This window comes from Amblyomma americanum, chromosome 11, assembly GCF_052857255.1.
Source record: "Amblyomma americanum isolate KBUSLIRL-KWMA chromosome 11, ASM5285725v1, whole genome shotgun sequence".
NCBI classification, from domain to species: domain Eukaryota; kingdom Metazoa; phylum Arthropoda; class Arachnida; order Ixodida; family Ixodidae; genus Amblyomma; species Amblyomma americanum.
In genome coordinates, this window is record NC_135507.1 from 70,948,673 (window position 1) to 71,020,526 (window position 71,854).

General features: G+C 46.8%; 2 protein-coding genes across 2 annotated transcripts; one reads left to right on the plus strand and one right to left on the minus strand.

Annotated features, from left to right (window-relative positions):
* Positions 1 to 9,724: 9,724 nt before the first annotated feature.
* LOC144109954 (R3H domain-containing protein 4-like) lies at positions 9,725 to 23,127 on the minus strand. Its single transcript, XM_077642737.1, has 6 exons — positions 22,895 to 23,127; positions 20,577 to 20,764; positions 16,517 to 16,641; positions 14,904 to 15,077; positions 13,397 to 13,538; positions 9,725 to 12,689 (listed from the first exon to the last, which is right to left on the minus strand). The coding sequence occupies exons 1-6, from the start codon at positions 22,966 to 22,968 to the stop codon at positions 12,562 to 12,564; spliced, it is 831 nt and encodes a 276-aa protein (XP_077498863.1). The 5' UTR covers positions 22,969 to 23,127; the 3' UTR covers positions 9,725 to 12,561.
* Positions 23,128 to 23,202: 75 nt separating this feature from the next.
* On the plus strand, positions 23,203 to 46,173 carry wap (DDB1 and CUL4 associated factor wap). The gene is made up of 7 exons (XM_077642736.1): positions 23,203 to 23,689; positions 24,808 to 25,010; positions 25,723 to 25,827; positions 29,101 to 29,307; positions 33,099 to 33,395; positions 34,709 to 34,826; positions 40,608 to 46,173. Exons 2-7 carry the CDS (start codon positions 24,846 to 24,848, stop codon positions 40,778 to 40,780), a joined length of 1,065 nt encoding a protein of 354 aa, XP_077498862.1. The 5' UTR covers positions 23,203 to 23,689; positions 24,808 to 24,845; the 3' UTR covers positions 40,781 to 46,173.
* Positions 46,174 to 71,854: the final 25,681 nt, after the last annotated feature.

Here is a 71,854-nt window from a genome sequence, read left to right on the forward strand (position 1 = left end):
GGTGCGCTAAAGAGGAATCTGAACTAGTTTTTTTACCGCCGGAACTCTATCTACACGTTCCGGGCATTCTTATAAACTTCGAATTGTTGTCCTGCGCGGCCGATTGCCCTAACTAAATCGGATTAAACGTCCCGGCTCCCGCCTTTTTTTTTAACTCAGCGCAGTAGGTAGGAGGAGTCAACCAACGCGTCAGCCAGCCCCGTGGCGGCTTCCGCTCTGCCATCGGCGGAATGATATGTAAATAAAAGAGTCCACGTGTATTTTTATTTCCGTGGGCCTGATTTGCGGCCATATTGTCTGTGACTGAAACTATGTCTGTGGCTGAAACTGTTTAGTCAGAAAAACCTAAAATAACTGCGAAAGCGAAGCCGCCACTGGACTGGCTGAAAGGCAATCCACGCGTTGGTTGACTATGCCTACCCACCTTGTAGTGTTCAAAAAAACGCGGGAGCCGGGATGTTTAATACGATTTAATTAGGGCAATCGGCCGTACAGGACAATAATTCGAAGTCTCTAAGGATGCCCAAACTTGTAGGAGTTCCCGCGGTAAAAAATGTAGGCCGCTTAAGCTTCGTACCCGCCGCGGTGGCTCAGTGGTTGGGGCGCTCGGCTACTGATCCGGAGTTCCCGGGTTCGAACCCGACCGCGGCGGCTGCGTTTTTATGGAGGAAATACGCTAAGGCGCCCGTGTGCTGTGCGACGTCAGTGCACTTTAAAGATCCCCAGGTGGTCGAAATTATTCCGGAGCCCTCCACTACGGCACCTCTCTCTTCCTTTCTTCTTTCACTCCCTCCTTTATTCCTTCCCTTACGGCGCGGTTCAGGTGTCCAACGATATATGAGACAGATACTGCGTCATTTCCTTTCCCCAAAAACCAATATTATAAGCTTCGTCTTTAAGTGTGAGACGCGACAGCGTGTGGCAGCGCTGCCGAGGAGTACACGGAACGCCATCGCCCGTTCGGCGCGACGCCTGGATCGTTGGACAATTTAAGGAAAGGACGCCTGTCTCACCTATCTCGGCGGACACCCGAACGGGGCCGTAAGGGAAGGAAAATGAAATGAACAATTGCTTTTAAGGAAAAGAAATGACGCCTGTCTCACATTTCTCGCTGGACACCCGGATCGCGCCGTAAGGGAAGGGAAAATCGATCGATCGATCAATCAATTCATTAATCAAGCAATACATCCATCAATCAATCCTTAACGCTGTCGCGTTAAAATCCCTTCCCTTGCGGCGCGGTTCAGGTGTCGACCGAGATGCGCCATTTTTCGCTCACGGCCAAAGACGCCGACGCCACCGGCTTTTCTGCGACACGGGCTCCTTAACGTTGTGGCGATAAAAAGAGTTCAGATTCCTCTCTAGTGCACCTTTAACTTTTCAAAGAGCAGGAGCACCGCAGCTAAAACCGCTCTCAGGGTATATATACATCCAGTAAGGGACTTGGCATGCTGGTCTGAAAGCCGGCGATAGTCGCGCGAGTGCTGAAATTTGTTTCATATGTTATGAGCTCTTCATTTTTGCTCGGCTGGCCGGCGGTAACGGCGGTGCAAGGAATGCTGCTGTCGCCACAGTCAATGCGAGTTTCTTAGAGAATACCAGGAAGAGGTTTCGTGTTCGGCTTAGCTTGTGTTGCGGCGCCGAAAACGTGGGTTGTACGTCAAAATTGCTAGTTGCGCCGCGATGATCTCCTCTGTGCGCAGATTAAGTTATTTCAATGCTGCGTTTTTCACTTCTTCAATAAACGCAAGTGAAAGTTCGGTGCTAGGCTGCAGCATAGAAACGTTCCCAGCATTTCTTCAAGGCAGTGTTCTAGGCGTTACCGAACAAAAGTAACTAAATACGTTACTCGTTACGTTAAAGAAACGGAACGCGTTAGCGCCCTAAGTTACCTACAAAAAAGGTAACGCGTTATCGTTACCGTTACCGAAAAAAAGTACCGCACGTTACTTTGCCGTTGCTTAATTCATGGCCATAGATTTTAAGTTTTCGTCACCTTAAGAACTTAAGATAACAATTTTATAAACCTCACATTTCCCATATAACATCGAGCCCAAACAACGATTTTACGCGATATCCTGACTTAACGAGAATACTTTGCACAAATGTGCAGGAGCTTAGAATTGTTATACTGGCCTAAAATTGCCTCTAGAGTTACATGTGTTGGATTCTAACTGTGTGGCACATGATGAAGCCATCTTCTGAATGTGGCATTAAACACAAAATGACACTCCATCATCAATTCTAACTTCACAAAGAAAACATCGCTGAACTCTCAACAAATTTAGAATAATTCTGAAAAGTGTGTGTTCCAAAATGCTCGGCATATGCTTCCACTCTGTAAAGAGTTGTGTGAGTGGTTTGGGAAGGGGAGGTAGGTGAAGGCGTGTGTGAACGTGTGTTCGTGCAGGTGTTCCGTGCTTTATGGCTATATTCTGTCTTTTTTTTAGTTGGGTGCGTTGCCAAGGGCAGCAGTTTTCTGGCACGCATGCGATCCCCAACAAGGGTTGTCGGGAGCACCTGTACATTTTGTTTATTTACATCACTTTAGGTCCTCTGCGCTTTTTGTTTCTAAAAAAGGGGACGGAGTGGGTCACAACTGGAACAAAAAGTAAGTAGTAACGTGACACCTCACGTTACCGAAAAATGTTAACGTAAGTACTTTACCCGTTACAGTTCCGAATTGGTAACGAGTACGTTACTAAGTTGCCGAAAAATGTAACGCGTTACCGGTAACGCCGTTACTTGTAACGCGTTACCGACAACACTGCTTCAAGGTTTGCCTCGAACAGACTCGTATTTATTACGGCTGAATCCACATTTTAGGTCCAACAATAGCCAAGTAAGAAATTTCGTTTTCCCGGCATTCCTGCGCCTCTCCATGGTGAATGAAGTGTAGCATCACCAGCTTTCCCTCTAGCTATATTGCTGGAAGCTCCATGGTCGCCACCTTCGCATAGTTGGCGCAATCCGCTCGCGCGCATTCATCCGTGCTTTCTGCAGGCTGCAGCTTGCCGCTTGACATCGCCCCGCTCGGTGACGATACAGTGCATATGTACAGTTCATGTCAACATGGTTTTAACTACTTCAAGCAAAAATAAATATTTCTAGAAGTTGTAAATGCTTATAGCTTTTAATAAAAGTGCGAGGTGCAGTTTATTGCTTTTATGCTGCTGCTATGGTAATTTTTAATTTCAGGAATTTAGCTCCTATAAAGTACCTATATGGTACCTATACAGTGCTGTAGTGTTAGTGTTATAGTGCAGTAATGTTACATGTTATATAATAATTGGTTTTCTGGGGAAAGGAAATGGTGCAGTATCTCTCATATATCGTTGGACACCTGAACCGCGCCGTAAGGGAAGGGATAAAGGAGGGAGTGAAAGAAGGAAGAGGTGCCGTAGTGGAAGGCTCCGGAATAATTTCGACCACCTAGGGATCTTTAACGTGCACTGACATCGCACAGCACACGGGCGCCTTAGCGATTTTCCTCCATAAAAACGCGGGAACTCCGGATCAATAGCCGAGCGCCCTAACGACCGAGCCACCGCGGCGGGTTTCGGCCGCCGGCAACTCACCATTCTTGGACATCCCGTCGACGCCTCCGGCGTACGTCCTGATCCCGCTAAAATTGAAGCGGTGCAACACTTTCCTCGTCCACTGTCCCTCCTAAAGCGGGTAAGAAACTCAGCACTGAGAATCTACGGCCAATTTCATTAACTTCATGCCTAGGCAAACTCATGGAGCATGTCATCCTCAATAGGCTCCAAAACTATGCGGAGGACATGAACCTCCTACCTGAAACAATGTTAGGATTCAGGGCCCAACTATCTACCCAGGACATTCTCTTGCAGCTTAACAAGGACATAATTGAAGCTGACGAGGGAACAGGAACGAAAGCAATATTGGGTTTAGACCTTGTTAAAGCTTTCGACAACGTCACCCACAAAGCCATCTTGACAAACTTGTCAGAAATCAACCCCGGAGAAAGGACGTACAACTACATCCGATCCTTCCTCACTAACAGAACAGCAGTGATAACGGTCGGAACAATAGAGTCTGCCCCAATCAAACTAGGAAGTAAAGGAACGCCACAGGGCTCCGTCCTGTCCCCTTTCCTTTTTAACCTCTCCCTCATCAAAATTCCCCCCAAACTGGCACAAATACCAGACCTACATCACACGTTCTATGCAGATGACATCACACTTTGGGTAACCAAAGGATGCGAAGGCTACATAGAAGACACACTCCAAGCAGCAGTGGACATCATCGAGGCATGCGCATGGGATTCCGGCCTCACTTGTTCTGAGCAAAAATCTGAACTCTTCGTGATCCATCGTAAACAAAGAGGTAGGCGTACCACGACATCCCCCCCGCAAATAAACGTCTATGTTAATGGACGATCTGTCAAAGAGGTACAGACCATGAGAATACTGGGGTTGTATTTACAAACAAATGGAAAAAATACTGACACACTCACTAAGCTAAAACGCACGGTAGAAGCGACGGCGCGATTACTCCGCCGCATAGCTAACCGCAGACAAGGGGTGAGGGAAAGAGATTTATGCCGCCTAGTGCAGGCCTTTGCGCTGAGCAGGATACTCTATGCCACCCCTTATCTGAAATTTTCGAAAGCAGAAAAGGACAAATTGGATAGCATGATACGGCAGGCCTATAAGGCTGCGTTAGGACTCCCACTAAATGCCTCAACCGAAAGGCTTATGAGGTTAGGAATACATAACACCTACAATGAACTGAAAGAAGCCCATTTAATGGCTCAAACAGCGCGATTAGCCAATTCCAGAACTGGCAGGAGTATTCTTACCAGGCTCGGAATTAACTTTCTACCTACGAATAACGATGCTAAAGTAGACTTACCCCGCGCCTATAGGACGGCCCTACTAATCAAACCACTCCCCAAAAACATGCACCCCTTACACCATGAGGGTAGAAGACAAGCACGAGCCAAAGCCTTATATAAGAAATACAGACAGTGCGCTGCAACACTTTATGTAGATGCGGCAGAATACAAAAATACCAATGCCTTTGCAGTTGTGGTTGTGAACGAGAATGGTGACCACATCGTCTCGGCGACAATCAAAACGAAATCCTCTGAAACGGCAGAAGAGGCGGCTATAGCCCTCGCCCTAGCACATACCCAAGGGAGCATCATCCTCAGCGATTCCAAAATGGGTATCAATAATTTCGCTAAAGGGCGAATTACAAACACCTCCCTTAGAATCCTTAACGCAACCAAATTCTCACCAAATTATTCCGAATTGATATGGGTCCCAGCCCATTCGGGGAATCCGGGGAACGAGGCAGCCCACAATAAAGCCCGAGGTTTCGTCGACCGGGCAGTGGATGAGTCTGGCTCCCTGAATTTCACGAAGGACTCAATGATCACATATCATGATCTCACCAATCATTTTAAACTAGAGAGGAGAATTTTCCCCCCTCCAGACAAAAGACTTACTAAAGAACAAGAGGTTACGTGGCGTCGTCTACAGACGAGATCGATACGCACCCCATCACTCCTCGCGCACATTTATCCAGATCTTTACAACCCAAACTGCAAACACTGTGGCCAACGTGCCACCTACGATCACATCCTGTGGGACTGCAAAATAGAGCCACCTCCGGGTGATCTAGTTACAGCTCCTTCTCTCGAGCGGTGGGAGACCGTGCTGGCTAGCTCTGACCCCAGAACGCAAGTTTTGGCGGTGGAGTGGGCTGACAAAGTCGTCGAGGGCTATGTACTCTCGACCACTTAACGCGACTTCTTGCCAAGCTCTTCCCGGCGAATAAAATGTTTTACAATCAATCCACTGTCCCAGAAGGACGTGCGCAGTTTTCTTGGGCCATGTTCCTACTTTCGCCGTTTTATTCGATACCCCAAACGTTGTTATATAGAGAATGCTATTTTAACGCTCTAAACAAATATTGTCTCAATATAGACTCTAAACATTATATAACGTTAAGAGTCATAACTATAAAACATTACAAATATATTTCGAGCACTTATTTCCAGAACTTTACCAAGTTTTTACAGTAAAGATATTTTTCAACTAGCAGTACTTCGCAACCACATCTCTTAGATAGTACTCACCATAGATTGTATCCACAGCCCCATTACTTTGTCAGAAAACTGTCTATCTACCCAATCGCCACATCACTCATGGGACATCCCTCAGTAATGGGTATATTGTTCAGAGATGAGTTTAGTATACGAGTTTCATGTTGTGCTGTATAGTGGAGCTCTAGTGCTGCCCTTCTTGCTGGTTCTTGCAAAGCGTTGTTGTGTGCCATCACAACTGGCGTGCCTGCATGTTTTTGTAGGGCTATTTCACCATTTTCAAGAATGTTACATTTATGTTGTTGAAATGTTTGAATAATGCTACGGGAACGTTATTCTAATGCTTATATGTAGCATTACAAACACATTAGAAATAAAGAACACTTAGCACATTGCAATAACATTTCGGATATAACAAAAATGTAACATTATCCTAATGTTTCGGTGCTATCTGGGAACTGAACACACTGCAACTCTCTGCACGCAGTTTCACACTCGTCACTGCTTCAAGTTGCTGTTTCCACCTTTCTCACAATATCATTTACTGACAGCACTGCGCTGAAATGTGAACCTCGTTTTCACCTTCCATTTCTCTTGGTGAAAGCATCAACCTTACTTGTGGCTGATTCACTAATGCGCCCGATTATACGCCTGCAGTAAAGCTCCCCCCCCCACAATCAGGACTGCCGCACAGAATTCCTCCACGACAAACAAAAAAATTGTCCATAGTTAAAACAAAAACTAATCACAAGAAAAAAATTATAAAATCAAGACTCTTGATATCTGGCTTATTTAATTAAGCCAAACATTAAAAAGCCAATTTAGTTTACTGTTGGGATGGGCTAATGGAGTAATACAGGATGCTGTGGACCGGGACCCAGTGTTAACTGTTCTTTTTTAAGTTGTATGCTACTATAGTATGTTACTCCTTTAGTTTGCAAATCAAAAAGCAGTATCGGCAAGTGTTTTACAAACTATAGTCTAACACTGCATGTTCAAAAAACAGTATGTTTGCATGTGTTTGAACTTTCGTTACATGCATACACGTTACATTATAGTTGGAGGCCTCCGGATTGAACTTTGAGTACCATGGGTTGTTTAACGTGCACTGAATTTGCACAGCACATGGCCGTTTTTGTATTTCGACTCTATCGACATATGGCTGCCGCGGCTGTCATCAAATAATCTGCAACCTTCGGATCAGCAGAAGAACGCCAAAACCACAAAGCCACCGTGATAGGCATCATGACCACTTCATGATACTGAATACGCACATTTCATTCTGCAATTATCCAAACCTTTCTTAACACGAGTGTCATTCATGGCAATCACTGCAAGGTGAACTGGAACGCTGACTTAGTCAGAAGAGAGTGTTTGACATGAATAAAATCCTGGCAGAGTGCAATTGAGCAAAGACAACACATAAAAAAAATTCCAACCTTTCTTAGCTGGTCGCTTTGAAGCTACATCAGGGGTTCAAATTTCTTGACAGCCTTCGCAAATAAAGTAGGCCACATAGGACACTAAATATACGAGAGCAATTGCTCACGACATATGCCCTACATATAGGAACTCACCACAGACATCGCTGCATCAAGGGAGACGACAACACTGCCGCCGATGCTATGTCGCACAGAGCAGGAAACACCACACCTTACAATACTTGTAAAGTGCCGCTATGTTGCAGATATGAAATGCCGAGTCCTGCGTCATGACTACACATACTTTGTACAAAAATCTATACACCTTACCTTGTGAATTGTAAAGAGCTGACTCATTCTATGTTACCGAAGTAAAATGCCGAGTCATATTATGTTGCGGAATGAACTATGAGCCACGGCTCTCATAGGTCATAATACGTTGTCTTTCATTGGCACTGTACACTGGCATTCTGACATCCTCTGAATTTCGTGCCATAGACAGCGGACGCCAGCTTTAGTGCTAATGGGATATATAATGCTTTCGCATTAAAAACCAACTCAGAGGACCAGCGCCTTTTTGGGTCGAACACCTGCATCTCACCAAACACCGGAGTTCCAGCATGGGCTTTTGTTAGCTGCAAAACTGGTCATAAGTAAGCAAAAAGGAGCAATAACTGTCCAACTCTCGATAAGCATCTCAACAATGTTCTTAGGGAAAGATAAATGAAGAGGCGAGTGAAAGGAGGAGAAAAAGGCACCTGGGGATCAACATTTCACACAGCACACGGGCGTCAGTCGCGTTTCACGTTCACCGAAAAGCGGCCAAGATTTGCAGTGGCAACCATGGAGAAAGAAAGACAGGAGTGGTTTTGCCAATACTACACCTGGTAGAAAAGCGTGGCAGAAGTAGTACTTAGAGATCATGCGGTTCTTGTCTGGGTGCTCTTAAAAACAGCCAAAACACAGTTAAGACAAAGTATCAGGTGACTTCACAAAAAATGATGCTGAAGCCGCTGTTTTCCGAAATCTTGATGCCGGCTGTGTCATCAGCAGAGGAGAGGTGCTTAAGTGATCGAGGGAAAGTGAGAGCGCACTGTGGGAACAAGGATCTTGATGCGAGAGTAAAGCACTTGCTTCCCATTGGTCGGTGCTAAGCATCTATGGGGGAAAACTTCCCGAGGAATAAGGAAGAAAGTGGTGAGGGATGAAGCCATCGATCGAGAGTAAGGCCAGTTTCACATGCTGCGATTTTCCCTCCCCAAAGCTGCTTACAGTTGATCTGTGACAGGAGAGAGCGTTGGTCTAGCCGTATAGCCGCAGACGGCTTGCTATAGGTTTCCGTTCAGTTGGAATTCAATCATAGCGGCGGTACGCTCAATTTGCGACTGACAAGTGCAGACCGCCATCGACGCTGTGATGTCGTGCGATGTGCTGTCACGTGAAGGACTGGCTGCAGCAGAAGTAGATCTGTTTACTCTAATGATATGAATATTGCCTTGCATCTCAAAGTATGCACGATTATAACATCAACACATTCTGTGTTGCGAATTACTGTTGCGTTTAACCATCGGTTGCCTATGCGACACCAAGCAATCCTGTGTGCCACTCCAAATGAATTCACTGGGTATGCACTGCATATGTGAAAGCACTTACTGAAAATCGCACCGCAACATCAGCAACGATACTGAACGTTTTAGGTTCCAGTCGCAGCATGTGAAATGGGCCGGGCGGTAACCGTCGTGGCAATTTCTTCCCGTCCTCCACAGCTGCAACCCTGCCCACAACATGGCACCTGCTGGGAAAGCTCTGACATGCAGGAGCCATCCCGCTGCACGCCAAATTTGATAGCGAATAGCCTCTACGCTATATGGCAGCTTTTAAACTGCGGCATCAGCGGCTCACTGTTCATTTTGAAATGAAACGCCCATTCTCATATTTTGAAGGTCGAATCGACGACACGACTTCAGCGCATAGCTCTGTCCCAAAGTATAGTGTACTGCCCAAAGCTGTAGATTTTAAAAGTAAATCTGACTCCGTTCGCTGATGGCCCCATTCGGTTCAGCGCCACTCCAAGCGCGCCCACATGCTGAAACCGCTTTAATAGAAAGCCAGGCCTGGGAGTAAGCCTCGATTTAACAGGACAGCATTTGACCAAATGCTCTCTTCCTTTGCCCTAAATCGAATGCCCAATCGCTTGTCTTGCGTTATTTCAATACAAAACAGCATCCACGTTTGAGCAGAGTTCATTTTATTATTTAGGTCTGCTGTTTGTGAGCAATGAAATATGCAAAAACATATCTAAAGGCAATAACAAAACAAAATAAAAACAAGTCAAGCAAATATACTTCTTACTTAGCACCATCAAATGAAAACCGGGCATGCTACTGCCCAGTTTTGCATGAAAGACAGAACCGTGTTGTATGTTATGACCTGACCCAAATTACAGGCCCTATATATCCTTTTTTCTTTTATAACAATAGTAACAACAGTACAATATTACTGCTCTGCAATGTACAACCATCAAGGAATCTGCTCGAGGTGCTGCCTTGCAAACACTTCATTAGACGGATGAGCTAAGTTTAATCTGTACTGACATGACAAAATGAACAAATGAGAATGCTCTGCATGAAGATTTCTAGATATATAAAATGTAAAAGGTGAATCTGAAACAAACATCCTCCACTAACAAAGTGTTTCCAAATTTAAAGCAAAAGCAGAGTGACCATAACCATTAAAATGCCAATCAGCATGAACTCCTACACACAAGCTACAAGTGTGCAATCTTAGTGAATATCAAAGTGAAAATGACTGAATGTCATCCCAAAAACATGCACAGGGCTACTTAGAAGGTGAGCTCATGCCAAAAAAAATTTGGCAATCACTTCACACTACACACAATCTTCCCTTTCATTTGTACAGTGCATGGGCAAGACTGAAATGATAAATCAGGCAGTTGCTGCGTGGAAAAGTCCATCATGCAACAAAAAATCAAAATCAGTGACATCCACGGGGTAACCATGTCACACTTCCCTTTCCTCCATGTGCTGCTTTATACAAAAGAATCAGATCATCTTTGGATAAGACATGGCATTGCGCTGGCACTAGACTGACCTGGCAGTTGAGCAGCATGGCCCCAATGAATCAACCTCCGCTCACTGGAACACATATGGATACTCAGGAAAGTTACCTATCAAACATGACACACCTAAACACACAAGCAAGCAAGAGTGAAATGGTATCCACCACAAAGTTATTTTTCATTATGAACAATGCCAATCAACGTTTCATAACAACGTACTGTTATAACCACCTCACTTTTGGACGCTGCAATCTCATGCTGGGATTAAGGCAACTGCATGAGAAACTAATGCAACGACACACAGTTGGTGTTACTCATTTTCATGCCGCCGATTTGTCTCACGTTTCTTAAACTGCCGTTTGATTTCCCTCCATCAAATATGCCCTCGCTAAATTTTAACCTTATAACTGCAAGTAAAATAGCCTTGCCCAAAGTTATTGAATTTCTCATGGAACCAGATAAGTCTAAAGGTTTAGTGAGATTAAAGGTGATTAAGCAGTACGACATTCAAAAAAAGAGAAAGCCGCTAGCAAGCTGATGAAACTTCTCTCCAAATGTCAATGTGAAAATTCGCTTACCAAACAGTTCTGCCAGAAATGAGAAAGCACACATGAATGGCAATGCAGAATGGCTGCTTTAAGTTTAGGCATTGGATAACAAACAACAAAAAAACAGAGAGGAAGGTAGCCAGATTCAGTACGTTATTTTTATCAATAAAACGTCTAAACATTAATTACTAATTAGTCACAAGGGATCGATAAAGTAAAAATGAAAGCTGAAGCAGAAACAGGCTAAACGATTCAAATAAATGAGAGTTGGCTCTAAGTTTCAGACACCAGTGCTTCATGTTGAGCCCACTGCTACTCCTTAACTAAGATAACTACCTGCGCACCATACATGCACACTCTCTGAACTCGTTCCAACTCCACAGGGAGGAGAATAAGACAGCAGTAACATATGAATGCATTTTCAGTTCCTAAAACTATTCACTAATAATCACCAACTGCACCATATCAGGCTTGTTTTTTGCTAGCAGTGCCCACAGTTACTTATTAAAGCACCCTTAGGCACTGTGAATGTAGACAATATGTTGCTTTAAATGCTTCTGCGCATCAGAAAACTGTTGTGATTTACACTGCATACTTGCGATGTACTTGAACTAAATCTAGCACTGCCTACTGCAAAACATAAGCCATATTACGAGTTCTACCACTTCACCCAAAGAATTTTCATGTGCTTAAAAGTACACAGTAGTGAAGGCCTACTTTGATCAAGAGGCCTGGCTGAACGATGAGGCAATGGCACAGTCTTCGTGACGTGCCACAGTTACTGACCACACGTTGTTGGACTTTCAAGACAACAAAGCCAATAAGACTGTTAGGAACATCAAATCTTGCTTGTGAGAGCAATGACTGGCCGCAGGGAAGGGACACATCTTTTACTGCATGGCTAGTAGTCCATCGAGTATATCTCTCAACTTCCATGGAGAAAAATAGAATAAGCTGAGTAGACTTACTCTGAGTCCAGTGCAAAGTACTGCATGACATAAGAGATGACATAAAGCATCTTGACCTATCGCCCAAGCAATTTTCATGTACTCAAAATATATATAGTAGTAAAGGTCTTCTTGGCTTGGCCTGGCTGAACAATGAGGCAACGGCACAGTCTTTGTAATGAGCCCCTCGTCTAAACCATGTTGTTGGACTTCCATGAACGCAAAGCCAACTGGACTATCGAGAAGGCAAGCCTTGAACGACTGTAGAGGAGTGCCACATCTTTCCATACACGGTTAATTTTTCAACACAAGGTTAGTCCTTCCAGGAGAGCTCTCGGCCACCGTGATGAGAAATACGACAATTTGAGTTCTGTCGCACCAACGGACATGACCCACGGTTGCAATAGTGTCAGGAGCAGGTGGGCTTGGCTAATGCCATGGGTGTACTGTGCGAAAAAATATGGTTGCCAGAGTGCCTGGCGCAAAGCAGTCAGCAGGCGGCCGCACTGCTGCGCGCCCAGTGGCGCTCCAGGTAAGCGGACAGGGACTCTGGCGGGCGGCAGAACTCGGTCTGGCCGTTGCGCACCCGGGTCCAGCGCTTGCCCTCCGCATCGTAGCCTGTGACCGCCACAAACAAAACAAATCAGGCTTGCACCAGTTATGAGGTATTTTAATGCAGAAGTTTATTCACAATGCTCATACCTAGTCTCCATTTGTTTCTTGCTCTCATCAAGCAGTAATCTCTAACAGCAGCTAATTTCTAAACGTTCTTGGTAATATCATTATATGGTAACGTAATAATAATTCGTAATGTAATAAAGTAAGACTAATGATGTAGTAATAATACTAATTGGACACAGAAAACTCCATCTAATCTTTGTCCTTAGTAAAATCTGAACACTTGGCCTTTTCTGGCTAGGTTGAAATTCAATAAGAAGAAAAGACATTCATTTTCAAGAAATTTGGAGTTTTAAGTGGAATTTTTTTTTTCTGTAAAATGATTCATACGTGTGATTTTCACGATGTAAAGAGAATTTGCAGCCCAGCAGTGGCCGCTAGAAGCAGACAGTGGTGAGGTCTAGCCATAGGGGTCCACGAAAAAAAAAGCATTTGATGTAAAATGCACGGGCCGCATTGAAGGGATGAGTAAAGATGCCGGTCAAAGGACATGTGCCCATTAATGCTTTCAGAACATGGAACCCCTGAAAACCTCAGCTTTCTCACTGCTTTCAGGTGTGGCCTAACACCAACAGCTGCACTGTGCAGGCCAAGCAGGGTAGAAGAGAGCACGCCCTTTGGTCACAGCCACCACAGACACCACTCACTGTGCGCGAGCAGGCTCATGTACTGGCAGAGGGCGTGCAGCAGCAGGCGCTCGAAGCTCGTCGCCAGCTGGTAGCGTTGCTCCCCCAGGGGCTCTTGCTCAAAGCTTACGCACAGCTGCGACTCGAGCAGGCACAGGGTGCCCTGCATACCCCCAACAACAAAAGAAACCGCCCACTCAGCGAATCAGCAACAGTAAGGAAGGCGGCATAGATGTCTCAGAGAAGGAAATACTTGTTACGACTTCATTCAGGAGCCTAAATTCATAATTACTACCAAATTTTAAGGATGCTTCAATGTGAGACAAAGGCCTAAACTTTGTCCTGCCTTTTAGTTTCATGTCCACATCCTAAATGAGCTGGCAACCATGGATTTAGGAAGCCAGTTCTAATTAGCCCAAACAACACATTTAAGCGTTCATTAAGGAAGACTATAAAGCCCCACACCTACAAATCTACTTCCATGCAAGCTTGAATTCCTTTAAATCGGCCCGTCTCCTTTATATTTATTTTTTCTGATACCAATGGACTTCAGAAGCTTTTTCTAAATTCAAATGTTTATATCTTTGGGATTTCTATGTTTTTCATTTCAATTGTAACTGTGCTTTGTTTGCAGTGTTCAAATTCTGATTTCAAACTGCTTGTGATTCAGGTGAAACCCATTAGATGAGACAAATTTCATTGAATGCTTACATATTTAACATCCCGTGCTTAACATTCAAATTCCTCAAAATATATCCCTGAAATGCAATGTTATGCACATAACTGAACTGTTCAAGTGTGTATGGTTAAAAACAGTGGTATTTTCTTCTAGTTTGACTAAATAGAAACTGCCTGCAAGACTACTGCAGCAGCCAGGTGAAAAAGAATAAGCCAAGAAGACTACTTTAATTCAAAGGCCCTCAAGATGACCAGATTGAAAAGTGCACCAGAAACAACGGCCCTTCAGCAAACCACTCCATCTAGGTATGAGTGCATAACCAAAGATCTTTGATGATACCAGTTGCAAACTCTGCCTCGAAACCAGCTGTTCCCTATGGCTACTTCACAGAAATTAGCAAATGGAGGTGCCAGCTCGGACCGGCAAATAAAAATTATCATTGTTTGTTGTCATCAACTCCACAAATACTGGTAGTTAATGGTATTGTAAAGCATGTACGATTTAACATCCAAAAGCTTCATGTGGGCTATGAGAGGCAGTGTTCTCGAGGGGTCCAGAATAATTTTTACCACATAGAGCTCTTTAACGTGCACCAGCGTAGTTATCAACCATCTCACGTAACTTGTATTAACTTGTACACAGTTTACTTTGCTGTCCACAGGAGCTGTGACAGTTCCCTAGCCTCCAAGTTTTAGCCCCATCAGAACGTCTGATTTCAGTACATGGGCAGGCTCTATGGGGACTTTCAAAACTGGTATACTCAGAGCTGTGTGCACAGCATGGTTGCTTGCTGACCAGTCAACTCCCTGCAATATCCCAACTCCCACTGTTTATGCCGCAGCCACTCACCAGGGGGACACGCTGCTTGCGCAGCACGCTTCGCAGGGCTGCGTCGAGCCTCTGGAAGCAACAACCGTCAACGGGAAGGCTACCGCCAGTACCTTCCGCAGTGGCCGCATCCGGCTCCCGGTCTTCAAGCTCCTGTTGGAGCTGTCCTCTGCAGTTGAGCACTTCGTCCCAGACCTGCGTGGCGAGTCGATGTGCTCCAACGACGACCAGCAAAATGGTGATGTTGTGGCGACGCGTAGTGCTCTAAGTGCACCGGTGCACTGGTGAATGAAAGGCAGGCTAGGTGGTCTAACATCCAAGGTCTTGAAACAGGCCCCCAGGAACAAAAAAAAACACAAGTGCGAACTAGCCACTTCTAGTGAAAACCAGAAAGCTGCTAGTTGTTGGTGCATGTCACGCCTTCTTTCTTGTCCTGTTGTCGATAGTATTTGTCAAGGTGTGAGACACACCTGCACATCTTACCCCCAAGGTTCTACCTGCAATGATAGCAAAGACAGGCCAATGCCAAGGCCAAGTGTTTTCAATTCCTGGCCTCAAATCCCGACACATCGCTAGCATTAGGGTTCTAACAGTAGTAAGCTTTTCAATAAAAGCACCAAACTCAAAAGGCACTTTTATTTGAAGGTGCTATAACAAAACAGCATCTGTGCATAGAATTACGATGCTGTTGCATGTGTTACTTTGTTTTTTTCTTTTTTTTCACACTGCACAGGGCAGAACCGCGACTGTGACCAAATCATTAAAAGCTCACACTTGCGAAAATGTGGAAACAAGCACCAAAAATATCTACTGAAACCTAATGAAGTTCCATGAATACAACAGGTCTCCCTTGTAGTATTTGCTCTAACGTAGCATCTGCACAACTGCTCTGTCCATTCCGGAATGCATGCTTCGAAAGCAAGGGGCCAATAAGTGGCAAAGGACACGGAGATGTGCATACAGAGAGGAAATAAGCTTCATATGAACTTTCACACAACTGAAATTGAGAAATACACCAATATCAATACTCATTTCACGCTGAAATTATTACAAAATTCGTACCACAGTGGCATCAGAGAACAAATACCATACAATAACCAGGTATCAAACTCTAAGAATGCATCAGAAGTACATGATTATTGAATTGCTCCCTCTACCTGTGTACCATGAGTGTCTGTGGCTGCACGCAGATGTGTGCAAGCGTTACATCTGCAAAGTGTAGCTAATGGCTTAACCACCACTTTCAGCACAAACAACGCACACTTCCATACATACACACAAACCCCCCCCCCCCCCCCAACATATACCACCCTACTTCAATATCATGTATCTGTAAACATGAACAGATCTCTTTCTGCCAATCTCAAGAACCCTTTCCATTGTTACTACTGGGGACAAAACTCTGCTGGTCGCGTGAGCAGCTAATTAGCTGACCTACAAAGACCATATCTGAAGAAGCGATAGTCATACTCATGGGCTTGGACGTGTGGCAGTGTAGTGAAATAAGGTGACAGAAATGATGGCTGCGCACTTAGACTACTTTCCATGCATTCCAGAGACCTATATCCCCAACAGTACATTATTTAAACTCAATTAAAGCAAACTAAACCTAAAAGCAAAGCATTGACTCCCACCTCGTGGTTGTCCGGGTCGGCTAGCAACCGAGAGAAGGCGGAAACCGACCGGTGCACAAAGTCGTCAATGCTCAGCTGTCCACCAGCATCCTCCTCTTCCTCCGCCAGGGTGTGCAGGAAGCGCTCTGCATTTGCGCATGAGCACGCATCCTGTCAAAAAGCCCCTGCAAGCCAGCTTCGGCACAAATTCAGTCCATTAGCATCAGGCACAGAGTGTGCCCTACAACCGCTGGGAGAGCCAAAGACATGATTCATTTCACTTGGAAAAGGATCGTACATGCCACAGGCTCACAAAGATGTTTCACTCGGATAGCCCATCATCATCACCAGGCTGACTATGCCCACTGCAGGACAAAGGCCTCTCCATACCTCACCTATTAACCCTGTCCTCGGTTTGTTCATATAGGAGCTTGTGGCCAAGCACTATACCAGGGTGGTCAAATCCTGTTCTGGTGAGGGAATACATTGTCAGTTCTGGTCACCAAGATCAGGCCACAGCCCAGGTCTGGTCATGGAATTCCATCGACACAGGGTTTTGTAGCGATAGCTGCATTACAGTAGAATTTTGAGCCTTCAGCGTGACGGCGTGCAACCCTGTGGCGGCACGCAACCCTGTGGCGGCACGAAACCCTGTGGCGGTGTTGCCAAGCTGTCCAATGTTGGTCGCGTGGTGCGGAGCAGCTGCAGGCGGCACGGTGCCATGGCTGATCACGTAATTGGTCACGTGACCAAGTTCCACTCGGCCAGCTGTAGCTATCGCGTCACTCCGGGTTTAACGAGAGCTAACTAAACCACCGGCATTTTTTTTTTTTACCCAGTGGAGAATTACGGGATTTGAGCCGCGGTCCTCTTGAGCCGCGGATGCTCAACCTGTACACCATCGCTGCCCCTGCGCCATCTCAGACCAGACTAGGACAAGTGCTATCATCAAAAATTTCGGCAGCGTTTTCCGCCTGCCCTTAGCAAGTTTGAGCTGCCGAGAATTTAATCTTTCCTGGTCTCTATCTACCATCAGTCTGCCTCTAAAGTTTACAAGAAGTACCATGAACATCGTGGTGACAGAACATACACGGAGAAGAACACATGACTGCAGTAATGGTGAGGAAGCTGCTACTTGGACACAGGCGAGTTATGTGCAGCTCCAGCTTTTGAGTAAGCCAAGCAATTAAATGCACAGCTGTGCTAAAGATTCCTCTTATTTCATCCCAACTGTCATGCATGATTACTATTAACTGCATAAAACAATGGAGAGCCTTATAAAGGATGTAGTTATCTGATTTCTCAAAGTTTTAAGGAAGTAATACAGCAGAACCCTACTAAATTAAAGTGGCTCGGACCAGCCAATGCGTTTTCTATATCAGTTGTTGGCGAATACATGGCTCTGAGGATGTTCTCTGGTAATTAATTGGCTACTTATCAAACACAGTGATAAAAGAAGCACTCACAAATACCTGCCATCCTGCTCTTATTGTCCCTTTATGTGATAATTATTTATTTTCAGTTATCACATCCCATGTTATCACGTTTTCGATTTTGTGTAAATCTTTAAGTACACTGTTTGCACAAATACAATGCGGCTATGAATATAACACAAGTCTGATTTCAAGTGAAAGCAAAAGTGTTGCATGAAGACAGAGTCGAGTCATTTTCAGCGTCTTTTACGAGGCAACAGCGTCATTTACGAGGCAACAGTTAAACGTGCAACACAATCGAGGCACGGCGGTACCGCTCACGCTTCCCTGTGCTTCGCACTGCAGTGCTGCAAACGTTTGCCCCTTTTCTTCCCTTCCCTACTCTTCACTGCATTTTTACTGTCTTCTCTTCCTCAGGGACCCGCGTCTCCTTCTTTCTGCGTTCATAGCCAGATTTACTTTTTTTTTTCCCGTACGCGCCGCGCGCTTTGCCTCACGGCCCCAAGGACTTTAATAAGGTTACTTCGAACCTTCTGAGCTTGGTGGTGAAGCTATCGCAAAGAGCCGGCCTTGCGCATGCCACTTTTTCATCATTCCGCGGGAGGTACGTCGCCACGACCAGACTTTCTTTACTATAGCAGTTTTTTTGCAAAAAATCTTTACTATAATAAAAAAAAAAATGTACGGTCGTCTATGGGAGGCAAAATGGGACCGCAGTCTCGCTTTACTATATCCGAGTTTACTAAACCGAGGTTCTACTGTATTCAAAAGAGCATTTTCAAGTAGTGCAACAAACTCCAAAAGTAAATCTATATGAATTTGGAAAACCTGAACTCCTGTAGCTGACTAAGAAGATGCAGCAAAGCCTTATAAGTGAAAAAAAAAGGGCACAAGACCCTTCCATCTAATACTTCCACAAAGACACTCACTAAAACAAAGTACATATGAGTGAAATTTGCGCCTAATCTAACCACAGTGAACATGTCTAAAATAACATCTTCAAAGTGTACAGGCAAGTACAAAGGGCAGACAGCAATTCTGAGCTGTCTCTATTTGTACACAGGGAAGACAAGAAGTGCTTCAAACATCACACTTCCATGCTATCTCAGCTTCCTCAGCCTTTTTTTATCACACACTTCAAAGCATGCACACAGAACGAAAGGGGGTCAGGTGATCCTCACATTCCGATGCCTGCACTCAAAAGTGTTGGACTTGGTTGACTCACTGACAAAGCAAGCAAAAGGGAGCAAGATAAAGGACACAGATGGGTTAGAAGAAAGGAAGAAAAGTATTCAGGGTGGCAGGTGATTTGTAACACACACAAAGAGGCAAGGAAGGCGAAAGCAACTCCTCTGCACACTGCAGTTCATGTCCACATACATCTCTTCCGCATCTGTTCCCTGTGCCTGAATACAAAGAACAGCATGTGCAACACTTTCAATGCTCACAGCAAGCGGGCACCGAGTCCTTGCTCCTTGGTTTCACAACACCATAGGCTTCATTAGTAATATAATTCATTTAAGCATACCAGAGCCTGCACATACTTATACTAGTATACCCAAGAGGTACGGCCCATCAAGGGTTCTGCAATAAAGTGAAAATCAGTGCAGCGATTTCGGCAGGAGCCTTTATATCAGCTTTTCCACCAGCATAGGCTCACCAACTCTTTGCATAAGTAGATGCTTGTTTTGCACTGCAAAGAGCCAAGTACCGGCTACCATGTGGGGTCCACACTGCTGAACACTGTAATCATCTTTAGTTTTCTCTCAGTCACTTGTGGCACACAGCATACTGCCATTGAGCACCAACGTACTGCTAAAACACACACACTGAATCTTCATATGTAAATCTAATGGTACTTCATGACAGCCTTATAGGACAACTGCACCACTTTTTGAGAATTCTGCGATATTCCAAGGATTCCAAGAATTCCAAGGATTAAAATCTACATAAGCTGTCAATAAAGCACGAAAGTATTTTTGCGCTAGCTTTGAAAATGGTGACGTAATTGCCGATTAAGGCTCATGCTTCTCCTCACAGCATCGGAAAAGTGCAGAGAAGCTCGGTAATGGCAACACGAACAGAGAGATTTCTAATTTCCTGTGCCTTAGCCCATGCCCTGCGGTGCGTAATCAGATGCCACAAAACAATAGTAAGTGGGCTTTGCCTTTTGGTGTTTTTTTTTCCTTTAAAGCGAGTGCTTCTGTGTTCAAAATGTACTGGCACCGTAGACAACATCGTCATGCAGCCCTCACTCGGCACAGTGCGCTGCAGAGAAACCTGAAAGCCATCGCAGTTTCAATCTGCGATTACATGCACCAATTTCAAATGCTAGCCAAAAAGACTTTGTGTGCTTTACCTCCAAGTTTGACACTTTCGGCCCCTTCAAGCTCGTCGAATTCTAAAACCTCTACAGTTGCCCATTAACACTTTATTTGGGTAAATATTGCATGCTTTCCACCTCAGAGCCCCTTTGTCATAAGACACAAGTCCAAAGCTCACGTATCCTTCTACCACCTTCCAGTTAAAGTGAATGTAGTGCGTGAACACATAGAAAGAAACACCAGTATGATGACAGCAGTCACTAGTGGGACAGTGAACAGTTTGCTTCTGAGCGACACAATTCTCGGTTAACAAGCTCCGCGTACCATTGTCAAGGCGCCGTCCTTTCCTGGTGGACCGGTGTTTCCCACCACGTGAACTGAGCCCAAGCACATCGCCACACGCAGTGGGCGTTGTCCGGCGCATGACCCGCCGACGTGGCACCAAACCAGACAACTGGTGCAAGTGGCCATCCAGTGGCGCGGGCTCCTCGCCTTCATCGTGGCTGGTGAACCTGTAGGTGGGTCCCAAACAAGGAGGCACAACGATGAAGTTCAAAAGAGCCAGGGCACTTTATCTGATGCCACTTAATGCAAGAAATGCAAGATTCATAGAGTCTACCGGGCACCCTCTGAAGCACACCCCTACATGCCTGGTTCGGCTACATAGTCCTGTATTCTACCGTGGAATCTACAGCACCAGCCGTAAGACCTTAGCTGAATTAATTGAATTATTGAATTAATTCAGTCAATGGAACATAATTCAAATTAACTCTATTTCCACCTGCCACAGTGGGCAGGTGGCAAAGTGGGGAGAGCAAAAACATCCTCTCCACTTTTAGGGGAGAGGAAGTTAGAGAAAACGAGAGGGAGAGGGCAAGGGGGTCAGGTGGCCGTATTGGATTTCGCTGATTCACATGAGCGCAACTGGACTTTTTCTTGTGGCTGACAATGTAGATTCCACAGCCAAATTCAGGCACTAAGCCTGAAATCTCTCTTCCTTTGTTGTTATTAAAGCATAAATTGCTTCCTACAGTTGCTCTTCAACTTTTACATGCTCGGTCTCCTGCGTCTGCTCATTTCTGTCCATTTGACCACCTGCACAGGTGCACCAGTGTAATCGTCACTCTATCCCTGTTTTGCACCTGTGCTTATCCTGTGTGCAGAATGCACGTATGCAGATTTCGAAAAACAGTGAAACAAGGTGATGCCTTTTATACAATTAACATGTAGTTGATTAACAATTAACACATACATGGAGCCCACCTCGCCAGTGCTGGCTCAAGAATTACCTGGATAACAGATAAGCACCAACATGCAAGCACAGAAGATAGGCCTGAAGAACGAGGAGGTAACTATACTATGAATACCTAGACATAGCACGTTTTAGACTCCAAGCCTTTTACTTATTTCACACGGAGTACAGAGTGCCAGACAAGCAAACGTAGTTGCTATATGTTTTGGTATGGTTTTTTTTCGGTTTAACGTCCCAAAGCGACTCAGGCTATGAGGGATGCCATATAGTGAAGGGCTCCGGAAATTTACACCACCTGGGGTTCTTTAACGTGCACTGACATCGCACAGTACACGGGCCTCTAGAATTTCGCCTTCATCGAAATTCGACCGCCGCGGCCGGGATCGAACCCGCGTCTTTCGGGTCAGCAGCCGATTACTTTATGTTTTGCTTCATGGTCAAAATGCAAATTCTGCTTCATGGTCAAATTCATTGTAACAGAAAGAAATGACACCAGCATTCAGCATATTGCAGTGGGGTGTAGTTTCGCCGGTGCGAACGCTGGGGCAGCTGCATTCTTTGTAATGATCATGCAACAGTGCACGCATGCGTCCTCCCTCTTTTTTATTAATTAAAACATCTTGTGCACGGCCGCGATTACGAAAAAAAAATTGACATCTAGGTTTGATATGCGCCCCAAGTGCTCTGTTGCAGCGGTGTCAACGCCAGCACAATGAGCATATAAACAACCGGCCGAGAGCGCGCCTGCAATCACTATACTTAACCATCACTAACGAAGATAAACTACAACATACACTGCAAGGTGTGCTCGAACTACGAATAATTCACAAATAAAAAGTTGAAATTAAAACAATACATCAGTGCTGGCAATAATTCTTCCACCACTCTAGATCTAGCCTGACGTCGCTATGCAACCGAGAAAAAAAAAATTAGGGACAATTTTTCTGCAGAATTAACCGACTTTACGTTCTCACTGGATGTTCCCAAGACAAGCGGCAAAGGGAAGTAAGCAGCATTCCGAACGCTGCAAACAGGACATGAACATTCGGAAAAGCAGGCTTTCGCGTACTGCATAATAGCGTGCACAATGTCTTGCTTTCTGTGCGCTGTTTAGCTACACTGCAATATTTATATTCCTTTCCGCTCGAGCTCCTATTCAGGTAACGCCTCGTTTTCGCACCATCACTTCGCGCACAGTCACGGCTAGCGTCGTCCTGACCTTCACCTCCGCAGGTGCACGACTAGAACGACTATGTCGCAACGATCGACACGATGTGGCTCCCCGGCGAGACCAGTGTCCAGTCGCGCGCTCCGCGGGCCCTAGTAACAGCTGCCTTGCAGCGACCACCACAGCGAAACTCAGTGGAATCGCGCGACCGACGGTACTCACCCGTCAAGGACATCGTAGCTGGCTGTTCCGTTGAACGGGTCCTTCACATTCGCTCCATTTCGAATAACTCCCATGGTGCGGTAACAATTTTCGTGCGACGAGCGGCAATTTCGAACTATAACAAAACCAAATTATTCCAGCGCACCCCAAGCACAAGCTCCGCGCGACTGCCCACCGTTACCTAACTGCAACAGCAGCGAAAGCTCTCCGCGGGCCCTAATCAGCGTGTAAACAAACTTCCTGCTATTTTCACGGGCAAAATGTTACGTCTTGCGGCTCGTAGTCGGCGCTGCGATCGCATTTCCGTTGTCGGTGTTGCTGTACGCAGGCAGCTGAGAGGAACGCCGACAGATCACCGCAGGCTCGTCGCTTCCCCTCTTTACGTGCGGTGTCGTGCACGCGTTGTGACAGCGTGGCCAAGTGAACGAGTGGTTCCGCAACACAGCGGTGCAGCTGTGTGTGCCTTTGTGATCTGTGGATGGTTCGTGTGAGCTCTCGAAATCTCTGGCCGCCCATGGCGACTTGGCGTCGCTCATCCGTGCCGCCGGGTTCAGCGGGTTTGTTGCCAGGCAGGGCCGTGGCAAGTCCCCTCGACGATGGGTCGAGGCGCCGGTCACCGATCTTCTGGTGAAGTGCACAGCCTCTTCTCGGGTCGAGCTGGAGCAGCGTGCGGCGACGGCTGGGGCGACCTGTGGCCTTCGTGTTCCAGCGCGCTGTGTGCTAACAGCCACCCGCGGTGTCGGAGTCCGCTGGCTAAGAAAAGCGTGGCGGCCGCGGAGCCCGTCGGGACTTGAGGTTCGAGTCGGCCTGCTTACGTGTTTTGATCTCTTTTCATTACTCCTCCGAGCGAAGCCAAGTTCGCGATGCGATATGCTTGCTACGCTGGACGCCAGTTTTGGGTAGTAGTGAAAGTGTGCTTTCAGGCAGTCTGCGGAGTCGAACAGTTGGAAGGCAGTTCTGTCTCAAAAGGGCCTACAAGTGCGCCCAGTAACCTTGCATTTCTTACAGCTCATCTTAGTCGTTAACATTACGCCTGCTTCTGCAGCCAGTTAAGTTCTGTGCTCTGTACGATCACGGCGATGGAACTGGAATGCATTCATTCTTGTACCGCCGTTTTTTATTTTTTTATTTTATTAGAAGACGTTTGTCCCTTTCCACAGAGCTTGTCTTGGTGTTTCTTGCGGTTGAGCCTCATAAGGAAGGCTAAATTTGACTTGCTGTTGCCATATTGAAGACAGAAGAACAGTAAAGAGTTTTATTGCAAATTTGCTGAAAAAGCCCTGGTTTGACATTTAAACAGCGTGTTTGGCATGCTCTTAAAACTGAAAAAAAGATCCTAATGAAACACACCTGATCAACAGACTTGAAAGACTGATTAATACAAGTAACAGAGCTCTGATTCAAACATGTGCTTTCATGTTCAAATGCTTTCTCTTAATCAAAAAGGTTACAAGCTGTGGAGTTGATTTCACTCTAAACAAAGGAATGGTAAGATGGAAGTGCTAATACGTTGGTATTATAAGTTGACTTTCAATTAATAGTGCTGGTAACACTGCTACCATAGCACTTAGCTCCCAAATCACCATTGAGCCTAACTGTGGGTGTCTTGTCCATCTTTGATCAAAGATCTAAACTATTAATGTCGGTTTTGGATAGACACAGCACGAACGGACAAAGGACCGAGAGCCAGGAAATGCAGAGACAAGCGCTGTTTCCTCATTCTCAGCCCTTTGTCCATTTGCGCTGTTTCTACCCAAAATGAATAAATACCAACTAGCCCAACTCTCCATTCTTGATGTTAAAATCACCATGCTGTTCTGCCTCTGAAGGGAGATACTCTTGACTGACCCAGCTTTAATCTACATATTCATAGCAAGCTCTTTGAAAACATGTGTGCTGTTTTCTCTCCTCAGGTGTAAGACTGCAGCTTGCTGGTCAAAGGGGGCTCAAGATGGCTGTCCATGCTGTGGCGCCATCTGGCGCCGGTGGGGCCAAGCGCAAGGAGATCTATAAGTATGAAGCCCCCTGGACAGTGTACAGCATGAACTGGAGTGTGCGGCCGGACCGGCGCTTCCGCCTTGCCCTCGGAAGCTTTATCGAGGAGTACAACAACAAGGTGCTCCACTTTACTCCAATCCCCTTCCATCTCCTCCTGTTCTCTCCTTCCTACTTCGCCTCTTTATTTATTGCTCCTCTTTCATTTCATGCTACCTTTTCTCAATGGGGTTAGGACAGGGACGGAGTTGATGCAAAATATCTGAGCCATGGGCTACCCAATAGGCAACGAAAATTCAGATCAATTCAGAATGTGATAACAGCCAGTGCTCGATGTCGTGGTGCTGCCAAAGATAGCGGGGTCGATTTGCCGAAGGACACCGGAACAGATGACGATAGTGGGGATGGATGGACTGGTCGGGCTGGGTTGATCAGACATAATGGTTGATGTCGACTGTGACATCATGACAATGGGGCAATGCTATTGGCTGAAAGGACTGCTTGTGAGAGGCTTTACTGCTTCAGCCTCGAGTGTCATCGGAGTGTACCATGTTTCACCTGCCGCTGCTTTGAACTAATTTTCTCAAGCATGAATTTTTATTGCGACAGCAGTTAAGGGCACTTTTCCCAGTCCTGTGGTGTTGGCGGCGTATCTTGAAGGAGTTCTTTTTGAGTTCTCATGAAGGAGGCTCTTCATTAGGTTGAACTGCCAAGAAGTTTTTTTGCTTTGCCCGTTAGACACTGCCGCAGTGGGTAGTGAACATGCCATTGATCTTGTTCGTGTGTAGTAACACTGCCGTGCATTTTCTTGCCTTGCCCATTCTACACCACAGGTGCAGCTGGTGTCCTTGGACGAGGACACATCTGAGTTTCTCGCCAAGAGCACGTTCGATCACCCCTACCCGACGACAAAGATCATGTGGATACCCGACACCAAGGTCAGTTGGGGCCCAGTTTAGCTCCGTTTTCAACATTCGAGGCCTTTTCCAAAGTAAGTGAGCATTAATGGCCCAAAAGTATGCCCAAGGCGAATGGAAAGTTTTTAAGGGGCTTGCCGTGCAGTCAAAAGCCGGCAGTTGGTCTATTGCGTGAATCCACCTTTATCCACCACCGCCATGTTTCTAACCTGGAACGTGGCATGAGAAGCAACACCTTTTGCGTGGTGCTGTATACTTTGCACAATCTCGTAATGTATTCCGTACTGTTGTTTGTTGTGTGTACTCAAGTCAGCACTCAAGTGAAGCTTACAATTGGACAACATGCAGAGCTGAGCTTAATCTGTCACACCTATGGCACCATGCATCATTTGGGAGAGAGGCATGACAAAACCTGGAAGTTCGAGTTCGCACATTAGGGACTTGCGGTTGCTAATGGGTTCCGAGCGTCAGGGAGCAGACTTTCGTTAGTTTGCACATTGCTGTTTACTTTCATAACCTCCCTGAGACTTGGTGTGGAAATTGTGTTGCCACTTTTTCACAGATGCCCAAGGTACGATAATTAGGGTTCCAAAGCATTGAAATATCATTTGCCATGTTTCACACGTTTGGCTGTGTGTTTGAAGATGACCTCTACAGAGAAAATTTTGACGTTTGCAAAGCATACCGTATAGTTAAAGCCCCCTTTTTGCTCAAATGTGTGCATATGTTTGTTGTTTGCCTTGTTACGAGTGCTTATGAGTTCCTAAAGGTACTTTACTGCTGCTTGAATTGTATGTTATTCCACTGCCTATTTTAACGCTTGCCCCAAAGTGGTCTTACCATTGCTTTCAACTTTTTGTGAGCTGCCAACTTTTTGGGAGCAATACAGTTTTGACCTTACTCGCTAGATAGCAGCACAGGTTCTAAATGTAGCTGAGAAAAAGCTTTACAGCGCTAAATAGCCTCCTCTGGCTACCGCACCTGCGATTCTGTTATTCAGTATATTGAGCCAATTTTCCATTACCCGGTCTCTGGTGGATAAGAGATGACCGGCACTCGTGCATCATGCAGCGTGTGTTTCTGTTCCTTAGAGCAACACAGTTCTGTTAGATTTTCTCCCAAGTTAAACTTGCTCGTAGGTAGGTTGTTTGCTGAGAACTTCAAAGGAAGAAGAAATCTGAGAAGGAAAAAAAAGAGCCCATAGAAATGCACGGGGAATGATGCAGACTGTCATCATCTCATACACTGATTGGCAGAAATGGTGCTTATCTGTGAAGAGGGCGCTCAGTACTCCTGTGAAGCGCAAAAGTTAAGTGCACTTAAGTGTAGGGAGCGCGCTTCTGCACCCTTGAGTGACACTTTAGCTGCGTGATGCTGAATGGGAAAACAGAGCGCCAGTTGTAGTAACAAAAATGGTGGTAGACAACCAACGAGGTGTTTGAAACTTCTGGAAATTGATTGTTTGAACAGGTTTTTTATGTTAATGAGGTGTTGCAAGCCAAAACAAGCTGAGTTCCTAGCCTACCTAAAATTCTGGCAGCAAGCAACATGGCAGTATGCAGGGGAGCTGCGTCTAATCTTGTTTCTTTGCTGCGTTGTATCGCTTGTGGTATGACAAAAAAAATTGTTTAAGACCAGTGTTACAGCTAGTAAAATTAAATTCATAATCTGAATTCAATTTTTAAAATATCATTTTTGTGGGCTTCTTTTCGTCCATTAGATTTTGCACCTTGAAATATCTGCTGGCTAGGCCTTGCACTCAGCACAAACTCTGTTCCGTTAATGCACTCCGACCAGTGTGCATTCTTCTGCGAGCGACACCACTTATGTCATGTCACTTTGCCAGAGCACTTACAAGGAGTGACACTCCTTATAAATTAACTTAACTGCTGCACTTTACAGAGGTACATAAGATTGCCTCTACGTGTTCAGCAGGGTTTGCATGAGCTTGCTATTATGATCTGGACAGAATAAGAGCATTGAAGTGGTTGACACCGCTAGGCAAGGCTGTTGATTTGGCATTATGAGATTCTCTTTTCTACATTGTTTTAGAGTGCAGCTCTGAGGTGCCCGTTGCTGCGTTCCGCTTAGAAGTCATCGGTGTAGTCGGCATAACATGCCACCTAACAGGTGCCGTGTGACAGGTGCTGTGTGTCATGCACCTGTTAGCAGTGGCAGGTGGTATGTGAAGAGCTGTGCTCAAATTTCGCATTTTTGACTATTGTAATCGTCTGTCGACTTTTTCTCCAAAAAAAGCTCTGCTTCTCCTCTTCACATTGCTTCGCTTCCTGACATGACAAAAATTACAATTCAGAGACAAGCACCATATGGAATGCATTTTCATTGCAGCAGCATTCACTGTGAATGCCACAGAGATTGTTTTCAGTCTTTTGTCATTAATTCGTTGCACCTTCTTTCTTTCCTTTTGTTTCTTTTGAGACTCTTTCCAACACCATGAACCGGCCATTATGTGAGCTCCTTAGGTACTCTATGAACAAGTGCCCTCCCAATTAATACTGTAATGGCCCAAAAGTAGTGAAGCCACAATTGTAACACTAGGGTCATGTTCTGGTGCGGAATAGGAAAAGAAAAATTGCTCAATTCTTCAGTGATGTTGATTTGGTCACAATGCGAGGATCGTCCTTTGACTTCCTTCGTGAGTAAAATTACTGCGTCATGCTCAAGCAGATACAACAGATTGTTTTAGCTAGGGTACCTCGACATTCAGCTTCACTGTTTGCAGGGATGGCAGGAGCACAGTTCATATCATAGGCTGACTGTTCTGGTGCTGCAATATTGTTCTTAAAGGCTGCATTTTTAGCTGTTTGGACCTAGAGATCATTCAGTAAGAAAGCAAGGCACATGAGTTTTATTTCAAGTAGAAATTTAAAGCCTTTGTGTCCAAGCCAGAGGTCTGAAACTTGCCTTAAGGAACAAAATGACATTTACCAACTGAACAGTGGCAATCAGCACCCCATAAATAAATGCACTAGCATGGGGGCACCAAAGTTTTAACCATTGTAGGGGTTGGCCGGTCATGCATGACCGAGCTGCTGCTTTCTCTTTTATCTTGCTTTCCAGTACTTCTTTCACAAATTCACTCCCCCCTCTCCCTGCCCACACTCTTGGCCAAGCAAACTAGACACCGATGCCATTTTGTTTTTAATTCATGATGTAAACCCACCGTTGTGTAACGAAACTTGCGAAGGCTGTGGAAGGACTGACAGAGAGGCGCAGGATGATACCATCAAAAAGGCAATCTTGGGAGCCTGTCTCTTCTTCCTCCTCTGTCAGGGGGTGTTCCCTGACCTGCTGGCGACGAGCGGGGACTACCTGCGCGTGTGGCGGGCAGGTGAGGAGACCCGGCTCGAGTGCCTGCTCAACAACAACAAAAACTCTGACTTCTGCGCACCTCTCACCTCCTTCGACTGGAATGAGGTGGACCCCAACCTGCTGGGCACCTCCAGCATCGACACCACCTGCACCATCTGGGGGCTCGAGGTGGGTGCTGTCTCTCATTGCCAGGCTGCTGAGTTTGCGAGAGATGGGGGCCTGTGTACACAGTGGTTGGATGTTACAGAGCCAACTGCTGTCTCTACAAAGCCCAGTGCCCAGTTGAACAAAGTTCCTCCCAGTTGCCTTGTACCTTGCTTGATTGAGATTCAGAAATAGTCACTCATGCCCAAGAAATGCAACCCTAAAGGTATCGTCGAGCGCTAGCAAAATACAGAAAGTGACTAACACACAGGACGAAGCACTTAGTCCTGTGTGTTTCGTCCTGTGTGTTCATCCCTTTCCGTATTTTGCTAGCGATCACCAATACCTTCAAGGATGTACAGTCGCCGACCGATTTTTCGAACTCAAAAAAAAAAAATCACTTAATTTGGAGGAAATCGGCTTAAAAATGTCGCTGATTTTACCTTGCGGAAAATTTCTCTTGCTGGCGACGATTTGCGCCTGTATTTGTGCCAAAGTTATACTTTCACTGTACATGCTAGACAGCAAGGTCATGGCGTTTAGTTGAATACTTCCCACGCATCATTGACGGACCCAGTGGCACCATGTTGTCCACAACCCGAGTGTGCACCACACCGCTCGTCAAACACACGCAAAGACAAGGAACTTTACATTCAAGTGGAACCGCCGGACGCAATCACAAAACGGCGAACGGATGTAACTTCATGAAGACTGAGCGCCAGTCTGTCGACGCGGTTGGATTAACCCAAGTGACGAAACGGCGAATGGTGAACTTATGAGACCCGCCACGGTGGCTCAGTTGTTAGGGCGCTCAGCTACTGATTCAGAGCACCCGGGTTCGACCCCGACCGCGGCAGCCGTGTTTCGATGGAGACGAAACGAAAAGGCTCCCATGTGCTGTGCTATGCCAGTGCACGTTAAAGATCCCAACATGGTCAAAATTATTCCGGAGCCCTCCACTACGGCACCTTTTTCTTCCTTTCTTCTCTCATTCCCTCCTTTATCCCTTCTCTTAATGCACGGTTCAGATGTCCGCCCAGATGTGAGACCAATACTGTGCAATTTCCTTTCCCCAACAACCAATTTTTAATTTTCAACGTGTCAGACAAGCGATAACTGCCGGTGACAACGTTGGCGACAAAAACAAGTTGACGGCGATGACAATCCGACTGCCACCTCGAAATCTCAAAGATCGCAGGGGCCTCTACTGGCAAAAATGAGGTACAGAAAGTTTGTCAAGCCAATCCAACTGCAGAGTAAATCCACCTCAATCCAAGATGGCACCTTTCGCGTCGGCGAAAAGCCGGTTAAATGGCAGATCTTGGCCCCCAGGCGGCTGAAGTTAGTCCGAAAAGTCGAACTTTCGGACTTTTGAAGTCCGAAATATCCGTCACGAATATGTATATGCTTCTATGGGTGACTTACGGTGCCTCATTGAGGTCTGAAATATCCTAAAAGTCTGAATTATTGGAGTCCGAATTACCCGTCAGCTACTGTATTTCCAACTAGCCCCAGTATAGCTCTTTTGAAGAAATGCAAAGGTGGAACAGTTTCCACCGAAAATCTTGTGAAGGAGTTGTCATGTCTGCATGAATCAAGTCAGTGATGCAAAGTCACAGACAAAACAGGTTGCATTGTTTATGCTTCAAACGTGCTGCTAGGCGGCAGGTGCAGGCAGGCTCTGAACAGAACGTTTTGGCCAGAAAGCTCGCACTGTTCTCGAGCTGTGGTCACGAGCTTTGTGCACGGCTTTAGTGCTTCTTTGCAATCATATCATTGCGGCTGATGATGGTGCCAATTTAGTTTCAGCTGCAAATATTGAAACATATTGTGCCTTTAGTACCAGTCTGTGTATGTTGTCTAAGCATTACTATAGAGTAGTGATGCCTATGCTTAGCCTTTTCAACTTGGTGCAACGTGAGACTGGCATGATAGAGAGGCAGGTCAAGTGCTTTCAACATTTATTTACATCGAGAAGAAACCTTTATTTTTTTTTTGCTCATTGATTTTTTCCTCCTCCTGCTCGTCTATTACGTTGTTTGGCCAAGTGCGGCCTTTTCATATTTGTGTGAGCAAAAGGAGAGAGAGACTAAAATGAAAAAGATTCAAGGCATGTTTGTTTTCTTGTCGTCGCATGAATCGCACTGTGTGGCAGGTTGCAGCCATACCAGCATTCCAACTTGTCTGTTTTGCTGCAGCTCTTTCACTATGTTGTGCACTTGTGTTGTTAGGTGACAGCAAAAGCTGACCTCCATAAGTAGCGATAAATTAAGTAGTTTTCATGGCATGGGCATCCAAATATCGAATTTTAGGTTGTGAAGCTCGTATCAATGAGAAAGCATGCTTGCACATCTAATTTGAATTGTTGTGTGTACAAATGCTGTCATTTTAGTTAAAAATGAAATTATCTGTGACAAAAAAGATGGCTATGAGAAGCAGATTTGTAGCACAGCAACTGTTCTACTTTTGGTTTACTGTTTTACACATCATATAAACGCGTGTAAGGGCCGCACTTTTTTTTCCACGTTCGAGAGCCAATTTTCGCGGTATAAGCGATGTGCGACAAAAAAAATGTTTTAAGTAAAAACTTGCCAATCAGGGAATGAGCAGCATTTCTTCTATGTTTGGTCGTCACTTGCGGAGTCTTCCGACTCCAAGCTGGTGCTGTGCTATAGTGCATCCTCATCCCACAAGCAGTCGGACAGCATGTCCGTTGTCAACGCGTAGCCGTGGTTTCGCACTCCAACCATATAGCAGACCAGCTCATCTTCCAGTTTGGGAAACTTCCACGACTTGCCTCGGAAAGCGCGCTTTTCGCAGCTTGTGTTCCTCAGTGCATCCTTTTGGTTGCACCGTCGTAGGACGTACTTTTCGGCCGTGTCAAATTTCCTGCCGTCCGCATGCTTGCCATGTTTGAGAGCAAACTCCAAGCTTGCCCATCCTGCTAAAATTGCAACGCTCGGCAGCAGCACACGAAAGCCACAGCTACGGTGAACTAAAACACTACTACAACTCCCGTGCCTTTGACAGCCACAAAAAGCTGGAGCTGGTCATACTAATGCCGATATGAATGTAGCGGGAGCTCACGGCGGAAAAAGAAGGCGATTTATGATGACCTGTGGCCTCGGGTGTCATCCGTGGGCAGCACCTGGAAGGTCTTGTGCTCATGCTTGGCTTTCGTGATCAGGCACACCATCGCTCGTAGCTGGCGCGTGCATTTCGACACCTATTCCCACATGGGTGGTGGAAAGTTTGGGGGCGGCCCTTCCAGAACTATTTTTTTTTGTTAATATTGCCTTTGTGAAAACAGGGTTCGGTCCATACACGGGTGGGTCCCTTACAGGTGTTTCTATAGTAATGTGTTCAGTGGAAAAAAAAAAAGATAGTCTAACATTGCAATAACACCAACTTCAATTTGTCCTCAGTGTTCATTGAAGTGGTTTCAATGTTATGGGTGTAAAGTTGTTCTGTATTGCACTTATTATCTGCTCCTGGTGGGTGGAACAGTGTGACCAGACGAGAGACAAGAAGAGAAAGACACAGACAAGCGCTAACTCACAACTAATGCTTTTATTGAGAAGAACATACGTTTTATACCCAAAAAACACGTGACATTTCAGTAACATAGCAATGTATGTTCTTCTCAATAAAAACAGTTGTGCGAGTCAGCGCTTGTGTGTGTGTCTTTCTCTTCTGGTCTCTGGTCTGTTCGCGCTGTTCCACCCACCATGAACTGTTACCAAGTCGCCCAACTTTCCATCCTTCTTCAGTGTTATTGTCTGCTGCAACTTACCATTGCATGCTCCCCTGCCTAGACGGGCCAGGTGGTGGGGCGTGCCATGGCGGGGGGAGGTGCCGTGTCCGGCCACGTCAAGACGCAGCTCATTGCGCATGACAAGGAAGTGTATGACATCGCGTTCTCGCGGGCGGGTGGCGGCCGGGACATGTTTGCCAGCGTCGGGGCGGATGGCTCGGTCCGCATGTTTGACCTGCGCCACCTGGAGCACTCGACCATAATCTATGAGGACCCCCAGCACCAACCCCTGCTGCGCCTCGCCTGGAACAAGCAGGACCCAAACTACCTGGCCACCTTCGCCATGGATGCCTGTGAGGTGGGCACACTTGGCTCTCTCTTTCTCTGAATGATGACTTGCTTTTAGAAGAAGTAAACGTACGCTTTACTGTCCGTTGGTTCATGTAATACACAGTAGACTCCTATTAAGACAAACTCGGTTACGACGAATTCTCGAATAAAGTGGACAGTGTGAGACCATTTGGTTCGTTTCTGATAGGATTCAATGTATAAAAATTCATCCAACTGCTTCGCGTGTGATTTGGTTAAGACAAAATAATTTCGCAGCGATCGCAAACCCCGGTGGCACCACAATGTGGTGCTCACAGATCATTTGTGTGGCGCTCTCGAGCACAGGAAAAATATATGAAACACTTCTATGCAAAAAAGTACACCCTGTCAAGATAGCTTCCGAGCAGCTTCGCGTTGTTGTGCGGAGAAACTTCCTTGCAAGGAAGCTTTCTTGTCATTGTGGAAAGGACAGGCCACCTTCACTTTGGCATGCGCACAGCGCAAAGATGCCAAATCTCGGCATTGTGTGCGCGTCATGCGCCAGGCGTTGCCATCGGTGGACTAAAAAGCACTTAGGTGCGGGGTAGACCCACTCGTTGGCAGTTGGCAGCCGAATTTTTAACTGGCACTGTGTCGCAATACGCATTATCGCGGCGCAGAGATGCCAGATATCAGCACCGCATGGGCACTGCCTGCAGCTGATAGAAAAGGCGCTGCATGCTCCTGCTCATAGAGTTGATAGCAACTACACTGTGGAAGGAGCGAGATAACAGAGAGATGCACAGCTACCCAGCTGGGTACCTTCAGAGCACTTGGAACCTCCGAAATCAAGTCAAGAACAGAAAGAAATGGCTGGCAATTTGACATTGCTCAGCAAGAAATATGCGAAAGCACGGCTTTTTGCAGGTGGGCACCGTTGTCATGTACCTCAAAGTGTGATTGAGGTGTCCACTGACCAAGGAAACCAAGTACACTTGCTACTGAGAGGCTTCACACAGACGCACACTGCACTAAAATATAGCACTCACTGCAAAAAATACTGATTGAATTGACTGAATAAGTTGTGCTTCTTCTGCATAAGTTCTTGGCGAAATTTTGTTTTCCAAATTCGCTACAACAAGGTTCGACTACATGTGTCCGCCCTATGACAGTGTATGTGTTTTGCCAGCCTTACTTGCCTTGCTGACCACCATGCGGTCCCATTTAATGCCTAAATTTCCTAGGATGCGCATCTTTGGGCAGCTTGGGATAGGCGTATGCACTTGTAAATTTCTGGTAGGTGCTTCTGTTGCCCTACAGTGGGCCTGATGGATTGTGATGGGGGTGGCATACCTTGCCTAGGTGATAATCCTGGACGTGCGAGTACCGTGCACACCCGTCGCCCGGCTCAACAACCACAGGGCCTGTGTCAACGGCATTGCCTGGGCACCCCACTCGTCCTGCCACATCTGCACGGCCGGTGAGTTAAGCGCTCCACTGATCTCTCAAAGTACAATAGGCTGCATAGTGATAACGTTTAGGAAGGGTTTGCGGAGTAAAATGTCCATACAAATATTTGCTGCTTGCAGCTAATATTTGCGCACATATTCTACGACGCAGTGCTGATTGCTGAGGGCATCACAGCATAGTCATGCCTATGACCCCAAACTTTCTGTGGCAGAAAATTTTGAGATCCAAACATAGAATCGGCCATATTCCGCAGAAACATTGCAGGCAGAAAATAAATGTATGTTTATTTTCGAAACATGACTTACATACTCCAAACATGCCTTCAGTAATATCAAAGGTGGCTGTTGAATTCAGTGTCAGGTAGTGCTTCGTGTTCTCCTCACTTGAAGAATCGCCCTTGTTTGACACAGTGCCCCCGCAGTGACTGAATGATATTCGTTAAAACAGATGCTTGGGCGAGTTGGTAACTCATTATAACCAGAACAGCACGCACACACACACGAGCGCTGCTTTTTTTACCGAGACGGTGTTCACTGGGGCCTTGCAACGCAGTAGCGCATCAACTCCTTCAGACACGCACCCATCTGATTCTGCCGCCGGTGCCAACCTGGACACCTGCCTCACCAGGCTCAGAAGTTCTGCGGGCGACCTTTTGGGTTCCGTGGCGTACTTCGGCCCCTGGGAGAGAACACGACGCACTTCCGTAGGCAGCGACACGTTCCCTGCGGTGTGGATGACATTCTCTGTCGTGTGCTTCTCTGATAATGCCCCGGTGCAGAGTCCCACACCTGGTGCAGTTACCATACCCACGAGCAGAATGCAGCTCTTCAAAAGTTCGGCACCCCCCTTCCATTCGCTTTGGTTCCAGGGCAGTCTGATACCACAACCAGAGAAAGTCCCCAGAACAGATGCTGGGCAGAACTCCCAACTAAAGCATTTTTTTTTCCACTCAGTAATATTAATGTGAAAGCATTTCTTGCCTCATGAGTGCCATGGATAAGATGTGTCACGCTTTCAGCAATCCATAATCCACAATCCTATCCACAGTCCATAATGAACAAAAATAAGAAAAGAAAATTATGGTCTAGGTGGGAATCAAACCTGGGGTTGCAGTGTTCGAGACGGGAACTATTCCACTGCGCCATGACGGTTGGACATTTGCAGCTGAATAGAGGCGCATCTAGTGATTGCAGAGTTGTCTTAGAAGCCTACATGAGTAATTATGATCATGTAAATTATAGATGTCACAATTAACCGAGTACAAAAGTACGTTTCTGGTAAATTTACCTCTTGCTTGGAGTGTCGTAGCACCATCATGCGGCACCCACTGAAAACCCCCCCTTCACAGTGTACAATGCTGGCCCTGCAGATGGCGCCATAATGCAAGCACAAATGCTTTTGCATTACCGCGCATAAGTCCAAAGTGCCTCCTTGAAACTTTGCTTTTCAAATGCGCCAGTATCGCCACTATTCCCAACATGAACACATCATCAACAGAGCCTACGTGCTTTACGCGCTTGCTTGCTTGAAGGGACAGTGATGGAGACATGTCAAGTGGGTCAGAACTTTAGGACCAACTTTCAGGCTTCAAGAGAAATTGGATGAATGCTGTATTTCAGCAAATATGACCCATTTTTTTCCCTCAAATCCCGAGGTCCAGGAACCATGTCACATTTTGTTTGGAGCCAGAGCAAGAATATGGCATAAATTTTTTTCATTTCTCCAGGCTATCGCTCCTGGCACTTGGAACAAGGAATTTTGTACACAGTGCATTAGGCCTTTTCTTCAGGATGACGGCCGCAGGGAGGAGACATCCAATGCTGGAAGTTGGCTTGTGTGTCGTTTGTAGCTCTTCTCTTCCAAGAATACAGGCCAGGGTTTTGCTGACACCTTTTACATATGGAAGGCGTATGCTGGCGTGTGCTTAGACTAGGGGTGGAATTGTTATCGTCACGAGTTTTTTTGTTTTGGATGATGCATTGAATAAAGAAATTGGGGTATGAAAAATGATAGCTACCCTAATTAGCATCTGAAACAGATGGGCCTCTAGCAAATGTCTTCCTTTAAACTCCACCTTTCTTTTAACCACTTTATTTTGAGGCTAATCATACTGTAATCGCTTGTATCAGAGTGTTTAAGGGGAGACATGGGTCTTAGATCAGTAAAAAATGGTCAAGAAATCATTTGAGCAAAACTCATTTTCGAAACGTTTGACCTTTCGAGCACCTATTCTCAAATTATTAATGCTAAATTCATTTGAGAACTGTGATAAAATATGCTTTCAATATACCACGGCAGCCACGAAATGCCCGTAAGAAGGCGAAATTTCTTCGAACTTCCCTCGCGCACCACAGACGCCGCAGCCGACCGATCACCGCCATCTTGGGCTTGGTTTGAAGCTGTTTTTTTTTTTTTTTGCACAATTCGAGATATCTCAAAATGGCGTCGATCAAGCAAAACGACGGCCCTGGCCGGTTTTCCGAAGGTCGTTTCCGGGTCACTGATTAAGCGCACCGTTCTGCGCCTGCCATTGGCTGGCGTGACCAGCGCGTCATTTTTTTTTCTCTTTTGCGTTCACCAGCGTGGCTGCTGCTTCGTGCGCGTCTGCTTGTGCACTTGTTTTCTCTCAACGCACCATGTTACTGCTCTGTGTCGGGAGTTTTTCCATGCGATCAAGATGACGGGAGACAGTCGACTTAAACCGTGCATTCAGCGAGCTTTTGGAAGCCATAAGAAACGGGCGTGGAACAAAAAGCCGAAGGCGTCGGCCACAAGTGCGCCGTAGGGACCTTCGTTAGAGCTGGTGCCGGACTTGCTGGATCTGCCGGGAACGTCAACCGTGCTGCTCGCTGACGACATTGCGGGACCGAGTTCAAGCACTAATTGCATCCCGGATCACGGTACAGTTCGCTTTGAAGCCACGTACTACTTTGCAGCGGAGCAGGCGCAGCTTGTTGAGCGATCGGCGCACACGAAGTCCGCTCTGTCGGTAATCCCAGCGACCGAGTGCAAGTTTGAACTTCTTGGCGTCAGCGCGGAATGCCAGACTGGTGATGCTGGTACTGAGTTCGTGTTTGTGGACATGAAAGTATTAAACAACTTTTTTGCGCAAGCGAAGTGCAGAACCTGCGTCGCAGGAAGTCTGACTTTGAGCAAGGCAACAGACAAGGAGTATGGCTTAGCTGTGAAACTCCTGCTCGTCTGCGGCAGCTGCAACTTCGAGAAAAAGCAATTTTATTCCCCACGAGTAAGTGGAACTGCCAACATAACTCCCTTCTATGTCGGCATGAAGGCCATGAAGGGAATACAGACGATAGGCAAAGGCGTGACTGCCTTGCAGACTTTTGTGCCTGTATGAACCTGTCACACCGAGGTCTGCACCACAAGACCTTTCAGGGACACCTAAAAACTTTTGTAAAAGCCTGCGAGAGCACAGCTACCGCAAGCGAAGCTGCCAGTGTGGCAGTCATCAAGGATCTCTATAGAGACTTCTTGAATCCAGTTGGGAATATTGACATTATTTTTGATGGTTTGTCAATGACCCGAGGTCATAGCTCTCACATCAGTGTGGGCTGCATTGTTGAGCTGTACATGTGATCGACCACATTGTTTACTTGAACTTTTGTCTCGGATGTGCCTTGGGACCACAGCCACAAGGTGAAGGCTACAGTGTCTGGCTCGCCACCCACGAGTGCCAGCGAAACATCGATTGTAACTCTGGCCGCATGGAAGTGGAGGCTGCGCTGACCATGTTTCAGAGGTCTCTGGCCAAGCATGGTCTGCGCTACATGATCGTCCTCTCTGATGGAGACAGCCGGACTTTTCATGCTTTGTCAAAAGCAAAAGTGTACGGATTCATAAAGATTGACAAGAAGGATTGCATCAACCACGTTCATAAGCAAATGGGGACTGCTCTGTGGAACCTGGTTGATAGAAAGAAAGCTCAAAGTGAATCTCTTCGTGGAAGAGGCAAGCTGACACAGGAAAAGATCAAGAAGATCACCAACTACTACGGCTATGCCCCGAGGAGCAACAGTAATGACGTCCCAGGCATGAAGAATGACTTCTACAAATGATGTCCCGAACCACTCCAAGTGCCCTGAGGGTGCTGACTCTTGGTGCAAGTTCAACAGAGCCTTGGCCAATGGTGAACTTCCACCTCCACACAAGAGTGCCCTCCCGGCTTGTGTTGGGGCTGCTCTGGAGCCAGTGTTTGCAAGGCTCAGCGATGAGAACCTGTTGGCACGGTGCAGTGAAGGAAAGACTCAGAATGCGAGTGAGAGCGTACACTCATTTGGACGCAAGCTTCAAAGAATGGGAACACTTCTTTGGAAAGTGCGAAGCAGGCTGCTGCTGAGGCTGTTGCCCTCTACAACCAAGGAAGGAGGGCATCTAATGAATTCATCACTGCAAGTCTGGGCTATGCTGTTGGTGGCTGCCTTGTTTGCCGAAGCCTAGAAAAAGACGCCCTGCATTTGCGGAAGGCAAATGGAGCTAAGCTAAAGAGCACTAATACGAAAGAGAGACTGACAAGGCGGCACAAAACGGGAGCAACTGAAGATTACAGTCCTGGACAGCTATGAAGACGTTCTCCAGCGGCATAGGGCAGCGTGCTGCCTAACATTCAGGCAGTTCTTCTCAAAGACAGAGTAGGAGACTTGTCGAGCATCGCACCCAATGGTCCTTTTCAGGACCACCCAACTGCTTGCCATGGTGGGGGCTCGGATCTCTTTGGCTCCAGACTGCTAGGTCTCTCAAAAAAGTTTTCAGGATTCAAAATATTGCCTTCAGAGCTCAACACCCTAGCCCTGAACTCCATTGTCTCTAAAAAAAAAATCTACCGATAACTCCACGAGAAATCATTTTTTTTATAACTTCATCACGTTTACATCTTAGACATTTTTTTACTAATGTTTCCTTGGATGGAATAAGACACTTTTTGTTTTGCTTTGTAGGGAAACAGATAGAGAACATCTAAATAAAATCCGTTGTTGAAGAAACGTCCCAAAATTTTGTGTAGTCAGCATCAAAGCTCGAAATGCGATTTTCTCAGCTTCATGTTTTTTGCCAATGTAACTAGCCTTACGGAACTTTTCATTGTTTTTTTAGTGAAATTTTAATAAATTTTAAACTGTTGAATTCAGAAAGAATTGAGCTGTGGAGTTATGCTATATATATGTGGCTAAGTTGAACATATCAAATTTTGTGAACAATAATACCAGCTAATTATATTCCATAATTGTGATGCATCAACATAATTGAACATTTTTATATGATGATGTACCTTAATAACAATATAAATAGCATAGCTCCGCATGGCAGGTCTTTGGCTACGGCTACTTTTTAATCGGAACAAAAAATGTTGTGGGAAAGTGTCCTAATAACCCATAAGAAAATACCTAATTAGGTTTCAGTTATTTTTCTCTAAGTTGAGAACTAATTTAGATAAGCTGGAACTAATTAATTTTTTTAAAACAGGAGGAAGAAATACATATGCCTACTTAATTTCATTATGATATCTCTAATAAAAAAAATTTTCGTGTTAAGACCAGTGTCTCCCCTTAATTCCTGAGCCAGTTTATTAATAATACAATTTGGGCATTTCTTGAGAAGCACTGCACCTGAGTTCTTTTTTTTTTTGCAAGTTAGACACAAAAGAAGTGCGGCTAAGGCACTTAGGATTCCTCAGTGCTTTTCTGTAGCGGTTGGTTTTCCCCAAGGTTTCACACCTCTCATTTCCCGTAACAAACACCCAAAACGATGCCCGTGTCTTCGTGGTTGCCTGCTGCAGCGGACGACCACCAGGCCCTGATCTGGGACATCCAGCAAATGCCACGGGCCATCGAGGACCCCATCCTGGCGTACACGGCCGAGGGGGAGATCAACCAGATCCAGTGGGCCTCCACACAGCCCGACTGGATCGCCATCTGCTACAACAGCTGTCTCGAGATCCTACGTGTCTGACGCTAAATATGTGCGTGTGTGCGCGCAACCGTGATTCACGGATAAATCCAACTGACTGACTGCCTCGTGCATCATGACCTCTGGTTTGACTGATCAGTTCAAAGAGGTGCAGAAGTTTCATAACTGGGATTAGGACCTTGTGTTGTGGTGTCAGCGTCTCTGGAATTTGGCCGAGTCCGGTCCGACCAGCCACTACTCACCAGAAGTTTGAGTTTGGTGGTAGCATTGGTGGTGTATTATTTTAAGTTTAATGCCTCGACAGAATAACAACACTCTGGTGGCTCCGAACAGCGGCACAAACAAGACTGTGGGCCTGAAAGTTGATGGCTGGCTGTGTGCTGTTATGTCTTATTCAATATCAAGAAGAGCCGGAGGGAAGGGACAGAGAGTTGCTGACATTCAAGTGATTGATCTGCGTTACGGCATACAGAGAAGACGGTGTTTCATTGTTTCTTCAACAGCTGGATGTCTAACTTCTGTCCCCTTCTCCCACTTTTAAAGGGCATAACCATAGCGTAGCTTTCGGATATGCAAGGACAACTGTGAACACCTGTTTGTGCAGGATTTTCTTGTGCCACCTGTGGTGCCATGAGCTTTTTATTATGGTTGTCATGCTGTATGAACTTTGATGTTTCATTACCACTATTGTGTTGCATGATTGGCAAGGCCAGTGAGAAGTGCTGCACATGCATCGATGTGTGTGTGTGTGGTGGGGTTATGTCTCTCGGTATGCGCAGCTCTTCGCTTGCAACAAGAGACAATGTGTGGCTGTGTTTCCTTTATTTTTAGCTCTTTAGCTTCTGACACATTAGTAACCTGCTGTGGTACATCCCGGCATGCCGTATCATGACATGTATGCATCACATTAAATGATGGGCTTATAGCTGAGAGGATGATGATTGCAAAAAGAGGACATGCTTGTGCATTAAATTAATTTCTTATTAGGGGCACGTCCCAGATGGATCACGGCAATTTTTGATTGCAGCGTGAGTACTGTGTGTGTAATCGTTGAGGGATAGCAGCGGAGAAACAACTGCGAATTTCTTAACAGTGTTCTGTTGTTTTTTTTGTGTGAAGAATGTACATAATGACCCCACATTCGGTTCATCTAGCTCAGACATCTCTGCTCTCCATGGTCTGCACTGTTATTTTACAGTTTGCAGCTTGCTGGTTCAGGCAGTTCTGTAGTTTTGCATTGTATATTCAGTTCTGGTTTTCTTGCTGGTAGGTGTGAAAAGCTATAGCGACATCAGCCTTGATTATCATATGTGTGGAAAAGTTTAACGCCGGTGAACCCACAGAAAAATTTTAACTTGAAAACCATGCGACTGTCGATTTTATTTACACTTCATGTTTTTGTTGGTCGTTGCTTCTGTAGTGTTGAGCATTGACCTGCGTATGTGCCCTGTGTCATTGAATTTAAACATGGTACCATTCATCAGCAAGTGTGCTGCTTTTGGCACTTTTGCTTGCACTGTGCTGCAAAATATTCATCTCTAGAACTGTTGCTTTTCAGTGTTCTGCATATACCTTGGATAGGTGCTGCAGGGTTGAAAAAGGTAATTCACTTTTCAGCTGTTACACTGAATCATTTCGATGGAAACTGCTTTCTTTGACGCTTTCATCATCTGTGAACTGTGAAAGACTGTCGGCTTATTGCTTCCTGATGGATGTGCTTCGTGCTTAATGCCTACAAGTCCAGCAAATCTAGACTCACGCAGTCAGCTCGGTGAATTTATGTATGCTGTGAGGCAAATGTTTGACAGTGCTTGCATAATCTCATGTGGTTCTTCACAGTGGAAAAGAAGTGTTTCACTGTAGTGTGCCACCACAAAGGTTCAACTCAAAATGAAGCGAACAAAGGTTGAGGAGGGTCGTAGACTGAAGCTTCTCAACCCTCGTTCACTTTGTTTGGCATCATTAAGAATCCTATATCCAGTGGTGCTCCAGCTGCTTCATTTGTGCCATTCTGATACATTTACATTTTGACACGAAGAAAAGTAGGTGTCTCAGCATCACTGGTGTTGCCATGAGCAAAAAGTGGGGGTGAGCAAAAAAAAGGGAAGGGATTTTCTTTCCCTTATGGGTGGTACAGGTGCCCAGCCAGAATTGTGAGACAGGTGTTATTTCCTTTTCTTAAAACTAATTTTAATTTCATTTTCCTTCCCTTATGCCCAGTTCAGGTGTCCACCGAGATATGTGAGACAGGCGTCCTTTCCTTAAAGGGACTATGCAATGAATAAAAAGTCACTCGTAAATGTTTTCAATGCTTAGAAATGACGCTAAGAAGCATTCACACCAAGTATGAGTCTTCGGAACTGAGCCGGCAATTTATTATGAATTTTTAAAAACCATTTTTTTTTCAAATTCACGGGCCGATTGGTGTACTCGTAGTGACCAATTTTGAAACTAAAATTGTGAAAAAAGACGTCACTGTACCCATGACGTTGCCAGGCCACCACATGCTCTCATTCGCTGGAGCCACGGCAGCCATGACGTCAAGGGCACACTTCCGGTAGCCGTGAAAATCGTCTGCTCGTGCCGCCGCGCGACCCTTTCGGGCAAGTGCGAGCCAGGGCATTGCCTTCGCGCATATGGTTTCAATTTTCCTCTGCCGCCTCCTTCTGCCGGGAGTTCCGGAGCCACTCGCAGTGGCTCACCGAGCCGCTACTGTCGTCGCTGGCGTTCAGCCGGAATGGCGTGAACGCATAGGGCTCGATGCCCATCGCAGCCGTAAGAGCGAGCAGTCGCGCCTCGAGGTCCGGGTCCATTACTGCTAACTACCACAGACGACAAGCAAAGAAACCCACCGCGCGCCGCAATCACGCCGCCGACGCCGCTCCTGGGGTGCTAGGAGTGACAACCGGAAGTTGCAAAAGGAATGTCAGCGGATGACGCATTCATGGGCGGGGCCCAGTCCCAGAGCTGTTTTCTTTATTGTTGTCTGGTGCCCCCTTGTACGAGTTGAGGGGGGAGAGGAGGAGCGTAATTTTTAATCGTCTATATATTCGGTGTTATTGATGCTAGCTTAAAAATTCTTGCATTGGGGTGACGAGTGATAAAATGCCTATCTCTCGTCTGCTTTGCGTAATCTCAATTAATTTATTGCATAGTCCCTTTAAGTTGTCCAAAGACCGCGCGTGGCGATGGGGTTCGTGCACTCCTTGGCAACACTGCAACACGCTGCCGTGTCTCACTCTTAAAGAGGAAGCTTAAGCATCCTCCAAATTTTTGCTGCTCCAATCTGCTCCAAAAGTGGCAAATTGATCAATATTGCGCCTTAGCTGTGCCCAAAAGAAGATGCGGTCACGAGAAAACGACTATTTTTGGAACCATTTAGGCTTTCAGTTGGCAACTTACTAAAACGTTTCCGCAGTTGGCAATCCAGGATGGGCTGACTTGTGGCAGAATTTGGCAGCCAGTTCATTCGCCACACGGAGGAAGGAGAGGTGATTAACTCATATTTTCTGAAGCCGACTCCCTCCTGCACCCTTCCTTACTTGGCCACCATCTCAACGTCCTTGCGCATGCGCAGCAGGCATTGCAGCAGACGACGCCGCTGCGCCCAGCGTTACTATTGGCTGTGCCTTCGGCCAAAGACTTCCAGTTGTCCTTGTGAAAGCGCATGACTCCTGGCACATTTTTTGGCGCGCAGCTCGGATAGCGAGGGCCTCTCCAAAGTTTTCCTTCCTTCATGTTCGCGTATCATGTCGGTTGCATGTCATTCAGTCATAAAGCGGGTTGAAGAAGTCATATCTTTTGGGTCAAAGAACAAAAGCTTGGAGCAGGGCCAACGAGGTCAAGCTTTGTTAGAACAAGGGAATTTCAGCCTTGCTGATTCACTTTGCGAGCTTGATGAATTTGTAGAAAATTCAAAGAAGCGTTCAGCTAGTACCAACGTGAAAAAAGAATGGTTCGAGTGAACGCGTCCATTGGACATGTAGTCAAGCATGCTTGGCTGAATTTGCGTGCAAGTCAATGCCAGCATTAATAAAATGTTTTATCGCTGTTTTTTTTTTATGAGCACTTTTCTTCCTAGCTGCGCATGGCTCAACCTGATCTCGTTAGTAACCAACCTTTCTGGCTGATTCCTTTATTCTGTTCATGCTGCTGCTGGGTTGCTCCAGAATTATCGTTCGTATGCAAAGGTGCTCCAAAATGAATATTTTTCTGCTCCAAAATTGCTCCAGAACTTGAAATGGCTGGACCACCACTGCATATCCTTATCCTCTTTCCGCCATGCAACCCGCCACGGTGGGCTCAGTGGTTATGGCATTTGGCTGCTGACCCGAAAGACGCGGGTTAGATCCCGGCCATGACGGCTGAATTTCAATTGAGGCGAAATTCTAGAGGCCCGTGTACTGTGCGATGTCAGTGCACATTAAAGAACCCCAGGTGGTTGAAATTTCTGGAGCCCTTCACTACGGCATCCTTCATAGCCTTAGTCACTTTGGGACGTTAAGCCCCCATAACCCTCTTTCCGCCATGCGACCACAAAACATTACAGTTGTGAAAAGAATTCTTGCTGCCACGCCATCGAGCTTGAAAACTATTGGTGTGAAAAGCTGCACATCATGGTGCACAATCCGTGGCATTCCTCATAGCATGCAGTTTTCCCGGCAGCTGCAGAAAAGCCAGAATAGAACTTCAGGCAAGAATTCTGCTGGAGGCATTTTTGGGTTTGAGCGTGGTGCTGCGGTACAATCAGCAATGGTGGCTAAATGCTGAAATTCAGCAACCTAGAAGCAAAAGCCAAGGCTTCAGATGGTTAACATGGTAGCATCGAGGATTGCTGCAGTGAACTATGATGGTGACTTTGGCAGGTGTCAAGACAGCATAGAGAAGAATGCACTGCTGTACAGGACTGGAAATTGATGTTGTGTGGTTTAGTGACTGCAATGTGTGTCCCAAAATGTGTTGCGAGTACTGGACGCTGGGTTTCAGTGGACATCGTTAGGTGGTCTCGGTGCACTATCCTTTGCTGTTGTGGCACTTTGGTCTCTGCTGCTTTGCGACTCCTTTTCATCACATTGCACATCACAAGGCATGCAGTATGGTTTATTTGTCTGTCAATCATTGTGAGCTTGGTCATGACGGCCAGCGTGAGCGAACACTGATGTTGGCCTGCTGTGGTGATTTGTGTCTTCGAGTCTGTGCAGAGGCGTACCTCATTTGCAAACGGTGTGTTCTGATGGATCATCAGTGCTTGGTCTCTGCGAGACAACCTGGAACATAATCAGTGGGCAGCACCTGCTTTTGTGTCCCTGTTAATTTTTATTTTTATTTTGATGACACCATTTTTGGGAAGATGCTGTGTGAACCGTTACGCACTTGGTCATTGAAATGCATTCATGATGTAGAAATAAACAGCCTGTATGGTGAGGAACACTAGATTCTCACAAGTCACTGCTTCAATTGTTTTAGAGACACCTGTTAAGCACCGATTCCTGGGTTTCGCGTCGGTGTAACAGTAGTAGTAGCAGTAGTAGTTAGTGTCATGGAAACCAATCAGAGTGTGGTTACTATGGAAGGAGGTAGCTTTTATGAGAGTAGAGAAGTATGTAACCAGAGGGCAGTTACCATTGGAACTACCCGGATGGTGGTCACCATGGTAGGAGGAGGATATCACGAGAACGGCGGAATCTGCAGCGGGCATGGTTACCGTGGAACGAGAGGGTATGCCGTGAGCATAGCAATGTGTAGTCCGAGAGGGATAACTTTATAATAACCCAGGAGGGATAACTTTATAAACATGTGCATCACAACACGATGAATCGTTTGGCAATTCGGAACCCCCTGCGACAAATGGTTCAGCCGTAATGGCCATCTGAAGGTCCTCGGAATGCATGGATTGGGGGCGGAAAGTTCGTCAATGCGAACCCCATTCATATTTTGGGCTTCATTTCGATTAGTAATTTTATCCTCAGGAACATGTCAAGTCAGTTGACATCACTTCGAACATTCTGCGTCAAACGGGTGACCCCCAAATTTTGTGCAAATGGTGGTACAAGGGAGGGGTCCCACTTCGTTGGCCGCTGTACTGGCATATATATAACAGATCGGAAGTATAGTTAAAATGCGCTACGCGCTCACTGTTGCTATGTGATATATTGTGAGCGTGTGGTAACCGTTTTGGTCAATTTGACCATTGTAGACAGACTCGTCCTTGACAAACGTAAGTAGTAACTAGAGCTAACGCTCTAAAAACCTCACGTGGTCCGTGTCTGGCAGCCAATCAGGCCGCCTTGAGATTAGCCTCGCATGAGCCAATCACCTCTTGCCGACACCGGGCCATGTTGAGCCCTACGGCGGCCTAACGATAAATTAGCATTTATACTAGCAAGTACACTAGAATGGCAGCTGTACAAAATATTTGAAAAGCTCAATTTGCGTTTTCTGTAATATACACATGAAAAACAAAGGTCTGCAAGTTGGTTACAATGGAGTAGCTGTTTGGCTCCGTGCTGACATATTTACTGGTGAAATCTGAATAGTAACGATATCACACTGTCATGTAGACCAATGCCTAATGTCAAGCTGATGCGACATGCAGATCAAGCTATAGAAGCGGATACAAACCTGAAGAGGTCATGTAGCGCTGACATGCTGAGCATAGATCCACAGAACGATGAGTTTTCACGAGTTTATATACTCCAAATTTAAGAACTGCTGTTGGAGCCAGTGGCTTTCGGATGCTAAGCAATATTGTTTCATTCAGTAGTGATTCTGTGATGACACGAGAAATGCAAATGAGTGGACCACGTTGCAGATATCTTCTATTAGAAAAAACTTAATACTCCACTCTGCCATCTTTGCAAACAATATGCAAACATAATGAGAGGTGATTTTCTCGGGCACCACGGCTACACGACATGCGCGTTTCATGAAGGTTATACTTTCGTATACTTGAAAAAAAATTCTGCCGTCTGGACGTACGATCAAGGCACACCATGTAGCGCTTTTCCCTGCGGCTGTCCCTTAATTATGCACAATTCTCTAAAAATATACCCCAAGTGGCTGGTGGCCCGGTTCAAACTTTGTTTGCCTGCTTACGCGTCAGCCGCCAACTATTACCAGCAGCGTGGCTTTTTGGGCTTGTTGGTACATAGTTCCAATACACTGTAGCGCAGCAAAAGACGAGGACACAAGAGACGAGAGACGAACACCACGAGCGCTAACTTCCAATAAAGCGCTCGTGGTGTTCGTCTCTCGTCTCTTGTGTCCTCGTCTTTTGCTGCGCTACAGTGTATTGGCATTACCAGCAGTTCATTGTTTGCTTTTTTCCATCCATTGGCCGACAGCATTTGGCGAGCCATTGCCCGACGCTGGCCTGTGGTTAGTTGGCTGAGCACATCGGCCACCAACCCAAGACGACTACTTACCAACCATCAGCCATTGGGAGATTTCTCTTTAGGAGGGCGTGGCCATGCGGAGTGGAAATTTATATATTCAGGTTGTACACGTGAATGAAAATTTCCAGAGCTGTGGACGTATAGGGAGCGTCGCATTTTGATGTGAAAGCATTACTATACCCATTATGAGAAAAGCTGGTGGCGTGTCTCACCTTTAGTTTTATTTGCTCTTTCCGCATCGCTTTCCTTCCAGTTTGGCAGTGGCAGTGGTGGGCGACAGACACGTCTTACAAGTTTTGCGCACTTTTTCCAGGACACAGCGGCCACCGTCAACGCCTTCCAGCAACCGTGTGCTATTCCCTCTGTCAGCAGTAACCGGCCACGCCCCCCGCTCTCGACAGTTTGGCAGTGGCAGTGGTGGGCGACAGACACGTCTTACAAGTTTTGCGCACTTTTTCCAGGTCCGTTCCTGTTTTGATGAGGCTGTCGCCTCGCTTCGGCCCTGGCCCTACCGGAGCTGAACAAGTTGGTTTAAATCGTCGTCTTTTCTTCGACATCCAGGACACAGCGGCCACCGTCAACGCCTTCCAGCAACCGTGTGCTATTCCCTCTGTCAGCAGTAACCGGCCACGCCCCCCGCTCTCGACAGTTTGGCGGTGGCAGTGGTGGGCGACAGACACGTCTTACAAGTTTTGCGCACTTTTTCCAGGTTGGTGCACTTTTCCCCCTCATTTTAACGTCAGTGTAACTGTCTTACCGCCACTGCTGCTGCCAAAACTGTTGATACGCGAGTTCAGTACTTTGAAAAATGGCCAAAGAACTTCAGAAATTGTTTGAGGACCTTAAGCGTGAGATGAAACAAGAGTTTCGCGAGCTAAAAGAAAGTTTCGAGCGAGAACTCAGGAAGGATGTCAGAGATATTAAGGCCAGCATGACTTTCATAAACCAGTGCTATGAGGAAATGAAAGCTTCCGTGAAAAAAGTTGAAGCAGAGAACGAGGCTCTGAAAGAAAGTATAAGCACGTTGAAGGAAGAACGCGAAGCTCTCTATGCGCAAGTAAAAGAGCAGGAATCCCGACTTATGCAGAACGAGCAACACTCGCGGTGCCTGAACGTCGAAATTAAAGGAGTGCCACGGGTAGACGGTGAAAACCTGCATGAACTGACAAAACAGTTGGGTGAAGTAATCGGGATGCCTCTGAAGGACACTGACATTGAAGTCTGCCATCGGGTCCAGACCGCCGGAAATTCTACCTCCCCTAACATAATTGTGCAGTTTGCTCACAGAGCTCCGCGCAACTATTTCTTAGAAAAAGCAAGAAAGCACAGGCTAACGGCTCGTGACCTCGCGATAGAACAAGATAATAAAATTTTTGTCAATGAGCACCTGTGTCCGGCAATGAAACGCCTCTTCGGTGCTGTAAATGCTGCGAAAAAGGAACGAGGATGGGAATACGCCTGGGTCAAGAATGGAAAAATCTACGTTCGCCAAACTGAAACATCAACAGTTATTCCTATCACTAGCAAGGATCAGCTCTCTAGGATTGCTTAAAATGTTCCAGCTTATCTGTACAGCTTGTATGCTCTAAACATGGATTTTCTACCACAGCAAATTCATAAATTGGTCAAAAAGAAAAAACCTGCCCTATCTTTTTTTCATCAGAACGTCCGATCTTTAAGAAACAAAGATAATGAAATGCATGCTTTGCTAGAAGTATTTGAAATGTCTTTTACTGTGCTCATGCTCACTGAAACATGGTATGAACGCGAAACGGCTATATTCTGCCCATCTGGTTATCAATGCTTCTATCGAAATCGTCACGACAAAAGAGGCGGTGGTGTTTCTATCCTGGTAAAAGATAACCTGCTGTGTGATACCGAAGAGAAATTCTGTGCTGTCACTCCTGATTTTGAAGTGCTTACCTTACGACACCTTGACAATGTGTTTTGCGTGGTCTACAGACCGCCATCTGGTACCTTTAGCCATTTTTTGGCCTTCCTTGAAGAACTTTTAGAATATGTGACGGAGCAAAGAGCACAGATCTTCATAGGTGGAGACATGAATGTGAACATGATTGTACCTACTCCTTACCAGAAAGACTTGAGCCTTACCCTTTCTACTTATGGCCTATCTAATGTAATCACCAACCCAACGCGTATCACAGAACAAAGTTCTACATTACTGGACGTATTTATTACCAACGTTAACACAGACACTACATTTGCTGGCACTCTTTGTACAGGTATAAGTGATCATCTGGGAACCTTTTTATTCGTCGACAAGCAATTTCCCATCAAGTGGAATGAACCAAAGCCCACATATCGTCAAGGTATTACATCTTCGCGTCTTGAATCATTCCGCCAGGATGTTGAAAAACAAACATGGGATGCAGTATATGAATGCCGTGAGAGCAACACAGCGTACCTTATCTTTATAAGTATACTTAAGAAAATATACCACCAGCATTTTCCAGTAACACAAGTAAAAAAGCCAAAGAGAGCGCGAAAACCTTGGTTAACGAGAGAACACCTGAGAATGGTCAAGCATAAAAATGCGTTGTATGCCAAATTTGTAAAAACTAAAGATCTAAATATACTTGCAGAATTTAAGAGCTACCGGAATAAACTTACGTCTACGCTGAGGAAAGCTAAAGATTCATACCTAATAGATATGTTCGATGCTGAAACTACACTGCGGCCAGATGCAGCCTGGCGCAAGTTGAACTCTTTGGTGCGTCCCGGTACTCCCACGCTTACACTTGGCACCTTCAGGCATGGGGAAAAAGAGCTCTCCGGTGTTCCATTGGCAGATGCTTTCAATCACTTTTTTATTCAGCAAACGAAAGATAATGAACTCGATGGGAGTACCATTAGAGACTACGCTCAGTACGTGCGAGGAAACGATAGGATAAGTTCGCTGTTCTTGGCCCCGACTGAAACAGCTGAGGTTTTCTCTTCCATCAATAACTTGAAGAATAGTAAAACGCTGGACGTAAATGGCTTCCAGATATTGCCCGTAAAATATGTACTTGACATACTGTGCCCGATTATTACCTATATTTATAATTTGATTCTCTCTACTGGGGTTTTCCCTACAGGAATGCAAATTGCTCGAGTGATGCCCATTTTTAAAAAAGGTGATAAGAACCTATTCACAAACTACCGACCGATTTCTATACTGCCTGTGTTTTCCAAGGGCATCGAGAAAATAATACATCACAGAGTGACTTCTTATTTTGACGAAAATCACTTATTTCTAGATTTTCAACATGGATTCAGGAAGAAAAGATCTACAGAGACAGCACTTCTAACTCAAAAAGAAATTATAATTAAGGCATTCAGTGAAAACAAGCTCACCATGGGTATTTACATCGATTTTACTAAGGCCTTTGACCTCATAAATCATGATATTCTTCTTTTTAAATTGGAAAGGTATGGTGTGCGGGGCCTAGCGCTAACCCTATTACAATCTTACTTATCTCACAGAACCCAATATGTAGATATAAACACAGCATCCTCTCCTACCCTCCATATAACATGCGGAGTGCCCCAAGGAAGCAATCTTGGGCCTTTGCTATTTTTAGTTTATATAAATGACATCGTCTACAGCGCTAGTAATGTTCAGGTTGTGTCATTTGCAGATGACACAACTTTTTTTGTCACAGGTATTTCCGAGGCCGAGGTTGAAAGCAAAACAAGCGAAGCCCTTAATAAACTGCACTCATGGGCAGATGCAAACTCCTTGCGCATAAATCCGTCAAAAACACAAATTCTGTTATACCTCCCTAAGGGAAAGAAAATATCTAGGCCTCTCAAAATAGCCTTAAACAGCCAACCAATAGAGCTTGTGACTTCTGTAAAAACACTGGGCGTTATCTTTTCTCACAACCTAACTTGGAATGCGCACATAGAACACATTTGTTCGAAAGTTTCCACAGCTCTAGGTATACTTGGTCGCTTTGGACATATTTTTCCAGTAAGGGTAAAGATGTTGCTCTACAACGCGTTAGTACTAAGTCATATCCAATACTGCAGCTTGGTTTGGGGAACAACAGGGGTAACAAATCTTCATAGATTGCATTTGCTGCAGAAAAAAGCCGTCCGATCTATAGCAAATGTGCCATTCCTTTTCCCCACAAGAAATATCTTTATAAAGTATGATATCCTTCCAATCTTTGCGTTATACTTTTACAGGCTTCTATTATGCTATAAATACTCTTCGCAACAACGTGACAATCCCTTTATTGTACTTGGACAACTGAGAGAAAATAACAGCTGCCGTAACACTAGATACAAAGAAACTTGGATCACTCCAACACCAAGAACTTACTCTATGAACCAGTCCTTAAGTTACAACCTTCCCCTCTTGCTAAACAAACTAATCCATGACAATTTTGATATTACCAGAAATTCAAAACACAATATCCGTGACTACTGCCGAAACAATTTCAATCTGTGAAAGAAGCAGACATGATTTTTTTCTTCTTTTTTTGTATATTTTAGTGATGTAAAACATTTGCTTTGAGTACATGTGTGTATTGCGACTTTCGTTTTGCATGTGTGTTCGCGCTTCGCGTAAATGTGGATCTGCATCGGATACCCATGACATTACTAATTGATGTAAATGATGTGACCGTCGCCTTCCTTCTGTACTGCCACTGTCTCAAGGAGTCGGGACCTTCAGTCAAGCTGTTACCACAGCTTTTAGTCCCGGCTCCTCCTTTGTAAGAAAGGAAAATAAACTTGAACTTGAACTTTATCTCCCAGTACCCTTACCATGCACAGAGTAGCATGCCAGTGATTTTTAAACACCGGCTAAATTCTCTGTTTTTTTCATTAAAGGCCTTCTCTCTGGTGGCGTGCTTATGTGTACTATGCAGGAAATCCCAGCAATGGCAAGAAAAAGTCAGAGGGCCCTTAAAATGGCTCTGAAACGCCTTCCGAGGAGAGCGCATCAACTCGCGTAATCACTACACTGTGTTGTCATGAAAAGCTGGGCCAAATAATACACTTCTAGTCGCAGCAGAGGACCCACAATCAAGCGCAAAAGTTGCCAAGCCTGTCCCGGTGACTTTTTCATGCTCGCACCCTCCTCCCTCGCTCGCATCTGCGTATACAAGTTGAGAGGTGGCTATTGGTTAGATTCATACGACGGGCAGCTACCGTGGCGGCGGCCAATAATGCGCATAGCTCCAGCGGGTGAGGAGGATCCGCTCCCAGAGGTGGGGCCAGTGGAGGACCGCCAACCTTCTAGCGTGCAAAAAGTGATGAGAGGAGAGGAAAAGCCACGAAGACTGAATTTCAGATTTTTTTCAGAGATAACTCAGCTTCTAGAAAGCGCATTAAAAAAATTCTGCAACATCCCCGGAACACCGCAACTTTATTAGTGCCCCTTTCAGAGCCCCTTTAAGACTGCTTACATGCTGTGAAGGTGAAAGCACTAGTGTGCCATCGTGAGCGTTCGACCTTGACGCAAGCTGCGCACTGAGAAACGAAATGAAGACGCGCCCCCGAACAATGACTCCAGAAACACTGAATCCACAAGTTGCAAGCGCAACACTAGTACACTCTGTTCAAATTTTTGTCGCAATCTGGCCAACCTGACTAAAGAGACGTATGCTATGTGCGACGAGAAATCGTATGACACTACTCGCAACGGTGTACGACAAACAGTTGTGCCACAATTTTGATACGAAAAGTGGGTTTGAAGAAGGGAACTGGAGCACTAATAACTATCTCACATCCCGGTGGACACAACCACACCTTAAGAGAACAGATAGAGAGACTGGAAAGGCATACAATTGAAAGTGCAAATGTTGTCGGCTGGAATTTCTGTCATAAACTAGCCTCCAACTTGACTAGCACTTGCAAGCTATATGCGACGAGAAATCGTATGACACCATACAGAACGCTGTACGACAAATAGTTGCATCACAGTTTGGTACGAATGTTGATGGAAAAAATTCTGAGGGCACTTAAGTCTGCTTATGTGCCCACCAGTTACTAATTGATGACGAATTACTTATCACCCATTACTTAGTAATTGCTAAGAGTGTATGGGCTATAGCAATTATGCCACTGATGACATCATAGTGTGACAGATCTCGCACAACGATGAGCCAATAAAGGGTCCCTGAAAAGGGTGCCTGAGGTCTATAAAATGCTCGCATTATGTAGGGTACAGGCCAACGAGCGTTCATGCCGGGTACAAGACCTCAAAACCAAGCTGATAATTTGCAATGAATGAATGAATGAGCCGTTTTAGAAAGGGAGGCTCAAGGCCGTTTGTTGGGGAATTTGGTTAAGGAAGGGATGTGTAGGGGTCTATTGATACATGAAGGCACGGCATGGGTGGTCTAGCCACGCTGCTTTGTAGAGGTCACTTAGCATATTTGTCAATATCTTCCCAAGTGCCGTTCTTACCGGCTCTGCATGGTCAATGCACGAAATTCATCGCCATCGATGGGAAAACTATGCTTGGCGACGAGGTCGTCGCGTCACTTGCGGAACTCTGAACAATGCCAAACTAGGCGGTACAGGTCAGCACGACACTTACAGCCACAGCACGGGCACTCCATAACGTCAGTATTGCCCCCTTGATGCCAACGAGGGCCGGTAAGCCATTTACGGATGATGTTTGGTGTGTAGGCGGCATCGGCGATGATCTTATTAATGAAGATCTGCTCATGCCATGTGAGAGCAGCTGGGGTATCAATTAAGGTAACCCGGTGGTGTAACGGCTGCAAGTCGTGCACGGCTCCTCTGTTTGGCGCGCTCTAGTCTGCACGTTAGGACAGCCAAGTTGTTGGACATATCAGTAGGGTCGTCGGCAACGGCGGGGTATTCCAGCGGAGGAAGGAACGAGACCCTCTCCCAAGCCGCATTGTGAACGGAGTGGTTCCCGTCGTCATCGCCCGTGTGTACAGGGATCCACGCGAGGCGGATTCGCACATTGCTTTTTGAGAGGGTTCTGATTACAGAAGTAATCTGCTGTGCAGTTGGGTGGGTCGAGAATGGTTTGTGGAGCTCGCGTACAGCTTCATGTGAATCTGAGTATTCAGATTTTGTGCGACATGTCAGTTTGTAGCAACTGATAGCCGACCAGAACGTTTTCCCCCTGCAGTAGAGCGCCGTACATAGAGAGCAGCTCCCCTTTCTTATGCACTCATCGGGTGCACGAATAGTACGGCAGCCGTTGAAATTGAGATTCTCTCGGCTGCGCCACGTCATTGATATGGCGCCATCTTTCAGGGATGCATGTACACATAAGTCCTCCTCATCTTGTTCTCTATCAGCGGCCGTGGGTCGAGCTAGGTGGAGCCGTGCCGCCGTATGTGCTCTCGGTTGAGCCATACGTCTGTAGCGGCCGCGGTGTAGATGAAGCCAGGGAGTAACTGGCCGGTGCCGAGAGTACACGGTCCCAGCGTTCCAAAGCGCTTCCCTGTTTCGTGCAAGTTCAGCCTGTTTCGTGCGGAGTTACGGTTTCCTCAATGATTTTGTGTATAGGAGGAAGGGCCACCACTTCATCTAGAGCCGTGAAGCACGTATGTCGTGGTAGACCTGTTATGGTGCGTAACGTGGCCCTGTGCAGTGTTGTGCTCGCACTTCCTTCCTGCTGTGGAATTCGGCGAAGTGGGGCATGGGGAGGATTCCCTGAAGACCACCGCGACGGTGGGTGAGCCCTCTGGGGGAGACATGACTGCAGGACTGCCAGACCAGAGGGAACGACGACGATAGCGTCCCCACGTGTTCAACAGGAATGCCAGCGACGACCATAGGCGTATTCGTTCCGGTCCTCGCCACGACGAAGTGCGGTATCAGTGTGGTCCCCTTCAGTCACGCTGGATTTGAACAATTGCCCGAGTGCCGCACCTGCGACAGAGCCTCCGCGTTCCGGTCACCAGACAAGCTCTTTCGACACCTGTGGGGAGACAGCCCGCATTCCTGTGTCATGCAGGTGCCCCTCAGACGCACGTGCGCGGCCACCTGGAAGCCGCGGGGACGACAACGTGACCGAGTCCTGTTCCCTTTCCCTCGACCGAGCTGCGAAGAAACATCAGGACCGCCCTGCCGTGGGAGGTATTATCAGTGCCATCGTGTGATTGGACATCATTCTTCGAACTGTATTCCTCAACTAGGGATCTGGGGGATCTGGGGAATACGAAGAGTATTTAAGGAGCTGCTGGTTTGATGCCAAAAGAGAGCCCCCCTCCCCACACCCCCCCTCACCCCCCTTCTTGAGGGGTATCAGAGACTCCCGACTCCTAAGAAGCTCTCTTTACTGAGAAGCACCCTCAGTTGCCCGTACTTGTACATAATGTTTTCTTCCTCCGATCGTCCTCGTCTCTTCTCCGGCCCAGTCACGCTACCTGAATCCCAACTGGTGGCAGCGGTGGGATGCTGCTACCTGAATTCCAACAGGAGACAAGCTAGCTAGGTCTTCGTGAATTTTCGTGGTCAGTTCGGACGGGGGAGGGGCGCAGTAGAGAATCTTGCTAGCTGCTACCGCGCAAGCCAGCGTCTGACAAGCCTCTTGCCTTGCATCACCATACTTGTTTGACATACGAGCGATGAGATGTAGGGTACTCTTCCAGGTGCTCTTGAGGCGTTTGATCCAAGTACGAGGACTGTTACAGCTGCGGACGGGCACACCAAGAAGCTTGAGTGATCCGTTATGAGATGTGAGCACCTGTCCTGCCATGAGAAGATGCAACTGTTGGGACAGGTTAGTACGAGTCCTGCCATCAATGCTTGTCTTGTCAGGTACCAGTTCAAGGCCAAGCTCTGTTACCACCGCTGCCTGCAGCTCGGCTTGCATGTGATTGGCGCACTCAAAATTATTGGCTTCGACCTACACTGTTACATCGCCCGCGTAGATCGCGGATCTTGCTACACTGTCTTATTCTAAGCGTCTTGCTGCCTTCGCCATTGCCAAAGATTGAGCCCTGAGGAACTCCCCTGTCGAGGTAGTAAGTGCGAAGGGTCCATTCTTGGGTACGACAGTTGAGACGTACGGGTCTGCCCTGGAGCAAGTTCCGTATCCAGTTCAGCGCCCATTGACTGGGGTATGCCTGGGCAAGCTCCGCAAAGATGACATTTTGATCGACGTTGTCAAAAGCTTTTTCTCATGTCGGCCGCGACGACGTAATCTGGTGCGAGGTGTCGGGAAGTTCGATTAATGACTACCGAAGCAGCCATAATCAATCTTGTGTACTCAAATTGGGGCGAGAGCCGGTTTGCGCAGGGTGGTTCCAAGCTGTGGCTTATTCCAGGTAATATTGAATCCTATTGTTGATTAGTCGCTCAGTCAATTTGCAGGCGGTTGAAGTGAGAGCAATTGGTCTGAAGTTGGAAATGATGGAAGGATCTTTTCCAGGCTAACTTAACCAGTGTTAGCTTGAGCTGCTCCGGCACATCCCCTGTCTCCCATGAGCTATTTACTGTTTTTAGGAGCTGCGCTTTGGCGGCATCACTAAGATTTCTAAGCATCTGCCAGGTGACATCGTCGTGCCCTGGGGACGAGTGGCTCTTTCCTTGAGCGAGTGCCACCGACAGTTCCCCTATTGTGAACGGCTTGTCAAGATCGGGATCTAGCCTAGACACAGTAACGAGAAGAAGGTGATCAGGAGGTTGGTCTGCAGCGTGCGGAAAGAAGGTCTGGATAAGTTGCTCCTCTATCGAGGACATCGGTTGTTGTAAGGAGAGCTCTGCGAAAATGGAAGTCCGGTTTTTCCCTTTTCCAGTCATAGTTTACGGAGTCCTTTTTCTTGCCCCATCTCAGCGCAGACATGGTGCCAGTTTTCTCCATCTAGGCGAAGTGTGTAGTCGCGTATCGTATTGTCGTGGCGACGAAGTTTTAGAAGATCCTTGTGGCACTTGCCGCGTGTACGGTAGCGGTTCGGGAGGACAGAGGCACATTTCCACAGGTTGACTAAGTGGTTGTCGAGATGAGTGGTTGTGTCACTACATTCTATTTCTTCTGTCACCATCGGTTTAGCTGTGGTAACCTCATAAACAAATTGTTGCAAGCTGTGGCATTTTAAATGTTACGACAATTCACGAAAGCGCTACCAGTCAAGTGAGGGCAACGTCTTCTTGGATCAAAGCCGTTTGTTGTTGACACGAATGGCAATGGTGAAGTGATCACTTCCATGTAGTATCTAAAATTTCCCAGTGTTTTACCATGCCAGGGGTTGCAAGAGTGAGGTCCGGTGTAGTGTCTGTCTAGCGTGGTGGCCAACACGCGTGGGCGCATGTGGCTCGTTGCAAAGGCGTAAGTATAGATAACTCCATGGCTTCTTCGAGACGACGCCCACTGCAGTCGGTGGTGGAGTAACCCCAGAGAACGTCTTTGGCATTGAAGTCACCACCAACAATAACTGGACTGTGGCGATCGGCTGCAATCAGTTGTTGAAGCTATTCATATTTGTCCACCCTGAGCTGAATGGTAAGAGGCCGTCAGTAAACAGACACTAAAATTATGAGTTTACAGCCCGGAGACCTCGTCTTCACAATGACGACCTCTCGATATTCATTACTGGCTCCAGAAAGACGAATCTGCGTCGCCTCGCAATCTGTGCGTATGAGGACTGCAGCCTGACTAGTTACTATAACTTCGTCCGTGTCCTTTTCCTTATGTTCTATAGCAGGATCTGTGAACACCCTGTACCTTGGGAGGGTACATGGTCCTCGCGTTTCTTAAAGCAGGATGGCTAACGGTATGCACATTTTAATGCGTGATTTGAGGATACGGCCGTTTTGGCGAAAGCTCCGGCAATTCCACTGCAGAACGGTAGTCTCCACAAGCACCATTATGAAGAGGGTTGTTGAGCTTGGGCCGGTCATTGAGATTGGGCCTTTTTGCGTGGAGTTTCACACTACTCCTAATTGAGAATTTCAATGTGTGATGCCAAAAACTTCATGGTTTGCTCGAGTGTGGCAAACTGAGACTTGATGTCTTGTTGGAGGAGTTTGATTTCTTTTTGAATCTCACGTGTAGCCCCGTATTTGATTTGCACTGCCGTTTGTGAGAACTGAGTCGCAGTATCCAATGGTGCTTTGCTTGACGCGTTTTTTTTTTTTGGTTCACCTTTCTACGCACACTTCTAGATCAGCTCGGTCTTGTGACGGAGCCGCGTAACGATGAAAGAGCGATCGGCCACTTTTCCTGGTAAACTGGGATTTTAGAGACTGAATTTATGCGCGCAGGTGCGCTATCTCCTGCCGAAGAGCGTTGATGAGGTTACTCTCTTGTACAACATTAACTTGACTATTATGAGCCAATTTTGAGTGTTTCCCAGCTGCGACGTCAGCCCACCGAACGCCTGCTTTTTGCGATGCCACTCCGAACGCAGGCGTCTCTGGAGCAGTTAGCGGCAATCTGCTGGGACAAGCGTGGCTCACCGCAATGTGCCCCGATGTTTTGCACGAGACGCAAAATGGCTCATCATCACAATCCTCCTCGGGTGTGCGACTGCGGCCGCAATCTTTGCACACACTGTCCTCGGGGCAGTACTTTGCCATATGACCAATGTTATGGCAGTGTAGCAAACCATACGTTTCGGCCGATATTCCTCTAACCTTGTAATCTTCATGTAGTACTTGACTACTTTTGGCAGTGCAGCTGCATTAAATGTGATGACAGCTTCATCAGTTTTGCCCATCTTCTGTATTTTGATGATTTCTGCTTGTTTGCAGCGAAGCCATTGAAATATCGTTTCATTGTCATCTTGCGTGTCGATGTGGGTGACATCGCGCACGGCGTTCTTTTTAAAAGTTACGCGTTCTACCTTAATTGGAACGACGATGATATGGTTTCCATCTTTGTAAGCGAGATGAGTTAGACCCATCATCTTATCTGCATGCTCTTCATCATAAACTGTGAGAGTGCTGCCAACCTCCAAAACCGCTTCTCCCCCAATTTTCAACCAAAAATTCTGTAGATTTCCTTCGATACGAAAAAAATGTATTGTGAACAAATGTATATTTATGCGTAGTTCAGCAGCAAGTTTTATCATGCAGCTGCCCTATTAGCAGACGTTGGTAAGCAAACTAGCTTTAAATTTGAAATTAAGGATCTGAAATAAACTTTTAAATGAAGCTACAAGATAAACCGTAGCGCTCTTTGTAAATTACAAATTAAAGGCTCTATATAGTGCAGTATGTGTTTTTTCATTGCAACGTTATGGAAGATATTAGTAAACACGCATCATCATGTGGAATTAGGTTACGCTCACTGAACAATTTAAAGCTGATTTTTTTCTCTCATATGTAGTGTAAGTTTCGATTTCAGCCGAACAGATACCACATACAAAATGACAGGAGATCGCTTGAGAAATACAGAAACTGCGATATGAAAGCTGGTTGTTCATTTGTTGCGACTGATCCTGGGGTATGCTGACATAACAGTATGAACCAGTTAAAACAATGAAGCTGTGACTGTTACAGCCTTTGTATGCCTCGTGTGACCTCAACTCACTTTGTTCGTCGTGGAACTGAGAATTGGTCCCCTAGTTAGACTAGTTAAGATTTCCAACAGGGCGCTCCTTTCTCAAAAAATGCTGCCCTTGTTCTTTCCTAGTTATCAAAATAAACATGCAGACATGCTTATTAAATAAGAACTTCACGTCGTGCAGCGAGCTCCAAATACAGCGTGAGGAAGTGGCGTGCATGTTAAGCGAAGGTAGTGGGCAGCAGCGGGTGCCACTGGCCACGTCAGGGACCGCACGTCTGACTACGTCCGTGTAAATGCTGGTTCATATGCAAGCGACTCAGAATTGAGTGGCGCAGCGCCGGGAAAAGTTTGTAAGTTGTTGGAACTTCGTCGCTCTGACTGCTCGAGCCACCGCTACGGCTTTAAACAACTTTTTCGCCGCGGCAACAGAAATTGTGAAGCGTTTTGGCTTGCTTGCGAGACAGGCTTTAATCGAGTGCGCGACGGTGTTATGTAGGCTCCGTCAGTTGTAGAGAAAAAACAACGAAAAGCTAATTGTACTGTCTTCCAAGTTTCAGAGAAAAAAAAAACTCGGTGCAAATGAAATTTCCCTAGATTATACAAAAAATCCTTTTTCCCCTAAACAATGCCCAAATTCTGTACATCTAGACAAAAATTCCTAGGGTTTGGCAGCACTGATTGCTGTGACAACGATGCTGCTAGCGACGTCGTCACAGCGCGCCGTTTCCAGCTCAGCGAACTCATCTTTCGGTGCCATCATTCCTACAGCTTGGGCTATTGCATTGCGAGGAATATTTCTTACCTTAAAATTTTGTGTGGGCCTCATTATCAGTGCAAAGCGTGGTCGACTCACCTTGTCTTCATGGGTCATCTTGTGGCGCTTGCGGGGGCGTCGACGCTCCTAGGTTGTAGATATGCCGTCTTCGTCACACATCGTCTGGTCGTATTAGGCTGGTTGATCTAACTCGTTCCCCGGGACGCTGGATTGAAGCATAACTTGCGCCTGTGACACGCGGTACGCCGGTCTCAAGTAGCTGTATCCATATTGGGAGCTGGCGGAAGCGTCCGTCTGTGCCATATTGCTGAACGCCGAGCACTGGCGTTCCAGGCACTGGCGCGTAGACTGTAGTCCAGAGTTAGGCCTAGGTCACCGCCACAACGAATTCCGGTAAAAGTCCACTAAAAACGGAGCCGAGGCTCCAAAAACCTGCTCAGCACACACCAGAACCACTAAGGAGAATATCCAGTCATCCTCAATATCTAGGCGCACACTTAACCGTTAAAAAGGAACAGTTCGCGGAGCGCAAGCAAAGCGTGTACCTTCCACCACGTCCGGAACGCTTCGTATAATTTGCAAAACAATTTTTAAAATTACCGCTTCCACGCCTATCGGCGACCTGCGGTGCTGTGCTTTCGCCTGAATCCTCCAGTGACTCTATTGAATCCGCGATCGTTACGTCATCTAGCGTTCGTTAGGTCAACTGCGGACTGCTAGCATTGGATGGCGCGCGTCGGCAGCCGGCGGATGGGGCGAGTGCGAGGGGCCAGCGGAGGAGCGCCGACATTTCAGCGCGCAAAAAGCGACGAGAGGAGAAGGAAAGGCGCGAAGACGCGGAAAATTGGTTTTGGGGGAAATAAAAGGCGCTGTGTCTGTCTCGCATCTCGGCCGACACCTGAACCGCGCTGAGTCCCTCCTTTGTCCCTTCCCTTGCGGCGCGGTTCAGGTATTTTGCCAACGTTCGCTGTCTGCCAGGCGCTGCCACTCAAGCCCTTTGAGGCTTTGGTAGGCCTGATTTATGTTGTCTGGCAATTGACATGAATAAAAGTTCTATCTATCTATCTATCTATCTATCTATCTATCTATCTATCTATCTATCTATCTATCTATCTATCTATCTATATCTATCTATCTATCTATCTATCTATCTATCTAATCTATCTATCTATCTATGTGAGACAGACACAGCGCCATTTCCTTTCCCCAAAAACTATCAGAACTAATTCACCTGCAGAGGCGGAAGGAGCCGCCATCGCACTTGCGCTGGCCCACTCCACCATTGACAAAAACATAACCGAAATTTGCACAGATTCCCAGGCCGCATACCGCCACTACCTAAAGGGCGTGGCGACGCCGGCCACACATCATATTCTTGCCACAGCCACCTCTCTCTACCGAACGGTTACTCTGTCGTGGATCCCTGGGCATGCCTCGATCCCCGGTAATGAGCGCTTTCATGCGCTGGCCCGAGAACTCTTCTCCCTGACCCCGGACGATCAGGCACCCAACCCTACGCAAGTGGCCTCGTCGGTCCTTTATACATATAATCAAATCACCGCATTCTACAAACTCAGCCGCATGACATTACCACCACCCCACAGTACTTTGTCGCCCTTATCCAGCGCCACATGGCCACAATTACAGACGGGCTGCTTTATTTCACCTTACCGTCTCATGCTTTCACCCCACCTTTCCTCCTCATTGTAACACCTGTGGCGTGCCCAGATCCACACTTTTCCACTACCTTTGGGAATGTCCTTCCCCACAGGCAGTACCCCCCATCCCCAATCCCACTCATTCTTCCTGGAAGGCTGCTTTACGGACCGCTCAGTCCGCCGGCCCGAAGTGGCTGGTGGATCGGGCCTTATATAAGGCACAAGCCCGTGGGCACCTGGATCAGTACGAGACCACCCTGGAAGATTTTTTCTTTCCTTTTTTTTCTAATAAAAGTTGTTTCTATCCATCCAGCACACTGGCGCTTTTGCGTTACGCCTCCATCGAAACGCGGCCGCCGCGGTCGGGTTCTAACGCGGGTTTGGTGGTCGATGGTTTCGTGCTCGCCCGAAAACGCGGAAATCCAAATTTTGACTACCATAAAACGCATCTCAAAAATTCTTGCTGGAGGATATTTGTGAAGCGGCGTCCTTTAGCATAGCCCATCGCATCTTTGTTGAGACCCCCTTTCACAGCCCCTTTAAAGGATTTCGCCTTATAACTGGCGCCACATATATATATATATATATATATATATATATATATATATATATATATATATATATATATATATATATATATATATATATATATATATATATATATATATATATATATATATATACGTCGGCCAGTAAGCGAGCTGCTGCTGCTATTACTGACAGGAAGAATGAAAAGGAAAAATTTGCTGTGGTTTAGCTCTGGTTCACCCTAGTTGAATTGCGAAAGCTTCGTTTCCTCTGCACGTTGTCAACGCAGCGTCTCATTCCTCAAAGCGGTCTCCTCCGCAACTGAAGTCACTTCGGGGCGTGGCACGACTACTTCTAGCCGCATTTTCGTTACGACGCTTCTCGAGTCGTGTAGATCGCTCTTCTGGCGTCTCTTGAGCGCGTTGTCTCTTCCTCCCTTCGTTCTGTCATTGTTGCGTCTCTTTCGCGCTCTCCATAACGACTACAATACACTGAGGCGAAGCGCTGCCTACTTCCGGCATACGGCGCGACGAGCCGAAATGGCTCGCTGGCTGGCGTGGTGTAAAGCTTTCGCATTAAAAGCACGGGCCTGCCTGGCTGAACCCGAGTTACAACCGCTTCCTCGTGCAGGAAGTAGGAGAGTTAAAGATAGAATAAACAATCGAAAGAAAAGGCGCACGCTGGTATGCCTCGGGCTGATCCCGGAGGCAGTGCAAATACCGGGCCGACCCGTGCCAGAGTGGTTTAAGCACTCCACCATATTTCAAAAATATGGTTTAATATCTTGGGTCCCAATGGGACCCGTAGCAGATTTAAACCCGCATAGGTATCATCCGTATGGGTATTAAACCCGCATGTGTATCAAACCTATGCCTGCGGGTTCTGGAGGCAGTAAGCGAGTGTGTATAGACGAACGACATATATAGGAGGTATTCACATGACGTCATCCGCAAGGGGCGCTAGCGACGGACGCGGCATTCGCCATGTTGGTGGTCGCGCGCGCAGCAGCCAGCCGCATCATTTACCTCGCTTGTGATGTGTGAAATGTGAGTGTATTTAGCGTCTCGCCGCAGATCATTCCTGTCTGACCCGCAACACCATGTGACTGAGTGGATACGCCGTGAACTGCGCGAAACAAAAGAGCAGGCACGAAGAAAAGGTTACACATTGTGAAAACGTCGACCCGTTGGAATGTGCAGGCGCCGGCGTGGTGTGCGATGTACTACAAGACTGCTGCCTTGCGTTAAGTTCAACGATATGGAGTCCCGCCTTATGCACGGCGTAAGTTTGCCGATAGGCAAAGGAATTAAAACATGTACATCTATGAGAGGGTGCAATTGCTTGACAAGTTGGCGAGCCCAAGATCCGTGCTGAGGGTGCCGACGGCCGAAGTGCGTTTTTGGAGAGGCCAGTATTTAAATGTGCCTGTTCGTTTAGCTAGCTTACCTTAATTGTCACCTCTCTCTGCTGAAAGTGACGTGTTACTACTGAATGTAGCGGAATCGCTGCATATCGCGTTGCTGCGAACCGGCCTATAGATTTCAGGTCTTGTGCACTCGAAGCAACACTACGTTGCTGCAATCGAACCTGCAAAACATTCTCGCTATGTCTGCCATCGATGCTGCGAGTGCATGACAGTATTTGCTCGACCATTTTGTCGCGCAAATAAAGCAGCTATGACGCAATTTGCCTTTCTTCTAAAACAATGAGGCGTCAGCAGTTCGCGGACTACAGCCGCTGGAAATATGAGTTTCTGCGGCGTCAGTTTTGGAATATGGGTAAATAATCATGGGCTGTGTCATCCACGATATGTCCTGCATGAGTAGCTGACAGTTATGAACTCATATTAAAAGCTGCAAGTCGTTTACATTCTTACGTGCAATGCAGCCGGCCAGTTTTGCTGCCGAGTTGCTGCACGCAGCTCAGTTAAATTACGGCACAGAATTCTGCTGCAAACTTTATGCACAATAAGCGTTCCACAAAGAAAAGTGGACGTTGACGTATTTAACAACGTGTAAAGATGTTACGCATCACTAACAATACAGGCCGGACTCCTCATGGCGTACCGTGACACTGCGCGAGCTTTCGTGAAACGACCGCAAACGTGGCGCGTTTGCCGCGGCGACGCTCGCGCCGTCTGGTAGCGCGGCCTCAGTGAATACCTCCTATAGGACTACCTGAAGTGGCGGTACTGTGTGCGTCCTGCGGCCGCTTGACAATGCCACCCTATTAAGCAATAGCGTAAACAGCTACCCGCGGGTAGGTTCAGTGGTTAGGGCGCTCGGCTACTGATCTGGACTACCCGGGTTCGAACCCCACCGCGGCGGCCACGTTTCGATGGTTGAGGCCTCCGGAATAATTTCGCCCACCGTGTGCGGTGCGATGTCAGTGCACGTTATAGATCCCCAGGTGGTCGAAACTATTCCGGAGGTCTCCACTAGGGCACCTCTTTCTGTTTCTTCTTGCTCCCATCGCTCACGGCACAGGGTTGTGTCCACCGGGAAGTGAGGCAGTTACTGCGCGTTTCATTTGCTGATGGCGAACTGTTAGCCGAGAACTGAAACAGCAACTCTGTCTTTCCTAAAAACCCATACGAGTTGAAGATCCCCAGGTGGTCGAAATTATTCCGGAGCCCTCCACTACCGCACCTATTTCTTCCTTTCTTATTTTACTCCCTCCTTTGTCCCTTCCCTTACGGCGCGGTTCAGGTGTCCGCCGATATGTGAGACAGATACCGCGCCCTTTTCTTTTCCCAAAAACCAATTTTCATTTTACTTTTTCTTTTAATGTCTACACCACCGATGAGGGTACGCATAGACTGGGAAATTGTGCATTAAGAGCTAGCGCTGTAAATGTGTCAGACTTTGAGCTTCTTCTCACATAAGTAACCATGCAAATAAGCGCGACTACCGTAAGGAAAGGAATATTTCTGACGCGCTGCGCCGGCCACTACGACGCAGACGGCTTTTCGACCGAACGAGCTGTATACGCTGTCACATAGACCAGACAATTGGAAATTAGTTTGTTTTTTTAGGAAAGGAAATTGCACAGTATCTGTCTCACATATCGGCTGACACCTGAACCGCGGCATAAGGGAAGGGATAAAGAAGGGAGTGAAAGAAGAGAGAAACAGGTGCTGTAGTGGAAAGCTGCGGAATAATTTCAACCACCTGGGGATATTTATTATGCTCTGACATCGCACAGCGCACTAAATAGAGAATGACGACGGAAAGGCTTTCGCATGTCCGTTGTTAAGCAGACAGGTGCAATCCTGTAATTTTTAATACCTCAAATGATTAGGACACGCGGCAGTGCAGGAGATAGGATAGGATAACTTTGTTGAGCTCTAGGGCGAGTACTTTTATGCGGTTCAGATGAGTCCATCTTTGCAACGGTCGGTTTCCCCTATTCCAGGGCTCCGCTGGATGCTGCGGTCATCTGAGCCCGCCGTATCAGACCGATGTGGTCATCGCGGCAATCGCTGGAGAGCATAACCTCCCACTGCTCCACACTTGGGTTTGGTTTAATTGGAACGGCGTCGACTTTTTGAAATGTCCATGTTATGTGATAGTGTAGGTTTTTCATGGCACCACGCACACTTGTGTTCTTAAAGTGTGGGGTGGATTTTATTGGTGTGTTTAGGTTTGGATATGACCCCGTTTGTAGTTGTGTCCATGTGACAGCCTCTTGTTTAAGGATTTGTGCGGTGGTGGGTACCGCATCCTGCTGCCTTTGTAGTTGTTTAGTATGGCCGAGTATTCCTGAGGTACTGGAAGGGATTCCTCAATGTCGTTGACGTTGGGTGCTCGGTAGTTGGTATATCATCTAGCTATCCTGTCTGCCTCTTGGTTTCCTGCCACCCCCGTGTGCCCCGGTACCCAGACGACCTTATGTTTGATCGGTTCTGCATCTGTCTGTTGTGCCTTGCAGTCTACAGAGCGGAGTATGCGGAGCGCTCTGTGGCCGACTTGCGGCAGGCTGCTTGTGAGTCAGTAAGAATTCTCAGTGACCGCACAATCCACTAGCCCTCCGCTGCCTCTAGAGCGACTGCCGCCTCTTCAGCCTCGGCTATCATGCAGTCTTGCAATGAGGCGCTGGTAATCTCGTGTAATTCCGAGTTCCCTACAGTTGCCACTGCGTTGTTGGTGTCTTGTCTCCTGGTGATGGCGTATGTGGCAGCGTTCACGTGCACTGTTGTATGCTGGGATGCGTGTGTTTTCTGTAAGCGGTCGGCCCTTACCCCTCTGCGGTCTTTGTGGAGGTTGGGGTCCACATTTCTTGGTATAGGTGCCACCCTGAGCGTGCTGCGGTACTCATCGGGGATTGTTTCGGTTCGCAATATTTCCCGAATTCGCTCGGTGTAGCCCAGTTTCTTTAAGAGAACTCTGCCGGTGGAGGTCTGCTGCAGTCTGCGCATTTGGGCGACGTGCTGCGCTTCCCGTAGTTCTTCGAACGTGTTGTGCAGTCCCAAGGCTAAGATCTTTTCAGTTGAAGTGTTATGGGGTAGTCGAAGGACGATTTTATATACTTTGCATAAATTTAAATCGCGTCCGCCTGTTGTATTTCATTCTTGATATGGTTGTAGTACGGGAGACTGTGCGTCGCACGGCTGACCATTAGGATCTTGACCAGCTTGAGCGTGTCTTCGCGCATGCCATGACGTCTATGTGAGATGCGCGTAATCATGCGCGCCACTTGGAGTGTAGATGCCTTTAATAGCGCAAGGGTATGAGTACAGCATTGATTTGACTGTATATCCACATCCCTAGGACTCGTATGAGTGTCTTCTTTGGTATTGGTTCTCCTTCGAGGCAGACTTTTAGTCGAAGCTCTTTACTGGTAGGGACTGTTCGGCTCTGTTTTCCTCTCCACACCCGTAGGAGCCCAGATTTTTCGGTCGAGAACGGTAGCCCTCTTGCTTTAACGTAGTTTTCCACGCAGGCGGCCGCTTATTGTAGCCTATCCTCTTTCTTACCGAATGTCCGGACCCCGTAGAGTATCTATTACGGGTCAAATCGGACTTATTTTTGGAAATGTGGCAGAGAGTTTGAAGGATGCTTCACTCCCGCCACCGGTTGGCCCGGTATTTCACTACCTCCAGGATCGGCCTTGTCTTTAGCGCGTCTTTACTATCCTTTCTTTCTATCCCATCTTTCAACTCTCCTTTTATCTGCACGTGGTAGCGACTGTGGCTCGGCTTGAGCCATTGAGCAGGCCTGTGCACTTTTCTTTCTTCCTGGCAACAACAGACAGACAGACAGTGAGCAAGTATTAGTCTATACGGTGATGTCGACATAAATGCCATGGTGTATGCCGTCGATTTCTCTAAGTTGCTTCGCCAGTCCGATCACGGCCACGTTGAATAGCGTGGGCGAGATGACCGACCCTTGAGGTGTTCCCTTAGGCATTCGAAACTTCTCTGACCGAAGTTCTCCTATACCGATGGTTGCAGTTCTGTTTGATAGGGTTGCTCCCTGTGAATCCTTCGCCCGCAGTTCAGGTCGTCCAGGCCCGTAAGGCTTACTTCGTGGCTCACATTGTCAAAAGCCCCTTTGATGTCTAGGGCCATTATTACGTTCCGAAGTATTTCGTCATATAATTGATGGAGTGTGTCTTGAGTTGATAATTTGGCTCTTGAGTTGATAATTTTGCTCTAAGCCCGAAAATGCTGTGTGGGAATAGTTCGTTGTCTTCCATGTAGTGTTGAAGTACCTGCGTTATCACTCGCTGGTATAGTTTTCCCAGGCATGACGTAAGCGAGATCGTCCTGACGTTTTCTATCTGCAGTTTCTTCCCTGGCTCGGGTGTCTTGACAACTTCGGCATGCTTCCACTCCTCAGGGACTGCTTCAGCTTCCCAATGCTTGTTGAGGAAGTCGGTCAGTTTGGCGACCAGCTCATCGCTGAGGTTTCGGATGAGTGCGCTGTTGATCTTATCCGCACCCGCGGCCATATTTCCGATGGCGTTTCGTATGGCCGTGCAGACCTCTTCTCTTGAGATGGGTCTGTCGAGATTAGCGTTATCGTCTCCTCGCTACTCCCCTATATAGGTCGGCGGGTTCGTGCTACCAAAGCATTTGGCGCGCACTCTGTCGAGGAGTTCCGAGTCAGTGCCCTCGAATTGGTGAATCAACCGGTAGATGGCTTTATTGTTTTCTGCTTTTTTTTAGTCGGATCAATGAGCGCTTAAAAATATGCCAAGTCTTTGTCGTGCTTAGCGTCCCACTAAGAGAATCGCTGCGATCATGCTTGGTTCGTGATGTTTCCTGCGGAAATACATGACAATTGACGGATAGACAAAACTCGCTTACTTTAGATGACACCTTACATCACTGGTATGAAATAGCATTGAAAATATAAATAGAGGGAGAAACAATATTTAATGTCAAAAACTTCTTGACCGCAGGCGGCTAGGCGTCAGCCTGATCCCCATGGAGGAGTGATCAAGGGCTTTGCTTAACACTCGCGTACGCCGATTTTAACGCAACAGCGTTAAGGAGCTCGTGTCGCAGCAAAACCGCTGTCGTCGGCGTCGGCCGTGAGCGAAAAATACCTCCTCCTCCGCGTGAGCGAAAAAAAATTGATGATGGCCTAGCCCTGCTAGGCCAGGATATACGTATCGTAAGAGCGGCGACATCTGGTTCCAAAGAGTTCATATATGAAAGCCGCGCATTCACTCATCATCATCATCATCAGCCTGACTACACCCACTGCAGAGCAAAGGCCTCTCCCATGTCTCTCCAATTAACCCTGTCCTTCGCCAGCTGCGCCCACCTACTAATCTCATCCGCCCACCTAACCTTCTGGCGCCCCCTGCTACGCTTGCCTTCTCTTGTAATCCACTCCGTTAGCCTTAAGGATCAGCGGTTATCTTGCGTTCGCAGTACATGCCCTGCCCAAGCCCATTTGTTCCTCTTGATTTCGACTAGGATGTCATTAACACGCGTTGGTTCCCTCGCCCACTCGGCCCGCTTCCGGTCTTCTAACGTTACACCTCGGATTTTTTCCTTTCCATGGCTCGCTGTGCTGTGCTTAACTCAAGATGAACCCTTTTCGTTAGACTCCACGTTTCTGCCCCGTAGGTGAGTACCGGTAGGATACAGCTGTTGTACACTTTTCTCTTGAGGGATATTGGTAACCTGCTATTCATGATCTGAGAGAACCTGCCATATACGCTCCAAGCCATTAGGCTACTTCGGCTGCTTTAACTACCTTATCCATATTGCTAATGGCCTTGCCATCCTTGTCTCTTAACGCATACATCTGGTTTTTCCCTATGCCTAGTTTTCTCTTCACCGCTTTTAGGCTGCCTCCGTTCTTTAGAGCATGCTCGATTCTCTCCCTATTAAACATCGTTGTCGGATACCTTGCGCTTATTTCTATTGCGCTTTTATTCACGGTTAAACATCGAGCTGTCGTGGCGGTGTGATATCGTCTCCGCCTCAAACGCCAGATTTCCTGGTTGGTAATTGGTAATTGGTAATTGGTTTTTGGGGAAAGGAAATGGCGCAGTATCTGTCTCATATATCTTTGGACACCTGAACCGCGCCTTAAGGGAAGGGATAAAGGAGGGAGTGAAAGAAGAAAGGAAGAATAGGTGCCGTAGTGGAGGGCTCCGGCATAATTTCGACCACCTGGGGATCTTTAACGTGCACTGACATCGCACAGCACACGGGCGCCTTAGCGTTTTTCCTCCATAAAAACGCAGCCGCCGCGGTCGGGTTCGAACCCGGGAACTCCGGATCAGTAGTCGAGCGCCCTAACCACTGAGCCACCGCGGCGGGAGATTTCCTGGTTCGATTCCGAGCTTCGAGACAAGGCTTTTTTTTTATTCACTTTTGTGACCCTACAAAATCCCTCCTCCTCCTCCTCGCAATGTACGCCACTGCCCCAATAGATGGCACGCGACGGCAGCGCCTCCCGCTCGTCTCGTTCGGGCGCAGTGGGGCCGTGCGGGCACGCAGAAATCACGCGGTGAGCGGCGAAACCGCAGCGCACATCCAAAGCGCGTTCGCCACGACGCTTGCGGCTTGCTGCCCGTTCGTTCGGCGCGGAAGCTATGCTGGCGTTCGTGGCATCGGGTTTGTCGAGAACGATGTGCCGACGAACTACAACTGCAACTTCAGTCTAGTGCGTTTCGGCAAGGCGCCTGCATCAGTGTTTCTACATGGTTTGTTGATCCGCGCGTCCATTTCACGGGCAAGGCGTCGCGCCAAAGGAGCGATGGCGTTCTGTGGATTCCCTGGCCGTGCTGCAACACGCTGTCGCTTTCCACTCTTAAAGGCGACCAAATTTTTGCCACCCGAGA

Bases quoted from the DNA above. Each gene is read 5' to 3' on its own strand.
- LOC144109954 (XM_077642737.1), bottom strand. From the start codon at position 22,968: ATGGGAGTTATTCGAAATGGAGCGAATGTGAAGGACCCGTTCAACGGA. The intron at 15,078-16,516 runs GTGGGAGTCAAT...CTCGCCACGCAG, and splicing joins CCGACCCGGACAACCACGAG to GTCTGGGACGAAGTGCTCAA. The intron at 12,690-13,396 runs GTGAGTGGTGTC...TGGCGGTCACAG, and splicing joins CATGAGCCTGCTCGCGCACA to GCTACGATGCGGAGGGCAAG.
- wap (XM_077642736.1), top strand. From the start codon at position 24,846: ATGGCTGTCCATGCTGTGGCGCCATCTGGCGCCGGTGGGGCCAAGCGC. The intron at 25,011-25,722 runs GTGCTCCACTTT...TCTACACCACAG, and splicing joins TCGAGGAGTACAACAACAAG to GTGCAGCTGGTGTCCTTGGA. The intron at 33,396-34,708 runs GTGGGCACACTT...TACCTTGCCTAG, and splicing joins TCGCCATGGATGCCTGTGAG to GTGATAATCCTGGACGTGCG.